The sequence below is a fragment of the Falco cherrug genome, chromosome 3 (assembly GCF_023634085.1).
Source record: "Falco cherrug isolate bFalChe1 chromosome 3, bFalChe1.pri, whole genome shotgun sequence".
NCBI lineage: Eukaryota > Metazoa > Chordata > Aves > Falconiformes > Falconidae > Falco > Falco cherrug.
The window spans coordinates 118,799,117-118,862,356 of record NC_073699.1 but is presented as its reverse complement, the minus strand read 5'-3'; the positions used below and the strand labels follow the sequence as shown (position 1 = coordinate 118,862,356).

Genomic DNA, 63,240 nt, shown 5'->3' with positions numbered 1-63,240 from the left:
GCCCCAGCCCCGCAGCAGCACGCCGGGCCGGCCCCGCGGGGGCCTCAGCAGCCACACCTGGGAGCCCGGGGCTGGGTTCCTCCCCCATCGCCTCAGAGAGGCAGATTTTCGCGTAACCGCGGCCTTCTTTCTTTCCCTTCCAGCCTGCCGAACACACACCGCGGTGGTTGTGGCGTACGACAGCTTCCAGGACTTCTAGCCCAGCTCCAAATGATTTACGTTGCTGAGTATTTAATCCTCACTACATCTCCCAGAAGAAAACCCACGCCTCGGCCTTAGTCACACACAAGAACATAGCACCCTGCGAGCATTCCCGTTCTCAGGACGCAGCAGCACACTGGGCGGGAGTGCTGATAGCACTGACACGTTCTGCACACGCTGCCACGAGCGCCAACTGGGTACGCCAGCTTTTTCCTCTGCACTGAGAAAGCTGGTAATGCACGTATGGTGTATGGCTGCAGTGCTGAGGTGCCTGGAGGGGATCCTGGGAAACAGCACTGCAAGAACGCAGGGGAGAGAGCTGCTGACGGGAGGGCTTGGAGGGTGAAGCACAAAGCCAGGCAACTGTAGGCAAGGCTGAAACATTAAACGCTGCTGCAGATAATGAGGGTGCACGTGTGACTATGCAGCCTTCCTCCCACAAGGCTTTAAAGCAGCCTTCTTGGGGACTAAGACGTAAAGACATCTGACAAGCATGCACTCAACTGACTAAAAAAACCTGAAAATGCACATTATCCTTCAACATTCCCATAACAACCAATGGATTGACATCAGGCTTCTGTTTATTTTTCCAATTTGCAGAGAAGCTATGAGACTCTTAAGTAACTAGGGTTGATGAGAAGAATAAACACTGATTCACTACATCAGCATAAATTCAGAGCATATGTCTGCCCTTTTCTCAGTTTTTGGCAGTGTTCTGAACAATATTTAGTACCCCTTTGTTACAGATTTGGTACACAAACTGTCACCAAACAAGCAGAGGGTGAAATAAGCAAAGCAATTGTGTGCACGTGGGGAAGCGATTCAGAGGTACCAGGCTCAGTGGTGGGTCAGGCAGCGGCACCCTTATCTCTGTTTCCTCTGCTCCCCAGGTGGTCATTTTTTGGTAAGAAAGATACACTGGGACTTGTCCAAGCAGGTTTGAACCTACTAGTCCTTATGAAGATGTCTCCTTTCCTGGTAGTGAGACGGGCACTCCCCCAGATAAGCAGCCAGGGAGGTACGGAAGAACCAAAACTTTGGCCCAGCAGAAGAGGTGTTTTGAGATTCCTTATCCAAATTTCAGAATCATTATTTAAAATGACCATCCAAGAGGGTGCCAGCTAAATTAGTCTTTAGAAGTGTAAATGTAGTTAACAGGTAAGCTACGCAGTAAGGATGATTTTAAAACCATGCAAATGAAAAGAAAGCTACTAGAGTATTTCCTTAGCTGAAATCCTGAGAGGGAAGGGGAAATTCAATCCCATAGATCAAGCAGATATGGCGGAGGGAGATGTCTCTGCAAAATGCACATACCTTAGAGGCATGCAAGCACTTCTGGTTCTGCAGCTTAGGCCACTGTAATGGGAACCAAGGGCCAGGGCTCAAATGCCAATCTAACATTTGAAACCGAGGAGTCCGACTTGTTTTCCAGGAGTTCAGACCCAGCTGCACAAGGCACAATTTTCTCTTATACCTCTCACAAAAACAGCCCCCTTGAAACTCTAAAAGAAGATTTCTGTTATATAGTAGGACTCCTTTTAAGAAAGGTGATACAATCTTAAGAGCAGCAGGAGGAGGTGTGCTGAATCCATACAGGTGCTCAGTTCAGTACAATACATTCTGCATGCTACAGTTTAAGTAAATTAGGTAGCGAGTACGTGCATGCCATTAGCAAGCACTTCCTTAAAATTGCTTAGCATTATTCAAAAACCCAGTTGCAGCTCAACTGCTAAATAATTCATCGTTTAAAGGTATGTCAACACACGTTTGCAAGGTAAAGCACAAGCAGATCCAAAGAATCCACAGGATGGCAACCCTAAGACAGGACCATAAGCTGTTGGCACTGGAGAGGACTAGGACGTATGCAAGCAATTCCAAAGCTGGGGAACGTTAAACATGATGCATTACAGAAACCCGTTGGATCAAGTTTAACCCCAACCCAAAAGGAATCTGAAATCTGTCCTTAAAGCACCTTGGAGCCAACAGCCTTTTACATCCCCCAAAGCACCCAAAGTGGCTGGAGAAGCAGCGTATTTTAATGTTATGCTTCTGGTATCTGGTAACTCAAGGAGCTCAAATTAAATCAGTTCTCAGATGGATGGCATTTGAATAAAAAGTGGAATTGGCTACCACATTCCAAGAAGTTTTAAGCACATATTTGTTCACTTAAGTGTTTCTCTCATCAAATTGAAATCTGGAAGGTGAAGCGTTTTGGATCCTCCACAGTTATCTGATGCAATTCAGCTACAGTCAGCATTTCACTGTTTGTCCCCAAGCCTTTCTCAAGTGAAGGGCCAGGAATGCGCATGTACCTTCCCCACGCAATCTGACTCAGGAGTGTCACCCCAGCATATTCACATTGCTTTTATTTAGGTCTTCTGCCAACAGTTACAGGGTAACAGACACTTGGGACTGCAAAGTCAAAGTTGCAAGCAAAAGTCAGGACCAAGGCAAAAAAGAAAAAAAAAATCCACAAAAGCAATCAAATCAAATATAAATACAATGTTCTGTAGCTCTTTAATCATACTGTTTTCTTTAATAAAGAGGTGGTTATGATCTTACAGTATTTCCTTTTGGCCTAATCCAAGGATTTTGTTACTCTTTCCCAGTCTTAATTCCACGCATACAAAAAAAAAATTGATATTCAACCTTTAAAATATAAGCCATATTTTCTTAATAAAATAAGTTTTGTGCTGCTGCTTGTTTAGTAAGTACTGTACATCAACTGTTCACGTCTATTTAACAAATGGACCATACAGAGTTCAAGCTAAAGCAAAAAAACCCCCAAAAAACCACAAGAAAAATAACAACCCAAACAGAGCGTCTTGTAAACACCCTATGTACAGTTCAACACTTGCTCGTATAAAGGAGGTACGAAAGGGGCTAGAAACTGAACACAAAAGCACTGGAGTCCTGTAAATTTTTTTTCACAACTATTGAAGTGCAAATCACTCAGGCAAGATATGAATTTCACTTGTTTATTGCTGTCCTGCTGTCTGGCTTCCCTTCCTGAAAGAATCGCATTCTTTTACTTCACACTAATTTTCCAAGAAGAAAACCTTCCGCGAGGCAACGTTGAACGCTTGGGCTTCTTGACGCTAAGCCATCTGGTCGTACGTACGCTTGCTAATACCAGAACACCCCAGCCGCCCCTGGAAGCTCTGGGGAGAGGGCTGCTCTGCCCTCTCACCCCCGTTATGTTCAAGATATGAGAAAAAGGGAAACAAACAGCATTCAACAACTGACAGGTAAATGAAAAGTTACTCCTCTTCCCACAAAACTGCATGCACCTGGTGATGTTTCCAGTTGCAGAAGGAACACGTGCGCATGGAGAAGGCAGAGACTTGGGAGCCATTTGGGATGTCCCTGTGGGGGTTTGTGGCTAACTACAAATCCTGATATGTATCTGGGTTAACACCTATCCGCTATGGGTAGCAAAATGCACAGCACCTCAACATGCAGTTATTCGTTTGCATCTTGGACAAGAAAAGGGTAGAAACGCTGAATGCTGGAGCCGCGTAGAAGGTACAGTGCATAGTCCGTTATACAAAACATGCGGGTAACTCAAACCCCTTCTAAATTTCTTCAAAATGGAAATAGGGTTTAAAGGGCACAGCAGCTACTGAGTTTGGCTTTTTCATTTATTCAAAACCATGAAAACCCAACGCAGAGGGTGAAATAAGGGCAGAACATGATCTGCAAGTCAACAGCTGAGAGTTTCAGAAGCTGTGAAGCTTTTGTGTAGTTAAAATTGCTGTTAAAAGTAGGTGCTACATCAGCAAGTCTTCATTCATAGTTTTCTATGAACAGCCACCTTACAAATGAGTGCAAATCTTAAAGGTCCATTTTACATTTCAAGTCTCAAGGTTAAAAAAAACTGTTACAGAGCAACAAGCTGTTTCTGTAAATGCCCACACTATCTCTTTTCAAATGGTTAAAAATGGCACGTGCTATGCCATAGCTACTAAAAGACATTTCAGAATTCTAGACCCAACTAAAACACTAAACTAAAAACTAGAAACTAAAATACCTTTGCCCCTCGCTGCAGAACAGCAGCCAGGTGCTTTCTGTTGTAATGCTGGTGAACAAACTGATTTGCAGAGAGAACCTTGACCTCAACCCCAATTTTATTTCTAACGAGGGGCTTTCTAACACAAGTTGAGCGGGTACAGCCCCTCTGAGATCATTTTGCTTTCGATGAACACAAGCCAGAGTTCTGAGGATGAGATGGAGAGGTGCTGAATTTGTGTCACTATGCAGGCACTTGTGTATAGGAATGTAGGCTTCTCATGTTGACACTTAGTGTTGATGCATCCCCTACGCTCTAAAAGCCTTCCTAAGAGTTCACTACCCTACTGACCATGAATAGTTCCTGGTCTCCTCCCCGTCACCTTGTAAATATACAGCAGTGGAGGTTGACACAAGGTGCAAAGGAGAATATGAACCAAATACTGTAGTCTTGAGGAAAAATAGGACTGTGCTAAATGTAGGATCTTCACAAAACATGACATCAGTGGGCTCAGCGCTTAGTTTGCATAGCATATTGATGTCTTCATCTTTCACAAACACATTGCCCAAAAAGAAAACGGGTAGTGCGAATTCCCAGGGTTAGGACAGATCAATGGGCCAACGTGACCGATGTGGTTTTCATGAAGGCAAGGCAAGTTTAAACATCAGAAAGTACAAAACAAAAAAGGTGTGCTTCTATCCACGCGTACTGACAAGGGGCAGTGCTTGTGGTGCATCTGCCTTGGAAATGTGTTCACGTTTGGCAGTAAAATGATAACAGAGCTCTTCCCTTTAAGAGCTTGGTAGGAGTGTGCGCGTCGTTTTTTCTCTTGAAGGAAATGCGGTGCACACTTTCATATAAAAAAAAAGCCCAGATAATCTGCCCACATGATACTGGTAATGAGCTGCTACTACTGCCCCACTGTGCATGACGGTCATTCTGTGCAACAAAATGAGTGTGAAAGCAGTCGTTACGTTACTGTTGGGAAAAAGGCTTTTTTTCCCGTTACAAACCCAAATCAGCAGGAGTTTCCCCCATGACAATAAAAGGATTTCATCATTCTGACTAAGGAACAAATCTGGTGTGCTTTCAGAATAAAAAAAACCCTGTGCATGAGATCAGTGATACCATGACACGAAGAGCAGCAAAACCTAGCAGCAGAGAGGGTGGCAGTTTGGAGGTGCTGGAGTTGGGGTACACGGTACTTCGGAAAGCAGCTGACCCGGGCAGATATGTGCCGAATGCACATTGGAGACGGGTGCTGAGGAGCACCCGGCGCTGCATGGACTGCAATTGGTAACACTCATCGGACAGGAAACGTTAGAAATTTCTGGCGTGAGCCCACAGCCTCAGGAAGTGTGGTGATGTAAACTCTGAGAATGTTAATGACTTGTGTATTTTGGCAACAGACTCAGTATCATATAAAAATAATGTTTAGTAAAAAAATCCCGGTGTCCATCATAAAAATTCGAGGAGGGGGGAAGGGGAGAGAAGAAAGAAATCTATAGCGATTTCTGTCCTCATGGGATGAAGATGCCCCCATTTGTCAGAAAGTTTTAAATAACAAGTAGTACACTGGAAACAAAAATGGGTCAGCAGCCATTAAACGTGTCCTATATGAAAGTGCACATCTTTCAATGGAGTTTAACCACCATGAGGTCATGATCTAACAAAACTGCAACTGAGGACCATAGAAATTAACTCCTTCCGATGGAAATATGGACCACCATCAAGACAAGATTACTATTTTCCTTACAAGATTAAAAACATTGAAATTTTGCAGCATCATAGTAAGGCACTCACCCATGGAAAAGTCTGTGACTGTTGCTTCAAATGGCAGCAGCTAACTAGCTTTTAACACAAGGAAGACAGTTTTCAGTTCTGAGCTAAGTGCTAGGGTGCCTTACATTATATGGGGGGAATTATTCGGGGGTGGGGAACTGTTAGTGTTAGAATTCTCCTATAAACTAGTTGTTTTTCCCCTTAACCCATTAAAGCATCTCATACTCTAAAATATTAGTTTTATAAATCTAGTCTTCTGTTTTAAGGCTCTAAAAATCCCCTCCCCCCAACCCCCACAAAAAATACCTACCAGCGCCTGGTGGGCAACGGAGGACCACATCGGCCATTTCACAGTCAGGAGTCTATAGTATTGCATCTTAAAATGAAAACCTGCTTCCGCCTCCTGGGAGTTTTATCCCTTCCTTGAATGCCTTCATGTGTTTGGTCAGGTCAAAATTTTGCAAAGCCAGAAAAATTAAAAAAATAATCATCAGTCTCTTCCAATCCTACAAAGGTGTTGGATCTTTCTGTCCCGTGGTGCTGGTCTCCTGCCTCGAATCGACGCTGCCTGCCCTGCAGTGATTTCTCATTGGAAAAAAAACAAGGTGTCCCAATGCTTCCTTTTTTGTATGGCTCCTACAAATCTGAAAGCTTTCTTGAGTGAGGTAACAAAAGTTAGGCTTTCAAGCAAAGTACATGGTACGTAAAGTGTCCTGATGAACCTGCACAGCCTTCGCCAAGGCCTGGGGGTCTCTGCCGTTGCTCTGTCCAGATATATGGCTGCCCTCGCCGCTGAAAATCAAGGAAATCACTGCATAATTATTTTGTATTTCTCCCCACAGGAACACTGAGAAACCCCCTCGGAGATCAGAGTCCACCAAGCTCCGGCAGCACAGGAAGGCATCTCACCACAGCATACGGGGATGCTGCACGTGCCTGGCACTGCAGAGATTCCAGCACCTTGAAGTGGCTGGTTACGCTCGGACACCCCCGGGGTGCTCCTCCAGGCCCAGGACAAGCTCAGGATGGGATGTAACCCTCCTTTACCCGCAGTTCTCCCTAGGCTGGGACCTAAGAGGATGCGGCTACGTGCCTGTCTCCCCCCAAGCACTGCTGGGACATGGGCACTTTCACACATCAAGGCAGGGTGCTCATGCTCCTGCCCATCCCTGGGGTCTTCCCTCCTGGGGCCATGGGCAAAGCCCCCTCACCTGTCGTGCTCCTTGTCCACAAGATGGTACCGCGCTCTGAATGCTACCAGTCGGGCATAGTACGCTGGGGCCGGGATGGAGACCGAGCGGGTGCAGCGCACGTAAGTATGGCACAGCTGGTATGTGAGGATCTGCAGCTCATCCGCGGTGAACCGGTTGTCATCCCAGAGCACGTAGTAATGGGATGGCCGGCTCGTACCCTGGGAAGGAGAGGGGGCAGCGTGAGAGGTGGTGCCTCGCATCTGCATCACCTGTGCCCTGATCAAAACGACCCAGAAGACAGCCTGGGCAGGAGAGATGCCCATCCTTCCCTAATCTGAGAACCCCACACGTGCACAGGCACTGAAAGGCAGGAAAGCCCTTAGCACCGAGGTGCAAACCAACATTAACGCTGCTGCCCTGTGCCCAGGAGCTGCTGGTGCTTCTGCGCTGCCACCCCGGCTCCCAACACTGCATCACGTATCGCACTGGCTCCCCACCGAACCGGGCCAGCTCCCTGCTGTCCTCGCAGGGGGAGAGGAAGCCAAAAAGCCTCCCTTGTGGAAGCAGCTGTAGATTACATGAGTGCAATTTTTTCAGTACTGTTTCTGACTAATCCTGGCTGCCTGAAGAAAGGCAGCTGCAAAGCAAGCCGCCTGCTCCAGGGATGGCTGGCCCCAGCTCTCCCACCCACAGCCAGACAACAGGTCTCTGCTGACTACCAGGCGCCCCAGCGAGCCCGGCCCACTCAGACACCAGCTGACAAGCTGCTGAATTGGCCAGTCTGAAGGAGGAAAATCTCATAGGAGAGATCCTTGGCTCCAGCAGAGAAATCGAGTACGTGCCACATAATGCAGCAGCAGTGCAGTCCTGGCACCTGCTTGCCAAACCACCGCAACGGCAGCTTGGATCGAACTGCCCACATCTCCGGTGCTGGAGGGGGGCTATGCCAGGGCCAGGTCAGATGCACAAGAGCACAATCTGCAACAACAGCCAAAGAAAACCAGCAGCATTACAACAGCCAGCTCTGCAGCACGGTACCTGAATGCCTGCATGACTGCACAGGTAGAAGTCGAACTCAAAGGGATGGGTGATATTTGTATCCACTGTTGTTCCTGCTGGGATGTTCCCGCTCTTCCCAATCTACAGGGAATAGAAAAAGAGATCCAAGCACTGTAGAGTTTGGTTAGTTCCAGCTGCCCAGAGCACCGCCCGTAACACACCTGGCCCTGCACCAGGGCCGCGGCGCAGGATGCCCATCTCAGCATCTCGGTTTGAGAGCAACATGCAAAGCCACTCCCCGAGTGCCCGTTAGCGGGGAACAGAAGCAGCTCATTCTGCTCTGCTCCTTGCCCCAACAGGCTCACTGGCATTTTCTGCAAGCACCAACACCAGGCATGACATGGAGATAGAGCAAACAGCACCAAGAGGAAAGCAGGCAGGGCAAGGGCTGGGCACTGGCACATCCTACTGCAGAAATAAGGATTAAGTGAGCAGAATTCCAGTGAACCCTGCAGAGTGTAAACTAGAGTCTCTGCCATGACAGACTGGGGCTTTTGCACCCTGACCAAAAACTGTCCTCAGTTCCCAAGATTAAATCTTCATGCTCTGGTAGAGCTAGAGTCCAGTTAGACTAGATCTAACCGCTGAATTTAGATCAAATCCACGAAAAGCTACAGCAATCAATGTTACTGCACAGCACACAGCTGTGAGCAAGCAAGGGCTTATTCATCCTGTCACGTCAGCGGCTACAGCTATCACCAAAACAACAGATGTTTTCAAGCTGACAGAGGCTATTTCAAAAGTCACCAGGATCATCAGCACCCGGTAACTCAAAATAACAGCAAACAGCTGTCTGGGTTTCTAGAAGCCTAATCTGCATGGACGCGGGAGTCAACGAAGAAGCACGTTTCATTCAAGAAAGAGCCTTCTGCTTGCTAGTGATGAGCTTTCCCCTCAGCAGAGTCAGCGCTGGCTCTTCCTAAGGACAAGGGATGAATCAGCCACCTCCAGCCCTGGCACCCCGCGGCGCTCACCCTCTCATTCTTGTCTGCACAGAAGAGACGGGTGTGATGTCTTTTCTGGACAACAATGTAGGTGATGCCAGGCTGGTAATCCTTTTCCAGTTTGATGCAGGCATCTCGGATCGCTAGGAGCTCATAGTGAAGGATCTGGAGAGAGAAGGGCACACAGCGTGAGGGGGGACACTGGCACTCTGGCCACCCCCGTGCACCCTTAGGGAACTCCATGGGAGCCAGCACAGCTCCGCTGGCTGATGGGTCCTCACCTGCGGGAGCTGCCCCTCAGGAACGCCGTCGCGGTAGAAGATGATCCTGGTGGGTTTGAAGCGGGTGGATTTGTAGAACTGGATGAGGAGCTCCCTCACCATGTAGGACAAGTCCTCAATGATTTCCTGGCGAGGACGCTGCACGCGCACCGTGGCACAGTACCGGCTGGGGTGGGCATCCATGCTGCCCACAACCTGCAGCGACAGAGCCAGGCCAGACCCATGTGTTACAACAGGAAGGACTGAGAGGATGTGGGACATTCCTGGCCTCTGCCTGCTTCCAACACCCACAGCTGGCAGCCAACAGAGCACCTGAGCTCACAGGTCAGATGGGACAGCAAATACCATACAGGCAACTAGCGCCCAAAAGGGACATCCCTGGTTGTGGTCACACCCTGGTTTCACACTGCCATGACCTTTGCAGCATCTATGGGAATTCCCAGTGAGACACTGAGTGATGTGGCTGTGCGGGCTGTGGTGGCTCCTCTGTCTCCGCTTTGCTCATCCTGCCCAACAGTAGAGGGGCAAGCAGAGAGCGGGGCTGCCCTTTCCACTTGCCTAAGTCCTTCTCCCTCCATCCCTCAACGAGAGTTTTTTGGCTTCCGCAAAGGACTGTGGGACCCCAAACCCTGCTCTGCTGGTTTTGCCATGGCAATGACAGCCCCCGGGGTACAAAACCCCACCTGCAGTTGCAATGCCACTGCTGTAACAGCTGCTACTGCGCTCTACATCACAGCCAACACCCAGGGAGCCCTGCAATCAGCCAGTCCTTACCCCTCCGACTGCGGCACGACTGCCCTGCCTGCCCCAGGCTGCCCAGAGACCCTCTGCCCAAAAGGTGACTGAACCAGGTCAAAGTTCACACAGAGCATCTGCCGGCATCACGTCCCTGCGCCTGCCCTCGCTCAGCCGCAGGCAGTGGAGCTGCCCCAGATGGCTGCGGTCTGTGCCACCAGTGTGGCCGCCTCCTGCGCACCCGGCAAAGCCGAGTCACTGTGTGACAGCCGTCGAGCAGGGAGCTCTCATCACAGCCGAGCACTCTGGAGGGGAGACCTCAAAGACATCAGGGCAAGGAGGCCGAGGGCAGCTGGGCTCAGCCGTGACGCGGGGCTAGGGGTACGGCATGAGTCACAGCTGCCAAAGTGGGTGCTGGCCCACGCTGCGAGACAAATGCCTGGCTGCTTCGCTGCACCACGGCTAGCAAGGACTTTGCTGTGCTGTCCACATACCCCCGAGCAGAGGGCAAGCACCGCAGACCCTACATCCTCAGCAGCATCAAGCCTGCTGCCCCAGCCCTCAGCATCGGTTTCACTTTTGTTTTGCAAATGGAGCTCTAGGGTCTGGGGTGCATCACCGGAGCTGATGTGTGCAACAGAAATGTTTCCTTTAGCTTCATTCACGGGCCCCCTTCTATTGTCTAATTAACAACACACCAAGGACAAGATCAAGGCCATCTACCCTCCTCCTCTGCCACAGCTTCAAAAAAGCTTTCAGAAAAATTAAGAAAAAACGCCCACAGTGGTCCTGCACAAAAAAACCAGAGATGTTTTCAGAGGGGAAGTGCTGCCGCCAGGAAACAGACTGTTCTGTCCCACCCACACCTACAGCAAACAGCCAAAAGCATTTCCCAACCCCTTCTAATTAAGAAAAAAAACCACTCCTCCAAAGATGCATTTGCATGCCAAGGAAAACCTGAGCTATGAGTCCTGGAAAGTGAAGAACTTAACAGGAAAATGCTGACGTGCTTAATTAAAACAGACGCTAAGAGAACCTGACACTCTCCTTTGCTGCAACGAGCACAGGACAACATCTTACAGCCTGATGAAGGGCGCGAGCTGCCACCCAGCCTCACTGGCACACAAGAGGCACTTCACTTGATGGATGCTCATTATTCACTTGAGGTGAAGGCAAATCCTCCCCAAAAGGCTCACAAGCAGCCCAGTCAGCCCAGCTCCCCCCCTTCTCCAAACCCCAGCTTTCTAGCCTGGGGAAGGCCCCAACCAGGGCTGTGCTGAAGGACTGGTATGCCCAGGGGTGGCTCCAGGGAGCACAGTGGCCGCATGGAGCTCCCCACATGCCCTGACAGCGCTCACGGGGCCCAGCACATCACGAGCCCCATCTGCTGGCAGCCACCAGCTCTCCCAGTGACTCCCCAAAACTGCAGCTCCTCTACGGAGAAGCAGGAGGGAATTGGGGAGCCACCTCCCCAAGAATGGCATCGAAATATCCAACAGGGCACGGGGCCACCCTGAAAAGTGTCACCGTGGGGACAGTAGTGACACAAGCCCTTTATGGACACACGAGCCCTGTTCCAGCTCCTACAGGGCTCTTGGCCACCAAGCCTGGCCCTGAACAGGGAACTTACAGCTGTTATGGAAGGTTTCTTCCCATCGCCTGCCGGGGGGTGAGTGACATCGGCCCCGAGGAAGATCACCGGCTGCTGAAAGACGGCAGAGCTGGTGGGAAAGAAAAGAGAAAGCAGCAGTCAGCATCTTGGGGCCACCTAAGGGTGATGCACAGCCCAACAGAGATGAGCAGATCACACAAAACGTGTCTCAACCTCCAGTCTCTGGCCTGGGCTCATCAACTGCTCATTATCAGGCCAGACAGGCTGCAACCCCCCATTTCTACGAGCTACGCAAGGCCCCTCTTCCCCAGGTAAAGCTAAACAGGCAGCACCACCAGGGACCGGGGAAACAGGCCCCAAAAACGTGAGAGGCAGTGGCTGTACGAACCGCTGGTGAGGCACAAGGATGTTGTTGATCCCGCCAAGCTTGACGTTGATCTTGAGGCAGAGGTTGGAAAGGGTCTGCGGGGAGGTTTTCACCACGTTCTTGACCTGGACGCACTGCGTGGCCATTCCCAGGAGGGTGTCCCCAACACGCTTCACCTCAGCTGCGGGCAGAGGAAGCAGATGAACACACAGACAATCAGCAACGTGCTGCTTCCAGCAGCGTCCTCGGGAACAGGGAGAGAAAGCACCACAGAGGAGCAGAGCCAGCCCTGCTGAGCCAGAGCAAAGCCCTTCTCCTCTCCCCACTTGCCCCTGCCCCAGACGCACCATACACCGGTGTTTTCCCTGGCAGGATGACAATGATGAGCTGAAGCCCCGAATAGGTGTTCTTGAGGTGTCGAAACATGGGCTCCACACTGTCTGCACCCTGGGCGTATTTACAGAAGCAGGGCTGGCCTTGGATCGGCATCCCCGCGTCCTTGGAGATCTTGCGCAGCTGATCTGTAAAGTTCCTGTGCCCGGGAGGAGCAGCAGTGAGCCCTGAGCCCTTCTGCACAGCAACTCTGCCACGCACCCCGGCCACCGAGCGAGAAAAGACCCACGGCTGGAGGGCTACACCACAGGACAGAGATGGGGACAACACATCACCATGCCTGCAGCTTTACAGCAACCAGCAAGCACACAGCACAGGAACCACAAGGCCAACACGTGTTAGAGCTGAACTGTCCCCAATTTGCGCCCTCTTACCCAAGTACTGACTCTTCCTGAAGTGACGGAGCTGTGAGCCGTTCTCCATTAGAAAGCTGGAGAAGGAGGGAGCAGACCAGCTGCCTGGGACAGTTGATTTCCAGGTGATTTCCAAAGCTAACGTAAGCCTTCACTTACCAAACCGGACAAAGTGCTCAGCCACACTCTGGATTTTTGGATTACCAAGGATAAATTTGACGCAGTGACAACCAGAGGGAGCAAGGGGCTCCCAGCTCTGCCCCAAAGGGGTCACAGGAGTGCGGTGTCACTCTCACCTGCACCCAGCTACTGTGGATGTAGAGACACTGAGCTGCTCCAAACCATCCCAAACATTAACCATGCCAAACACCCAGAAGAGGCACACAAAATGCTTGGCTAAATGCATCCACTCTCAGTCACGAGACACCCAAGTCCCCAGCAGAATCCAAAACCAAGGTGACCATTTCCCTTAATCAAATAAAACTGTCCCCATTCTATGTCACTTTGCTACTGAAGCAGAGAATCTCTAAGCTACCAAAGCTTTTCAGAAAGCCTAAGACTTCTCTGTAACAAAAACCTGTGGCGAGTCAGGCTGCTTCCTACATGAATTACATATTTCAGGGAGAGTATTGGGGAAAATTTTAATTAAATATCCCTCACAACCCCATCTCTCTGAGGAGATTCAGCTCCGAAGAGCTCAATATAGCTTTAGGGCTGGAGTATCAGACTGTGATACTGCAGCTACCTGGTGCAAAGAGCAGATGAAGGGGAGTCTGACTGTCAGCTCACATGTGCTGGAGTGTTGATGTGCTCACTCCAACCTGCCAGGCTTTGCGATGGCTCAGGGGCTGTTTGCAGCCAGGATAAACAGTCAGGCATTCTGGGTAAACTAACAGAAACAAGACTGAACACCCAGTCTGAACTCAGATCAAATTTGTACCACGAGGAATTCAGCTGCGTGCAGATCCAGTGTTAGCAATGAAAGACATGCAGCCCCAGGCTGGGAGCAGCAGGGTGGCCGCACCACGAGCCACAGCTCCCCTGGCTCACCCCACTCGCGCGGGCTGCCCCCTTCCTTACTTCAGCACCTCCTCTCGACACTGCTTCTGCGGGGCAAAGCAAGCAATCGCCCAGACTTTGATCTCAATGCCGTTGTAGAACTGCTTCCCTCGCATGTCCCACACGCCTTGGTTGGGAGTTGCAATGGCCCGGTTCTGCAAGGCAAACAGACGGTCAGAGCGCTGCCGCATCCTGCCCGGCCCCACGCTGGCAGCCCCTGGGGAGCACCCACACGGCTGTGGTTGTGCCCCCCATCACAAAGCTGCACAGCCTCGCCAGAGCCAACTCTCTGCACTGCCAGGGTCTGCTGCGGCACTCAGCGACGGACAATTCGCAATCTCAGCTCCTCAACAGTGATGGAAAATTCACCTGAGCTGCCTCACCCTGAGCATCCCTCTCCCCTTCAGCAAACTTTTTTGTCACTGAATGACTCTTGGCTACAAGTTTTGGAACAGTTATACTGCCAAAAAAACCAAAAAACCCAAACCCAAGGCACTCTGATGAAAAATTTCCACCTTTTAACCTACAAACATGAAGGCAGCACAAGTTCTGTGCAGAAACAGTGTTTTTGGGTGTGAAAGCATCTCTCTGCACAACGTAGCTCCACACCCGGGCAGTGCAGCCCTGCTTACCCTGCCTCCGTACTGCAGGATAGGTGCTGGCAGGACCCTCCCCGTCACCTCCGTCATGTCATCTTTCACCTTGATCCCAAACTCCTGAATGTATGGATCCAGGTTGTAGCTGGCATTTTTCATCTGCAGAAGGAAGGAAGGGCCATGGGAGGGAGTGAGACCAACTGTTGCATCTCACACAGCTTCAGCTGACCAGGAAACACAGGCACATGAAGTCTTGTCCTCTACAGAGCTGCAGTCCTCTCCATAAGGCAAGGGCAAGTGGTTTAACACAAAGGGCCGAACCCTGTCCTCCAAGGTGACCCACGGGGGACCTGATTTTTGAACGCACTGACCAAATCAACCGAAAGCAGCACCTGCTCCTGAGATTTAAGCCTTCAACAGGAAGGTTCAGACTGGCAGGAGACTGTTATCAAGTCTCAGAAGGAATATCAGATGTCCCTGGCTACAAAAGCCCCGAGACATCCATTTGGGTAACAAGAGCACCATTAACCAGCTCCTGCCCAGCCAACTGGTGGAGCTGGGTTTGCTGTTCCGCTGGCTCACCCCAGGCTGACCCGTAGACAGAGTTCCTACACCACAGCCCCACGATACACAGTCCTCACGAACACCCAAAGCCGGAGTCAATTCTCTAATTTGTTTTCCTATTTTTAGTTCCAGCTCCCTTTGGGTCAGGTTCCATCAGCACGAGGACCTGATGCTGCACATGAGTTTTCAGTCACTTTGAGCTGGGCTGCTCTATGCAAATGTCCGTTACACAAATGCAGACAACTCTGACCAGGGACTCAGTAAGAAGACGGGGAATAAAACCAAGCTGTTAACCTCAGCAGCATCTTTGGAGGTCACAGCTCTCCAGTGTAGAGCAGCTGAGGAGTGGGACCCCAGCAAGGTTCATCACAGACACACTGCCATAACCCACCATCAGAGCTGCAGCCCCGACACTGCCCCTCCCAGGGACTCGTGCCACATACCAGGCGACTAATTTCCTCCTGCCTGTCTGGCGCAGACCTGGCTGTTGCTTTTATCATGGTTGACGTTTGATTGTCTGTGAGCTTCTTGATGCACCGCTGGCCTGCCACAATGTTACACACCTGCACAGGAGGGGAGAGACAGCAGCCAAGAGTCAGGGAGAGGTGAGACATGAGGAATCACAGCTGAGCTGCCCCACAGGCATGGCACTCAAGCCCTGCAGCTAGCCCCAGACGAGAGATGCCTAGCCTGCAGCTGGAGGAAAATGGCATTTTTACAGCATGGTCTCCTCCCTCACTTACTAGAAGCGGCCCTTGCCAGGTCAACATTGAGGCAACTAGTGCCCATGACACATTAGCTGCAGAATATTGTGATGCATCTGCCAGCAAAGACCACTTGCCTTTGCTTTGCAAGGTGCCCAAAAGCTGGAGTGCCCAGCAGTGCAGAGCCGACACTCACCTCCAAGGGCAGGTACGTGTGCTTCTGCTCCTGGCCAACCTGGAGACAGGGTAGGTGAGGATATTTCAGCTGCAGGTTGTATTTCTGCTTAAAGTACTGAGCCACTGTGCATTCCACTGTCTGACCACTCTCCAGCTGCAGGGGAAACCTGGCAGAGGCAGGACACGAAGGATGCACCTACTCAAAACAGACACTTCCAGACCTCAAGCACTACTTACTCTGGCTGGGAAGAGAGGGAACTGGCAGGCTCCCACTCCCAGCTACCATAAAAGAAAATAAAAGCACAACAGTGGTATTTTCAGAAATCGACTCAGGAATACTCTGACCCCAGCGTGGGACTGAGGTCCCTAAATAAAGCTCTCCCTCGCTAATCCAGCTAATCAGGGCAAATGTTTATTGCAGGACATGCCACGCATGCCACCATCAGGTACATAAATACAGCACACTGCTACTCAGGAGGACTTCTGTGCTTGGTGCCCTCCCTGGGAGCTGAGCTGAGCTCCAGGGAAAGGTTAGGTGGCCTCTCCTTGTACAGGGTGGTGGCTCTGGGACAGGCAGAGCGGGCGTGGGGGACAGGAGGGGTCTATCTCCCTTCAAAACCACAGGGGGGAAAAGAAAATCAAACTTCCCGGTGGTGAGGCTCAGGGGTGCCACGCCATCCACAGCCAGAGCGCACGATACCCAGCCTCACCCAGCACCAGCTGTTTCTGGCACCATAAAGAACGCCATGAAAACAAAGCATTGACCTGATATTCTTTATGGAGCCAAAATTAGACAGGAGAGCCAGCCTGAGCACCCTGGTGAGGCGTCACATTCCTCCTGCACCTGCCAAGCCCCAGGACTGGGATACAAGGATGCTGGAGCACCAGAGAAGCAGGGTGCACAAGGTGACAGGCACACAAACAGAGATACACTCGGGGATGGGGCTGTACAACAAGGAAACAGCTGTGGCAACGGAGGTGTCTCCACTTCGGTGCGTGCTCTGAAGCCTGACAACACCGGCCTGAGCAGGCACTGCTGGTTTGGTACCGGGCAAGAACAGGAAGGAGAGCTTTTCTGCCAGCATTTGGGTTTGTACAGCATGAGCCAAAACTTCTTGTTGTGTTCATTTTTTTTTCTTTTCCTTTTTTTTTTTTTAACTGTCAGCAAAATTTCTAGAAACTTTGCAGAAACTTGGGGGGCAAACAGCCTGAAAAACATCCCCCCGCCTCCCCTCCAGCTCCACTCAGCGAGCACCCAGCAGAGAATACAAGCATAGCCCCTCCTGCCCCAGCACTGCCCCAACACACATGGGGAGGTCTGGGGGGTTTGCTTGCTCTCCCCCCTCTGCCTCAAAGTTTTGCTTCCAAGCCTCCTTGGGGGCAATTCCCACAGCAAACCCCACTGATGAACCCTGGAACATCCATGGGCTGTGGCATCTGACAGCTTGGTGCTGAGGCTACCTCTGCTGTCCCCTTCCCCTTCCTGGTGCTGCAGCCCCCAGGCTGTGGGGGGCTGTGGGGAGCAGGGCAGCACCCCAACACAGAGAGGGGCCCAGGCCCAGCCTGCTCCCAGGCACATGCGAATAATTTCAAGGCAGGGAATCGCTTTATCCCCTGACAAAGCTTCTGCTTTGGCAGTGTCTATTTTAAGAAAGAAGAAAACCAAGCTCAGAGGTAAAAACTAGGACAATTCCTGGCATGTTAGCTCCCGCCCGCTGCAGCGCACCGCCTGCCAGACAAAGCATCCCCTGCACTCCCACCCTCCCCTGCATCCCGCTTGCCTTCATGCATGGCACAGAGCTGCGTGAACTGCTGTGCCCAAAACCACTGCAGAGCCCCAAACACATCTCTTTTTGCCATCACAGGCTGGAGTTTCCCACCCAGCTCTCCCTAACGACACCAGCAGCTGTTAAAAAGGAGAACAGCTCAGATTTTTCCAAGGGCATCTTCCCACCCGCCTTACGTCTGGTGGCTGGCTGGCCGCCTGGTAACGTTACACACACGGTATTTCCTCTTCATCTGCCCGCAGTGGGTAACCTCGACTTTCAGACCTGATGCAAGACAGGGAGACACAGCAGAGTCACTGGTAAAGGTGGGAGCAATTCCCCTTTGCAAAACTTCCCCAGGACACCACCAACACCTTTCCTTAAGTAATTAACTGTTTGCAGAGCAGGTAATGCCTTGCGAAGTGCACGAAGGAGACAACGCTGCCCCAGGAGACATTTTAAGTGTGCAAGCTCTGTACCCCCACCTTGCTGCAGGGGCTGGGTGGGAGAGAAGCCACAGCCAGCGCCTGAGGCAGTGCCCGGCTGGGGATGGGTCCCCGGCACTCGCCGGGAGCTCTACCTTTGATCTCCTTGGTGAAACGCACTCTCTGCGAGTCTGTCAGGGGCTTCGGCTGCTCGTCGATGTTCCGGATGTCTAGCACCTCGCACATGAACTCAATTACAGGCTGGGCTTTGTAGAAGGCAGTAGCCGACACTGCGGGACAGATATGACAATGTGTCTCTGCTCTCTCCCAGCAGACAGACCTGGCCAAGAGCCAGCTGGATCCAGCCTCCCCAAACGCACCCAGCCCTACTGGTGCACTTCCCCAGCACGAAAAATACATCACCATCAATGTTGAGCATCATCTTCCACATGGCAGGCCTGACAGACTGGTGGAAACCGAACCAGACCTCCCTGCCGCCTCCCAGGGGGTGGTAGTAGCCTTCAGGAGGGGAGAAGAAGGAGCGACCCACAGGAGTGTACCTGCGAACCAGGGCAAACCACGTCAAACAGCACACACCAGCCCCACCAGCAGTGACCGAGAAGCACCCCCAGCCCCTCCGAGCCGTCACTTGCCCCCACCACTGCATCTCCCCATTTATTTTGCATCCACAGCAATGGCACTGAGCGGCATGGCAGGCGGGGCTGCCTCCTCCCGAAGACCACCAAGGCCAGTCCCAGTCACATCAGCCTGCCAAGGGCAGCCGGTTCCTTCCCTGGCACACTCCGTGCTCATGGCACAGCCCCTGCCACCCACCCATCGGGCCACCCACCCATCGGGCCACCCCTCGGTGCAGGTACCTCATGGAAGCCAGGTGCCTCATGGCAACATCCAGCGCCTGGACAGACTCCAGGGGAACAGGGATCTGCCCGCTGACCAAGGCCTCGTGCAGCATGCGCCAGCTCACAATGGCCATCCATTTGATAGAGACCTTAAATATCCTGTCCTTGCCTTCCCCTGGGATCGTCACCTCGAAGTCAACCTGGGTGCAGAAGGGAAGGGGAAGCAATCATGGCATCCCTGCTGACGCAAGGGGGAGGAGGTAATTTTCAGCTGGTCCTTCCCAGGCAGCAGGCAGGTCACGCTGCCTGCACTGGGCTTGCCACCCCCTCTTACCCGCTCATTTCCGATGGGTAAGGCCGTGACAGTGTAGATGTTCTTCTTCCCATCATAGACAGGCTTTCGTTCGCCAAAGATCTGCGGTTTGAAGTGCTGCACCATGTACTCCACAACTTCCCTATGCAGGTGAGCGCGGCAAGAAAGGGAGGCAGGGGGAGAGAAGGGTAAGGTGCGTTTTGCCAGTTTCTTTACAGCCTGACACCTCCTATGACCTGCCCGGTCCCCAGGCTCCCTACCTGGGGCACTTCTGAGTGAGCAGAGCAGAGCGCTCCGCGGGCAGGAGTGCCCCCAGACAAGCGGCCACATGCCTTGCCCCACAGCTCGGCACATCGGCTTTGGCAGAGTGTGTTTACAGGGCATGCAGGAACGCACACCCGCCAGAGCTGGCTGCGAACCCGCCGCGCGTGCCGGGAGGGTGAGAGGGAGCGACCCACTGCCTGCGGCCACCAAAAGCATGTGCAGCATCTGCTTGGCGACCTTCAGATGGCAGAGCTACCCAGGCTGCCAAGGCAGGAGGGGACAGGCAGTGAGCAGGACATCAAAAAGAAAAACAAAGAAAAGAAAAGTACGCCATGGCCCAAGGTCTGGGCTTGCTATTTTTAAATACAGGATTGCTGCCAAAATAGCACAGCTGCTTTGAAGAAGCAGGGGACTGTGCTGAGGTTCAGGACCTCCAAGGCTGTCAGGGCCAGGAACCAGCACTGCTGCACAAGCTGTGGGCTCCAGCCACCCACAGGCGCTGGACAGGGCTGTGACCCCTGCCACCGCGTCACCCTGATTGCTTCCACTGGTGAAGACAGAGCCAGGCACTTAGGGAGCCTCCACAAGGAAACTGGAAGCGGGGAACGAGTGCCAAAACCTCTAATACTTGCCTTACCTGTTGACTCTGCGTGGACATTTGTCAGGCTTGATATCCACTTCATAATGATACACATCAATCTTGGGAATGTCCACTTCAAAGTAGTTGGCCAAGAGCTTGATGGGCTTCCCAACGGTTCCTATCCCGGGCCGACGCGGCGCTTGAAATACCTGCTGCAAGGGTGGCAGGTATGCGCCTGCAGCTGCGGGGAGAGAAAATGGGTCAGGAGGGCCAGGAGAAACCCTGCGCCCAGACAGACAACGCAGCACTCTCCACCACTGCATCCCAAACTGGGTGGTCTCCCACTACTCACGCTCCTGGCAGTAGATGTTGGTGGCAGAATTCAGACCAGCACAGCTGAGAGCAGCTTCCCTGGCCACCATCCGGCAAGCACCGCCACCAGCCATGCTGTCAAAGGGCAGTGCCAAGCCCTCTGCTCTGCTGTGCCACCACCAGCTGTGCAGATGTCAAACCATCCACCAGCAGATAAAAACCTCTGCTTTGCCTCAGGGAAAGGAACTTACCCCGAGCCATGTGTGGCAGCAGTACGGATCTGGGAGAACAAGGGACTCCCACTACCCATCCCAGCCATGGGCGCACCTGTGTCCTGGCATACACAATATCCGTAACTCAATTCCCTGACCAGATGCAGGGACAGAAGGCTACATTCAGTTCTCCTGACACCAAAGGACAGGTTGTACCTCATGTCCACATTAAAAGCGTTTTGAAAGTGCCTGCTACACCGCCGCAAAGCTGCACTTCAAGTTCTGTTTCACACAAGCAATGTCGCAATAAGCAAACAACGAGAACAGCGGCAAGAAACTTTCCAGCCCTAGTTTTAAAAAGCAAGTAGAGCCCCGTATCCGTGCCAAGAGCTCGCCACGGGTCTGCAGCAGCAACCTTCACCTACAGCGTGTGGGAGACGTCAGCACACTGAATTAGTGAAGATACACTTAAGACCAAGGCCAGCCCTCCCAGGGCTGTGGTGTGTTTTTATTGCCCATTCCTTCCCCAGCTCCTGCAGGAGAAAACCCTCCGGCTGTGTCTCTCTGGGCACCCCCAGCATCCCATCCTGCAGAATGGTGTTTGCCGACCAGCAAGCACAGAGAGGGCCAAGCATCGCCTGCCCTGCTGCACGGCAGCGACGGCGACATCAAAGCCGACCCATGCTGTGCTCCAGCGCGCAGAGCGCTTTGTTGTAAGGGCAGCTCCAAAAATAGCCCAGGTCTGACAGCGCCGAGCAGGAGGCAGCACCGGACCTGCTGGGTCGCAGTGTGAGGAGAAACTGGATGCTGTTGCAAACCCTGAAGAAGAAAGCACCCATCCAACGCTGCCAGGGGGCTCTGCCATGAACAGGGCGGTCTCACCCAGTTCCATCTGTTGGTTGTGGCTGGTGGACACAGTACCCTTGCCTCCACGTATTTTTCCTACAAATACGTCACTCTCTAGTTTGTGGAACACCCAGGGTGGGTTTTAGCAGGGAAGGGGTTTGCAAGCACCCTCCACCCCTGTGCCAGGGCTGGGGGGTCCTGCCAGAGGGAGCTCAGCCAGGACACCCCAGAAGCACAGGCAGCCTTTGTCCCACCGACCAGCCCTGCCCCACTGATTTACAAGCCAGCGCCGGCACAATGGGGAGGATCTGCCTGGTGGGAGGAGGCGAGGGACCACGTCTGCTCTGAGGAGAGAAATATGGCCCCACCGAGACACCCGGGACTTCTGCCAGAGGCGAAGCGAGGGGCCAAGGAGCCAGCAGTGGCCCCCCCCACCCGCCTCCCTGCCAGCTCGCGTGGTGACAGCATCTGCCACCTCCAACGGGAGAGCAGCACCGGCTCCACCGGCACAGAGCTGCGGGTCTGTCCCTCTCCATGGGGATGCAATTCCCTGGATACTCCATCAGCAAGGACCTGCAGACACGTGCATTTTCCCCTCCATCCTGCAGCAAATTTTGACTCACTGCCGGAGGGAGGCCACAAGAAACAGGAAACACGTTATTGCATCTGCACTACACGATTATTTAACTGCTAGATTTCGCAGGATAACAGCTCGCTTTGGTTTTATACTGTTTATTAATGATTGTGTTTTAAACTCCAGGTCACAAGATAACTCAAGTCCCGGTATTTGAACTTACCTTTTACCCCTCCCCAATGTAATTCTCAACAGCTGTTCAGCAAAAAAAAAAAAAAAAAGTCGGAGAGGAAGGCTAACTCCAGGGAAGTTGCCGATAAAACCCAGAGAAAATTAAAAACAGTTTGATGAAACCTCCTATGAATTATGGGAGGTAGTGAAAAAAACCAATTCCAAACCCCACTTCAAGCAGCATGGGCCCCAAACCTGTGAAGAGGGAAGTACGAGTTTTTCCACAAAGCCCATTATACAGACTTACTAATGAAGTTCCCGAGGTGCAGGGTTGGGAACCAGCGCAGGGCCACAGGACTGAGCTGCGCTCCTAAAATGACAGCACCCTTGGACACAAAGTTATCTTAAAATATTGCAGCAAATATTTGCTGCTCTCCGATGTGAGATCTGCCTTTCCTGCCCCATTCCCACTTTGCCTGCCGGCACCTATCCCAGTTTTGTATCTCCTATTTGTTTCTCAAACCCCGCAAGATCTCGGCCAGCTGGGCCGGGTGCAGGGAGCGCAGCATGTGGATATTCAGAGCGTTCCATCTGGGTAGCCAACTGTCCAAGTCAGCCCCCAGACAGCGACCCGGCTCCAATTTAGGCTCCTGAACACATGGTGCTCTTAGCACCCTTTGCTCCCATCTACTTTCTTTTTAAATCTAAATTTCAATTCCAGGCTAAAAATATCAGAAGCAAAAAGAGAGAAGCGCAGCAAACTAAGCTTCAGATTTGCTTTTTACTTTTGCACCCCATCAATGCAACACTTTTCCTGCCGATGGACGGCCACCTAGCCACAGGACACCGGGGGGATGGAATGACCCTTGTGAGTGTCCAGGGGCTGAACTGCAGCATTGACTTTGCAAAGCCAACCTCTGCTCTTGCTCCTGGCCTGTGGCAGGAGCCCGGGAGCTCCACAACCTGCTGAGAGCCCCAAGCCTGGGGCTAAGCCAGCCCCAGCACCTCTGTGGACAAGGCAGCATAGGACTCAGAGCAGTCTGACGAGCAAGACTGGGATCTCTGAGGCCAACACGGGGCTCGGAGCCCTGCAGGCACTCACAGCTGCTCTGGGACAGGGTGACTGCGAGCACCCCCGTGACAAACGGCTGCGTTGTGCTCCAGGGGCAGCTTGTTTTAAGAAACTGATTTTCAGATGAGCTACTCGTGGTGTAATTCATGTCTCCACATGACAAACATATCTTGGCAATCGCCAGCTCCCTGGCTGCAAGTTGATGCATTTTTAAATCATGGTTCGCAATCAAAGAGGCATTTGCCAGCGCTGCTGGAGCCTCCGGTCCCTGCTCTGCCTTTCGAGCAAGAAACTGCGCAGCCCACTCACAAGACCTGCCGGAGGACAGCAGCTCCCCGCTGCCCTTCCTGCAACCACATCAAGGCCAGCACCTGCAGTTTCTCCTCTTCTGGACCTTCTCAACCCCGAGACAATCCTGGCAGCAGTGAGCGCGACAGAATCTCCACATGCCCATGGTGTCCCCACGGATGCCAGGGATGCAGGGCAGCAGCCACAGGTCATCAGCCGCCCGGCAGCGCTCAGTGCCAGAGAAGAGCTGAAGCCAGTTTGGGGCTGGCAGGAGGAGTGACCGAACAGTCCCACAGCCGTCATGCAACTGCACTGGCCAGGCCAGCCCGAAAATAACACTTTGCTGTACAAACCCTCTCACCAGAGGATCACCAGATACTTTATGAACAAAAAGCCTCGCAATTAGGATCATGAATCTCAGATGAAGGAGCCTGCCTCCAGCAACACTAAAGTTGGCTCAGGAGTTTCATGTGAGCCACGAGATATTGCAAACGCAAGGTAATATAAATGGGCAGCCTGGCTGGAGGGAGCAGCACCGTGATGGCAGGGAGATGCTCTGCAAAGACCAAGCAGGACACAAGACCAGCGTCAAGCATGGGGAAGTTCAGCCCTGGGCTGACTCCGAGGGTTTTACTTTGGCGACTGCAGACACACCATCCTTGAATGCGACGAGCCGGAGCAGCCACCCCAGCAGCCCAGCCCCAAGCTCGTGCTGCTCACCCGGAGCTCGCCCAGCAAAGTGAGGAGTGATAATTACTTTTCCTTTCTAAACTACCTCGAGATCCAAAGATTTTTAAAAAGCCATTATCTTCCAGTGCAAGTGCACAGCCTGGCACAGTGGTGCCTACCCAAGACACAGCTATTGCAGGGAGGGGGGACCAGGGGTGATGCTCAGCGCCCAATGGAAGCTGCAGCATCCAGCACCTCTGGCGTGCGAAACGGGCTCTTGCCTGGCCTTGGCTGCTTTGGCCCAGGTGGGAGAGACCCCGAAGCACTTTGGTGAACATGCAGGCTGGGCTCACCCCTTCCCATGCCATGTCCCTACCCCAGGGCGCTCACGGTCTCCCCCCCAGTTTGCCTAGGTGCAAATCTTGCCGAAAGCCACCCTCTGCCTGGCTTGGAGGACACCGTGCCAAGGAACTCGGGCAGTGCGACGTGGTATCTGCCAGCACCTGGTGCCTGCAGCCCCCAGCTGCAGCTCGGAGCAGCAGAGAAGGGGCCAGTGGCGAAACGTGCCAGTTCCCCTTCGGTAGAAGAAGCCTCGTTAAAAAGCGACCCAAACCACCCAGAGACAGGGGGGCTTCTGCATACCTCAACTCTCCATGGCGAAGCTGCACAAGCTCCCACTTTGTCATGTAAATGCAGGCGCCCGGGCCGGGGGCTGGAGGGCGAGTGTTGTTCCTGCAGCACAATGCGGCCAGTGAGCAGGATGAAATCCGCCTGCCATTATAAATTCAGCGGCCCGGGAGAAATCACAGACTTTCGCACACAAAAGCCGTGCCCTGGGGACGCGCTGGTGGCGGGAGCGTTGCCGCCATCACCACCATCCCTTCGCCAGGTGCGCGCGGAGCACCGGTGGGCAGAGATGTCAGCGAGGGCAGCGCTGCCAAGGGAGAAGTCCGTTTGGGGTAAGAAGCACTGGAATACGCTTTGTTTCTGTTATTTATTGTAACAGCTGGGGAACACGACCCACTGTCCAACAGCTGCCTGTGTCCCAGCAAAGCCGCCGGTGGGACGGCATGAAATTACCATGTCATTTAAATCCTCTCCAGCGCCACATTCAGCCGAGGGGCCGCGGGAACCAGGCCGAGACAAAAGGGAGTTTTATTGCGGCGGCGGCGGGTCTGCGATGGCCCCCTCCCCGCACACCCAGCCCCGCCAAAACACAGCCGGCAATCGGAGAGGAGAAAGCGGGGCTGTGGCATGCCAAATGCTGCTGGACACACGGCATGGTCCATCCTGATCCACCTGGGACCCAGAAACCCCCAGGGAAGTGAAAACCCCTCGTCAGCAGGCAAAGGAAGCAGCAGCACCAGCAGGAAAGGCAACTGCTGGCAGGGCGACCAGTCTCCAGGCTCAACATCTTCAAAACCGCCAGCTCTGAGCAGCGACCGACACCGTCCCACAGAGCCCAGACTTCAAAAAGCACCATCTCGTTTCTGCCAGCCCAGACATCCCCCCCCGCCGCCTGCTCCTTCCCAAGCTGCCATGAGCACAACCAGGTTCACGCAGCTGCAGGCGCTTTTTGGTTCAACACTAAACCGAGTTTAAGTGTATCGTGCCCACAGGGGGCAGAGGGCTCCAGCCGCAGCCATCGATACGCAGCACTAAGCCCGTCCTGTGCACCAGAGCCCGTCTTCTGAGGGAATGTCTGAGCTGCCCCAGCCCTGCTCCTGCCCCATGCTGTGGCGGCTGCATCCAAGAAATGAGCCAAAACAGGCTCTAATCTGGTTTACTACGGTATTTACTTCTGAAAGCAGTTCAGTTCTTTGTATCCTTGAGACCGAGTGCCAAGCGCTACAAAGGGCATCGTTGTGCCATGTCAAACCTCAGCTTTCCGCCTGGAAATCATGGGCAGTGAACTCTGTGTCAAGGTAAAAATTTGCCCTGCTGCCACCGAGGCCAGCGCCCCCACACCCCAGCACACACAGTCCCACTGTCCGCGTTGGGCCAGAGGTGAACCTGCAGATGATGCGACAGAGCAGAACAAACAGCAGCAAGAGCATCGCCGCCTCCACCACACCCACTCACAGGAGTCGCCAACCAGCTGCTTTGGCTCCAGGGAGAGCAGCACGGCAATGCCAGTGGCACAGAGGTGGCATGAGGCAACCTGCAAGGCTCTTGCTGAGCTGGCCCCAGCTGCCCAGTGGTTCCACATCCCCCTTTTCAGTGAGAAGCACCCGGCATTATGAGTGCCACCACTTTGCCAAACGCACCAGGTGGCTCATCCAGACTCCGTGTGACACCACATCACAAGCCTGGGGTCCCCGCAAGCGGTGCCTGGACTGGGTAAAGGCTGCTCCCGCTCCTGCCAGCCCCACAGGGTCTCACACTGTTCCCGCAGACTGTCCAAGCAGCAGCCAGGGATGCACAGAACTGGGAGCCACAGACAAAGGCAGCCCCCAGTGCCTGAGGGCACAGTACAAAGGCGACACCGGCTCCTCTCCATGTCCCACCACAGTCAGCCCCGTTTCACCACAGTCAGCCCCGTAGAGCTGCCAGCCAGGGGCTCCGAGTGAGGAGATTAAAACCCACGCGCAGCTCTGCCACACATCACCCTGCCCAAAGAGCAGCGCTTTTCTGCCTGATTTGGCTTCCTTTTAATGTCTGCCATCTTAATAACTTGTCTCTGTTTTGTTCTTCTCAGGGTTTAGAGAGAGGCTGCAGAAAGCGTTTAGAGATAAATCATACATGCCGTGTCTCCAGGCAAGGTGCTTCTCCCGGCTTTGTTTCTTGGTATAATCCTGTCCCAGAAACAGGCACATGCAATTTCATGTTTCCTGAAGATAAAGAGATCCAACAGACGGAACAGCTTTGGGGTTTTTGCAGGGTTTAGCACAGGAAGACAACGGTTAAGGTCAACAACGTTTAGGAAGTTTGCGAGGGATAAAGAAAACTAAAAGTTGGGGGGAAACCGAGTTTAATTTTTAAACCCACTGCACAGGCATGCCTCCCCAAGCAGTGCCTGCAGGTCAGAGGATGTCCCAGGTTCTCCCACTGCCTTTCCAGGCACCTTCATGTTGTGCACTTCCAGGTACACATGAAGTTTCTGCTTTATTACCCCAACGGGTCGCAGCCTGGCACTGTCAAGGCTCATATGTGAGGCTCAGCCCTATACCTGGGGACCGTCAGCAGGCAAAGCGGTGCCAAGGCAGGGCAGAATCCGCAGCGGTTTCTGCGACACAGGGTAAACATCTCCCCTGCACGCAGGGTGACGCGGGTGGGAGCATACATCCCCCAGCCAGATTTGAGGAGGAAAGGGGAAACTCCCAAAAGTACAGCCCCCCCCCGCCCCCCCCCCAGGGACCCCTGTGCCATCAGTGGGACCGAAACGCAAACCCAGCACACCTAAGCGTGGCCCCATCCCATCCAAGAGATCGTTTTATAAAGCACCTGAACAGAATCAGGTACGACTGGTGGCAGCAGGGTGTAGGAGCGCCGGCAGCATTATCTGCATCGCCCAAGGCGGCAGCACTGCTATCGCCCCGAGGCGCCGGCAAAGCCCAAGCTGCGCCAAATCACGGCTTCCAGAGGCCAATAAATCAGCCCCAAACACAAAACGCCAGCAGCCAGAAGGTAACACAGACATCAAGAGATCTCCATGCCACACTTAAAATTAAATACTGTAAGAAAGGACCAAAGTTTGATTGTAAACACGCACCAGCTCCACGTTAAAATCTCACCACGCTGCTACATTATGGTGGGCAGCAAACTTGCCAGCCTGAGAGCCGTAGAAAGGCAGCAGTTCCCAGTCCCCACCACCCCCTGCCCTCCTCCTGCCTTATTTTAGGCACCAAAATCCTTCTGCGGCTTAGAGCAGCACAGGTTAGCGATGCTCACGCCCGGGCATGGCAGCGAGCGGCTGCCGACGCGACAGCCGGGCCAGTTTTGGGGAAGGGCTCTCCAAACCCCCGCAGAGCTGCCTGACACCAAGGGGCCCGGACCGAAAGCTCCGTCAGCTGCTTCTGCCTGCAGCCAGGGGTGCGAAGGCAGGGCTGGGGGGGCACGGGGTGACCCTGGGGCTCAGCCCCCGCGGCCCCTCGCCGGCAGCCGGCTGTGCGCTGCCCCGGCTCCGCGCATGCCCCGGCGCAGGGAGAAGAGCCGCTTCGTGCTGTCACGGCGCACAGCATCACCGGCTCTGTGCCAGCTCCCAGCCCGCACCCCGAAACACCACACCGGGGGACAGGGCCCTGCGCGGGGTGGATGGGGACATGGAGGGGACAGGGCGCTGGGGGGATCCGGGACCTGGGGGGGATGTGGGGGGACTGACAGGGAGCTGAGGGGGATCAGGGACCTGTGGGGAAACGGATGGGGACATGGGGGGGGGGGGCAGAGAGCTGGGGGGACGGATGGGGAGCTGGGGGGGACGTACGGGGAGCTGCTGCAGCTGCTGCTCCGTGTGAAGCAGGCCCCTTGCGCAGGGCTCAGCACCGCTCCGGGGGCACCCCCTGCCCCCAGCCCCGTACCCCACTCCCACGGGTGCTGTGTCCCCCCCCACCATCGCCCCCTCTCCTGCTCCCTGCCCTCGCTCGGCTGCTGGCCCCCAGGCCCGCTGGGGCACAAGCCAGGCAGACAGGGGCGGCCCTGCAGCCCCCCCGCGCCCCCAGGCCCCCGCAGCAGCGCTCCCCGCAGCGCCCCATTGCACAGGCGTGTCCCCCCCCGCGCCCCCCTCACCCCGCAGCGGGGCTCCCCCCGCCGCAGCCCCCGCCACGCATCCCGCCGCTGCCCCCCGCACCCCCACGTTACAGCTCCCCCGGCCCGCATTGTGCAGCCCCCCGGCACTGCAACTCCCCTCAGCGCAGACCCCCCCCCGTTGCACACACACACCCGCACACACCCCCCTCCCGCTGCACACTCCTCACCCTCCGCTGCACGCTCCGCCGTTACACGCTCCTCACCCCCCCGGTGCGCAGCGCCCCGGCCCCTCCCCCGCCGCCGCTACCTGCTCCCGAGGGTCCCGCTTCCATCCCATCCACGCGGGCGCCGCTCCGAGCCGGGGGCCGCGCGCAGGGGCCGGGGCCGGGGCCGGGGCCGGGCGGGGCGGGGGCCGGTGCTGCACCGCCGCCCGCCGCAGCCGCCTCTGCCCGCGCCCCAGCGCGCACGCGCCGCCGCCGCCGCCCGGCCCCGCGCCCAACAAAGGCGGCGCCCGACGGCCCCGCCGCCATCTTGGGCCCGTGCGAGGCGGCGCGGCCGCGCCGGGGCCGCACCTGGAGGGCACCGGCGGGCAGCGGGAACAGGGCACCGGCAGCCGGGCACCGGCGCGAGGGGGGCGCCACCGGGTGGGGCCGGGGGTCGGGAGCGGCGCGGCGCCCGCTGCCCGCGCTCGGGCCTGCCCCTCACTCCACCGCCACAGAGGCCGTTTTGGGGTGTTTTCACCTGTTTTCGAGTCCTTCCCGCTGCCAGGCCGGGGGGGCAGCGATGGGCGGGCGGGGGCAGCTTCTGTGCGGCTCCTGAGGCGCTGTGGGCCGCGCCACCTGCACCCGGCGAAACTGGGCAGAAACCCTGGCTTTTCAGCTCATTTTGTGAAGTCCTTCCCTCCCAGGCGAGGGCCCACAGCAAAAACATGAACAAAAAGCCACGCTGGGGCCTGACAGTGCTCATAAAAAGGCCAAAGGCCTGGGCCATCCCCTCGGGCCGGCCATGTCCCCTCAGGTCCGTGCCCCGGGCAGCAGCGCATGAGGCAGCAGCACAAACCGGTGGGAACCGGACCCATCCCGCACCCACGTCAGGGGCAGGCACCGGCCTGGGCCCGGGGCTGTGCACAGGGCACCCGTGACAGCCACGGCCCTCCAACCACATTTACACCACTTTCAGAAGACTCGAGGATAAAGCCATTGTCCACCTTTAAGCTGCTTGGGCTCACCTGAGGCGCCAGTGTCTCCGTTCCCAAACCCACAGGATCTCCGCTGAAAAAAAAAAAAATTAAAACCTGGAAGCAGGGGGTTTGCTGAAAAGGCAGGTTATTTTAAGCAATCATGTGTCCCAAGTTCATTTATAGCTGTCATGTTTCAGCCTTTTTCTGTCCTTACCCTGGTATTTTTAGTGGAGTACGGTTGTCTGAGGACACAACAAACCCTCACCTGAAATAGAGAAGATGAATAAGCAAACAGCTCTTTCATTTATTAATTTGGGGCTCTCTAATATAGAATCACTTCTCCAGGCAGATACAGAGTCTGTGAACATCTTGTTTTCTCTAGACATCGCTATATAATTTCTGAGAACATTAAAAAAATACGCCCGTTATGAACATCTCCCCCTGCAGTTAGCACAGCCTCCGAAAACAGGTAATTTAAGCCCTCCTCTCAGGAACGCTAGAGATGTTATCCATGCATATTTCTATCCCTTTCTAAATCCTCACACATCAGAAATAAATAGGTTGTGGCAATGAGTTCCACAGGTTACACATTGTGTACAAGTTTTAATTAAAAGTTAAATAATTTAAGACATTTGTTTACAGGCAACAGTATCGGTTGCTCACTCTGTACATTGCATTTATTAGACATCAACAAGGAAAAACAGAACATTTGGCACAAGAATGCCATTTTTTTATTATTATTATTATTATTTTTGGACACATGAACACAAAATATCCCTGCAGGCTAAAAAAAAAAGAAAAGAATACATTGCAAGTTGTACACGACCAGCATCTTACCGCAACATGGGGCTGCTAACCCATCCATAACAGTTTAGAAAGAGTACCTCGTATTGCTATAGACATACATCCAGTCCAAATTTAATAAAATACAATTTTTAACATTACAAGTCTAACAATATAGAAACAAAAATTACATCATAAGTCAAAATGAACAAATGCAAACATTTTACATTAAAGTTTCAGCCTCTAGACATAGAAATATGAAAATGTCAATAGCAAGGTATAAGAAAATCTGTAAGTGATATTACAAGATCTTTCCTCCAGTGCACAAGGAAAAAACCTTGTAGTTGAAACAGTATTGATACAATGCCCTCCAAACCCTGCCTTCCTAAAATGAAAGCAGAGTTACTCCCTTGCTATTGAGCAAGAAAAAATCCTACAGCACATCCACAAAGGTAGTTTGGGGGGGGGTGGGGGGGTAGGTTTTGTCGAACGCTGGATCTGAACAAAGGTGCCCTTTCCCATCCGAAGAGCAAAGCTGTTGATAGAGATTAAACAACTCTGACGCGTGTGTCCGGGACGAGAGACATACTGCATGAAGCACGTTTGCCTGTACATCGCTGCCTCTTACGCCCTTTGGACGCAGCTACAGGCACTACACTAAACCGTGATACTTACAACAAGAATAAATAAGCCAGGCTGTTCAAATGTTTGAGACAGGCTAACTAGTGATTGCCAGAGCTTGTTCAGAATTCAGCTGTTCACAAAGCAAGCAGAACTGGTTAGAAAATGGGATTTCTGCCCCCCCCTTTTTTTTAAAAAAATTTTTTAAAATGTCAACCACCCCCTTCCCCAACTCTTTAAACTTTGCTACATTTAAAATCTTTCACACCACATAGCTAAACAGTGGCCAACAGGCTTTATTTATTTAAAAAAAAACAAACCAACAAAAAAGAAAAAAACAAACAAAAAAACCAAACCAAAACCAAAACACCCGAAGAACTACATCTACAGAATGCACATCTTCCCATTGATTGACACATGCATAACGATTCAGTCAGGCCCAAGGGGTTAATCCAGATCGTCAAGCCCAACCTCCAGACTTGGACTCAGACCTACGTAGGACAGCACTGCCGAAACTCTGATCTTACTGTTACCACCACGCAACAGTCCTGAACTTCAGCGCCCTTCTCCCAGAGCCACAGCACCGCGCCCTTAGCGGCGTTTTAACACAAGATCGGGTTCACGTCCTCACCCTGTGTCCCAGGGCCAGCCGAGGTCTAACAATCCACCTAGTCTGAGGTTAAATATTCAGTCCAGTCACAGGCAAACAAAGGAGAGGCTCTCACTTCACTCAATCTGAACTAGGAGTGCTTGGCACTGGACAACCAACTGGTGATAAAATTAAATATTTCTTATGCACCCTTGATTAAACCAGTCACATTCTTGCCTAGTGCACAAACTCAAAATAGCGATCTTTGATCCTATAAACCTAAAAAGGGTGCTCAGTTTCTTTTCAAGGTGCCGAAGTTCTCCATGTGTGTTGGGTCAGTCAGAGTTCATTCTAAAAAGGGTTTTTTTGTATTCTCCCTGAACGAGTACTGAGAAAAGCAGCCATCTAGCTGAAGCAGCGGTCAGTCTCCCACCCACATGTCCTGATTTTATTACACAAGTGAGGTATTCTTTAAAAAAAAATAAAATAAAAAAAAACAACTAAAAAGAATCTTTTTTTTCCCTCAATCTAAACCTGTCCACGGTACGTGCCAGGAGCAGAGTTCACTTCAGTCCCATTTTCAACAAAAATGAAAAAAATTTAAACTTAATTTAATGAGACGTACTACTTGAAAGAATATTATAAAACTGTTTGAAGACTGAGTTCAGTGTACTCTGGTACAACTGAAAAAAACCCCAGCATTTAGAAATGTAAACTTCCGTTTATTTACAAGCTTAAAGACCGAAGGAAACAGCATTTCATATTGCTGAAATTTTGAGGGGGCTGGTTCCTAAGCTTTGGAACAGCAGACAACTTAGCAGCAAACCCCACACGAGTATCAGAGACCACAGTGCAATCGTTGGACTTCTCAAACTTCTGTTATCAAAGTAGTGGTGTTGGCTCTCCTCAGTTTAGGAATAAGCTTTTAATCTGTGCTAACTCAAGTTAACACTAAGAGGAATCTAGTCTTAATGTACTACAGATTCCAAGACTATTCATTGAAACCAAGCCCCTGTTCTTTATTACACTGAAAAAAGCCAAGCAGATTAAAAACCCCTAATTTCTAGGCTGGGACAGAATCAGTATATGAGACTTAGATTTGTTAAACATGCTGTTGAATGCAGTTGTGTGTGCAACCTAGATTCCCGGGGGGGAGGAAAAAAAAAAAAGTTTAAAATGCTGGTACAAGTCCTTAGGTTGCCTGTCACACAATACATTTAGACTGTACAGATTGGCAAGCCTTTCCTACATGTAACACCCAGTTTCCAAGCTTATAAAAAATGTAGACAGGACACCAACAGTGAATATAAAACAGTTAAAAATAATTCTTAAAAAAAGCATGGAAGTGCGTCTTTTCTAATTAGTTTCAGAAACTGCCAAATTGTGTGTTCAGAAAACGACACGAGAATGTCGGTTAAACTCATGCACAATCCTCAGCTAGAAAATTACACTGTTAGGGGGGGCTTAAAAAACAAATATTTATTGCCAAAGTTAAACCCTCTATGAGAAAAAAGTTTTAAAATCACTTAGATTTATCAAACCACACAGCAGCATAAAGTGGGCACTTTTGTAAAAGTTTGCAAAATACCTAAAAGCTAATTTTTTTGTTTTGTTTTTATAATTTTTAGAGGGGGAAATGATGGTTCAGTACTTGTTACGATACCATGGCAGTATTATTTGTAACCATTATAATTAAAATCTACTGACAGGCATCACTATCTGGTTATATTACACATTCACAGAACAAGAACCACCTATTTGAACTCGCAGTATAGTGCAATTGCTTTGCAGCCGAAGTCTGCAGAGATTAAAAAGATAGTTAGTAAAACTGACAAAAAACTGCAATACCTGTGAAAGTTATGTTTGTTAAAAGGCATTTACAGTAGTGAAGTCTAAAATCTCCATTAAAAAATCTATGGCCCCACACAATAGAACGATTACATTTAACCGGAGTAAAACATTTTGCCATAATACGCGTACTCACTAAGCAGTGCATGAAGACAGGGAATCAAGTCGTCATGATAAGCTAATGGGATGGGAAGATAACTTAAAAATGATAGCTAGCAAAATATTCAATAGAAACCTTTCGTGCCAAGTCCTTTAAAAATTTCAGGATGATCGGCCTTTTGCGCTTTGAGGTAAAAATTCAGTCCAATGCATCAGAAAAGACAGTCTATGAATTTCTATTACATAAAACAATGAAACAAATGGCTCAATTGTGTTGGTGCATCAGACATTGCTGTGAAGTACAGATTCAGTGCGACTGTTCAGAGCTGCTGGTAGTGGGCAGCCTGAAATCAGCTGGGCCCTAGCTATAGCAGTAGGCATTCAAAACATTTCAGGACTGCATGGGTTGTTGGTTTTGCCTCATCTTCCCAGATGCTCTCAAGCAAAATACATCGTATGCTGAGTATCGTGGTGGATCTGCACTGCCTTTGCCAGAGCCTGAGGATCACGGCCATTGCTCTGTCCTGACACATGGCTGCCTTCAGCACTGTAAAAACGCAGACACATACAGAGAACCATGAACAGTTGGGGCAAGGCGTACGTAACTCGGGCCCGGGAGCTGGCTACCAAGACGACGAGGCACACAGTTCCTTACCTGTCATGATCCTTGTCCACAAGATGGTATCTCGCCCTAAACGCTACCAGCCTGGCATAGTACGCGGGAGCTGGAATAGAGACTGATCGCGTACACCGGACATACGTGTGACACAGCTGATACGTCAACAGCTGTAGTTCGTCTGCGGTAAAACAGTTGTCGTCCCACAAGACCTGGTAATGGGAGGGCCGGCTGGTTCCCTGCAGAGAACAGACGAACAGTCGGTTGGAGAGCACCACCAAAACCAGAGGCGGTACCCGAAGGCTGTACCTTCTACCAGTGCGCTGAGGAGCAAGTGCCAAACGGGCACTGAACTGATGTGACTGTCAAGTCTGCCAAGCTATAAACAGAAGCAACACTACTCATCGGGACAAGTGTAAGGATTTAGTCCTATGGCCTGAGCGCAGCAGAGTTGAAACATTACCTGAATTCCTGCATGGCTACAGAGGTAAAAGTCAAATTCAGAAGGATGCGTGATCGTGCTGTCCACAGTAGTGCCTGCTGGTACGTTGCCGCTCTTACCCACCTATTGAGGAAAGTTTATTATTAGCCTATGGTCTTTTTGGAAGTGACCCAAAAATGCCTCCTAAGGCAGGCTCTACTTAAAGCTGTTTGAGAACTTCCTGCTCAAAAAGGTGGAAAAATATTAAGGTCATTTACATAGGAGGAATGAAAATGTTCTCTGTGAGTTCATTTTTAGAAACTTCACCACATCCAACCGGTGTGTCATCAGAGAAAAATAAAATACTTGCCAGTACCATTAAAATTGCAGAGTGGGATAAAGCCTACACAAGTAATTCAGCATCTGAAAATGCAGGTTTTCCGAAATAAATTTATGTCATACCCTTGTTCGCACTCCCACCAGAGAGATCTGTATTTTTTAAGCAAACCTGAGATCAAGAACTTTCCTAAAGAAGGTTCCTTAGTTGACTTGTGGATTTGTGCCGTAGGCAAATCTTACGGATGCATCTGGGGACAGAACAGGCAACAAACTGAACAACCAGTTCAGTTTATAGTCAGGAATCCCAGACTATAAAAACCCAGGCTACTGCTCCAAGTACACAAATACAAGGATATAGAGTACGCCTACTCCAAAACGGGCTGGGAACAAGCTGTTCCATTTGACCGCTTGATCTAGAGCAATTACAAAAAAGGGGGAGGAACTGGTTATTTTGGTAGAGAAAGCATGTTACTGCACAGAACTGCTACTGCTTCTACAGATAAATTCAATTTTAGTGGGCAAGATGGATACCACCCCACTTAACCAAACAGTCTTACTTTCCTGTTGCCATCACCTCCTTCTTATGTAGTCAACATTACTTGCCCTTTCAGTTTTGTCAGCACAGAATAGCCTGGTGTGATGCCTTTTCTGCACAACAATGTAGGTTATTCCAGGTCTATAATCTTCTTCCAAACTAATACAGGCCTTCCGGATTGCTATCAGTTCTGGCCAAGCTACCTAGAAGTAGAAGATTGAACTATCAGGTGCTGAATTGAATAGATAAAATATTATTTTCATTTCTATGCTTTACAAATGCCACTTTGTAAGGAACATGATAGACATGATAACCATACACTGTGCCTGCTCAAGAAAACTCAATGAAACCGTTAATTATCCCCTTGACAAATGCAGTCCAAGTATACATATATGTATTTTCAAGGGCCAAACCCTTTTTATAAGCAACAACATGTCATTAGACAATACCTGCTTCATCTGTCCTTCTGATACTCCCCCTCTGTAGTAAATGATCCTTGTGGGCTTGAAACGAGTGGATTTGTAAAACTGGATCAATAGTTCTCGCACCATATTAGTCAGGTCCTGTATCACCTCCTGACTGTACAGCAGCTCCTGGGAGGTCTCCTGGCGCGAGGTCTGCACGCGCACCGTGGCACAGTAACGGCTAGGATGGCCATCCATGCTGCCTACCACAGCAGCGATGGAAGGCTTCTTTCCATCTCCAGCAGGAGGGTGAGTGACATCTGCTCCCAAAAAGATCACTGGCTGCTGGAACACCGATGGTCTGTATAATAAATTGAGGTTTATTAAATAATAAATAACAACAATAATAATACAAAGGAGGGGGGTGAGCAAGAGAAAAAATAATTACAGCTAAGGTATATCCAAACCATTCAACAGAACCAAGACCTTGTCAGAATCTTTAAGGATAAAGTTATCTGCCTCTCACAGTCCAGAGGGAACAGAAAATGAAAAGGACCAAAGGCAAAGTCACAAGCATTTATCCTAAGTCACTCCTCCTCACTCCTTTTCTTTCAATTTGGAAGGAAATACAGTATGCTTAAGGAGGTAGCAAGAGGAAAAGGTTAAGACTAAATGAACACAAAGGCAGGAAAAAGAGACATGGGAAAAAAAAGCCTTTGAGAGCTTGTTTCCACACACACTGCTGGATGGCTCTAACACTAGAGATGATCCTAGGCAGACTCTGAATGCAGGAGCCTCCTTCTGTTCACCTCAGACTGTGGGCATTTCTAAAGCACGTAGTATTTTGAAAGGTATCATTTTAGCAAACAAAACAAGGCTGTTTTGCTTGACAATCCAGACTACAAGGAGAGCTTTCATCTCACCTTTGATGAGGTACAAGTACATTGTTGATTCCTCCAAGCTTTGCATTTATCTTCAGACACAGGTTGGACAGCGTTTGTGGTGAGGTTTTTACCACATTCTTTACCTGAACACACTGAGTGGCCATTCCTAGAAGAGTGTCACCAACCCGCTTTACTTCAGCTGTGACAGAAGAAGAAGTTAGTGGTTCCAATACCTGAACAGTCAGTAAGTAGTTCCATCTGCTTTCTCCCCCCTCCCCCCAACATTACTGTAATTCAGATCCTTAGAAGTTCACTGACAAAGGTTCAGTTCGCTCTTTGGTAATACAGAAGTACTCCAATCAGGCCTGACAAACCATCACCAAAACCCGCTTTTAAACAGAACGTATAGCCTGCTCTGCCTCCTTCCTACTGCTGAAGCACATAATATGATGCCCCCACTTGCTGTACAACTAATTAACACTTTACAGCCTCTTCTCCATACCGTACACAGGCGTCTTTCCAGGCAGAATCACCACGATCAGCTGCAGACCAACGTAAGTCAGTTTTAAGTGTTTAAACATGGGCTCCACACTGTCTGCACCCTGGGCGTATTTGCAGAAGCAGGGTTGGCCTTGGATCGGCATCCCTGCGTCCTTGGAGATCTTGCGCAGCTGGTCAGTAAAACTCCTGTAGATGAAATACAAACTGATTTGTCCTGGATTTTCACTGTGTTTCACTTCACCATTCATTTTATCAATAAGATCTAAGCTATTCCAGCTATTTCACAGCACTTCCAATCTAACGCTAAAGTAATTATTTTTTAGCAAGTCTATCACTATAAGGAACTCACTAATACAACTCTAATTCTGTCAGAGGAAGTTTCATAAGCCTCTGTTTCTGTAATTTTAGAAGTCTTGCAGAAACAAACACACATCTGAGTAGAACATTCTGAGGCAGATTCTCAAATTAATATTGATGCTCCGGTAGATTTTTCACTCATTCACCAAACTTCTCTGAGCATTACTGCAACCATGACTCTTGCCAAACATTTGAGTAGTTCACCCAACCTGTATCTTTAGGATTCTGTAGCGTAATTTGAAGGACAAGGGAAGAAACATGGCGTATGTTGCCTGGGAGGCAGTGAAAGTTAAGAAAAAATTAGTTCAGGTTTTAGAATGAAAGACCCATCATCAGTTATTTGTAAAAACAACAGAACACAAGTGGAATGCAGCCTCCAGAGCAGGAAACACAGCCTCAGCTGTAAGGGAATTAATGCTTTTCCTAGCTGGCCAATTAGTTTATGAACTCTGTTGTAGTCTCCTCCCAAGCTGTGAATATTTAAGACACCGCAGAAGTCGTTTCCTCTTTTTACTATTAGATGCATGAAAAGCAACTCATACTGCATATCACCTTTCAGAAATATGAGGAAAATAAACCTTGAAAGAGGTATTCTGAATAAAGAAGAAAATACTTACTTTAGTAAGTCTTCCCTGCATTGTTTTTGAGGAGCAAAACAGGCAACAGCCCAAACTTTAATCTCAATGCCAGCATAGAACTGTTTCCCTCTCATGTCCCACACACCTTGGTTTGGTGTGGCCACAGTCTTGTTCTAGGTAAAAACCAAAGGCAAACTAAAAATAAAATGCTGCTTTGTTTTGAATATAGTCGAACAACGCTCATACAAAGGACACCTCAGGAGAAGATATACAAAACACTTAATGAATTTAAATAACCTCAGGACAAGGTATTTTACAAGGCATGGAAAACTCACCCTGCCTCCATACTGCAGCATTGGTGCTGGCAGAACTCGGCCTGTCAACTCTGTCATTTCATTATGGACAACAATACCAAACTCCTTCAGGTATGGATCAGGTCCACCAACCATACTGTTACTTTTCACCTGGTGACAAGAAAAGTATTTATGTAACTACACCTAATGCTTCAGGTGGCTCCGCCCTCTTTGCCATGAACAGGCTTTCTATTTAAAAGGATTGGTCTTAAAGAAGTCCAGTTTTTTAACTTCTGCGGTTCTTGGTCATTCTGTTTATCATTACGTGCACTACAGCGCTTCTGGAAGAACAGCAAGAAGTGACAAAAGTTGTTTAGCTGGACAAAACACTTACTAGTCTGCTGATTTCTTCCTGTCGGTCCGGTGCAGATCTTGCAGTTGCTTTTATCATAGTCGACGTCTGATTGTCCGTTAGCTTCTTTATACATCTCTGGCCTGCCACTATGTTACACACCTACATGGGAACAGTGAGAGATGGTGTAATACCGCCTAACAGAGGATATACCGCAATGCAAGGCAAAGTTAGATTCTTACCTCAAGCGGTAAGTATGTGTGTTTCTGTTCCTGTCCCACTTGGAGACAGGGAAGGTGAGGATATTTTAACTGCAGACTGTACTTCTGCTTAAAATACTGAGCTACTGTACACTCCATAGCTTGCCCATTTTCCAGCTGCAGAGGAAACCTATAAAGGACATTTGTTCTGGTTAGACTTTAAGATTGTTTTTATTAAAAGGAAAAAATTGCATGGAAAATCTATTGCAGACTAGAAATGCTGGAAACATTTATTTTCCTTAGCTACTGGATCTCTCCTTTATGAAAAGGATTTTATAGACTATATACTGAATTTTTCACAGCTATTTTAAAAATTACAGCCTTTCGTAACTATATTTAAAAGCCAGGATACAGCTTCAGCTTTCCTGTGTTAAAGGAAATAAAGCAGTGGTCTAAACCCACACTATCCCTCTACTCCACTAAGAGCAGACATTCCTGTAAAGCTTCACTGCCAGAATCAACTGTTCTTGCATAAACAATATACCTATTAGTACACCTAATAGGTTCAAGATTTTTTAAACTGTCTGAAAATGCTTGTATACATACGTCTGATGACTGGCTGGTCGCCGAGTAACGTTGCAGACCCGGTATTTTCTCTTCATCTGACCACAATGGGTAACCTCTACTTTTAGACCTGAAAACCCAACACAAAAGTCATCTAAATAAATTCAGGCACAGGAGTCGCCTTTGGGAAAGATGAAGGCAAAAAGGAATAGGCCAGCTTCCTGAGTGCCTTGCAAATTTTCATTACAACGTAATACGAGCACGTTTCCAGTATTCTGTTGCAGCAGCTTCAGAGCCAGCCTTTACCTCTGATTTCTTTGGTAAACTTGACACGCTGGGAGTCCGTCAGAGGCTTGGTTTGTTCATTGATGTTCTGAATGTCCAAGACCTCACACATGAACTCAATGATAGGCTGGGCACGATAGAAAGCAGTTGCTGACACTAAGATAAAAAAAAAAAGAAAAGAGGACGTTCAATTTAGAAGCAGAACGAACTCTATTACATTAGCAAGACACAATTTCCTACATACCATCGATGTTGAGCATCATGTTCCACATGGCAGGCCTGACAGACTGGTGGAATCCAAACCAGACCTCCCTGCCGCCTCCCAGGGGGTGGTAATAACCTTCAGGCGGGGAGAAAAAGGAGCGACCCACAGGAGTGTACCTGAAAAAAAATAAGAAAATTAATACTTCGATCATTCCTTTCCAATACGCCTTTTTACATTCACGGCTACGGTGTTTAAAACACATTTCTACAGCACGTTAGAACAGTTAGAGCTCCCTTATGGCAAGCATACAAAGCCTTCACCGACAGCGCAGTTGGAAAGGCTACAGCAAATTCCCATTAGAAACATGACCGGCACATACAAGTCCTCAGTTCGGATCAGATTTCCTTATTCTAGTGCAAATTCGTAAGGCGGGCGTTGAATTACACAACTGCATCCCTCACCCCTTCTACATTAGCGAAGTGTAATAGCAGTAGAATAGCAGCAAGTAATAACTAATACAAACATTAAGACAGATACAAGACAAAGCCAGTCACGAAGGCACCAAAGCACCCACCTCATGGAAGGAAGGTGCCGTGTAATTACATCGAGTGCCTGTACAGAATCTTCAGGAACTTCATTCAAGTGCCCTGCCAGAGCTTCCAGCAGCAACTGAAGGCTGACGACTGATACCCACTGAATGGATACTTTAAAAGTCTGGTCCTTCCCCTCTCCTGGAAGCGTCACCTCCATATCCACCTGACACAGTCAGAACAGAATTAAGCACAAGCTTTTGTTACGGACTGCAGACTATCGCAACACTAACCAATGTTATGTTTTTCTCCTAGGTATCCTTTGAAACTATATTTTTGACCATTAGTTTGTGCAGTTCTCTTTAAATATTAGAATTGGTTTCCTTAGGATTTTGAAAGCTTGTAATTTATTCATCTGAGAAACTGCACTGAGGTATCTCTAAATGTAAATCTGAAGCAGTAATTCCTATGGTGATATCAAAGCTCTGGAAAACTGTGAGTCACCTTTTTTTTTTTTTTTAAGCCAGACAATTAATAGCAAGATGTCTTGCTAACCAAATGGGAAGGCAAGAAAAACTTTTGGTCAAAAAGAACTCATTGGGAAACACAGATGTCAAGAGTTCTAGCACAGCGCTTGAGATTATTCTCGCACACCCTCAGCCCAAAGGGTAAATGTCAACTCATTCTACGTACTCCTCATGGCACTGTACCAGCAATAACCAGATCTGTGGGGAGAAGAGTAGATGGGAGTTAAGTTGTGCATCAGGACTGGTTACTATAGATGGCAAACTGTTAGAGCCAGGGTGCTGGTGAGCACGGCCCAGGACGTGAAGGGCCAGCAGCTGATCTAGTAGTTGTTACAGAACAGGAGGATGTATCTCAACAGTGCAGCCAAACCAAACCAGTGTTATTTGTCATCTACAACTACTTTATCATTTAGCAACAGAACAAGGGTTAGAACAGAGAAAAGGGAAGTTTCTATCTGGGTGGAAAAAAGAAAAAAAATACCTGCTTGCAGACAAAAGAACACAACACATTTATTCACACTATCACTGACAAATTCTCCAACTAAAGAGCTGGGAACTAGAAACCTGAAGACAACAAACTTCAGTAAAACACCGTAAGTCCCTAGAGATCCCTGACTGGCACTGCCTGTCATTTCTAAGACTGTACTAACATGTGTGACAGCATTTTGCACTTATGTCAATAAAAGAACACTTTCCAAATGACACTGCAACAGTTTTCCCACCGAAACTTTAAACTGCTTACAGTAACACTTACTCTATCCCGGCCAATAGGTAATGGGTGTGCAGTATACATGTTCCGTTTCCCATCGTATCCAGGCTGCCGATCCCCAAATATCTGCATCTTGAAGTGTCTCACCATAGTATCCACCACCTCCCTACAGAGGGATTTATCGAGTTAGGTTGAAGAACAGAAAATCCAGCAATGGTCTTAAACAGTTTCTAATTCCTTTTTCACATTTTCTTAAATGAGGAAGGTATGGAAACAATGCACTGCAGCATGCACAAGTCAATACCAGGAGTTGTAAGAGTCACCTCCAGATGAAGGCACCCAAGTTTCACCATACAGGTGTCTATACACAAGGCAAGTATATGTACTGTCAGCAGAGATACGGCCAGAACAGGCAGTGGAATTTGAAGAGCTGTTCAAACACAGGAGTCAATACAAACCTCTGCCTTGAGGTGAGGGGGGTGCTCTGTGGATTGATTCTACTGACAAAGCACCCACCTGTGAACCCTAAAACGTTGGCATCGATCTGCAAGTCAAATTCCCTCCCCTCAGCTGCCAACACACGTTTGTATAACAGACTGTGGAACAATTATCAGGGACATTCACTTGTAGACTGTAAAATTAAAACAGCTGTAGTTCAACCCTTCATACATTTCCTAGAGCTTTCCAGATAACAGGCCAATTGCAAAACATCTTAATAAAAATAGGGAGAATACTGTATTATAGTTCACTGAAAAGCAACTGCTAACCACAGTACAAACATAAACTGGCCTTGAGCAGCTGAAGAATTTATAGGATGTACAGCGTCCTTAAATTGAAGCATATACACTTTTTCATTTTCTTTATTAAGCAACTCATACCTGTTCACTCTTCGGGGGCGTTTTTCTGGTTTGATATCTACATCATAGTGATAAACGTCAATCTTGGGGATCTGAACCTGGAAATGATTGGCTAGGAGGCGGATGGGTTTCCCAACAGTTCCCAGGCCTGGGCGACGAGGTGGCTGGAAAAGGCTTGCTGGGGGCCCTAGGGAAATCAAGTAAATATGGATTGAAAAGTAATTGATCACTCAGTGCAGTATCCTTTCAGGTGTACTTTAACTGACTTTCTGACAGGGTAGAAAGAAATCTTAAGTAGCTTTCTGAGGTCGCAAGTGGAGGTGTTCCAAGTGGCTCAGCCTTCCAGCTGTTTGGAACTTCCAGGTAAAAAAAAAAAAAAAAAAGCGCGCTCCCTAAAGCACCTATAGGCTAGTGCCATAATTAATTCGTAAAATTTTTGTTACATTTATTCATGACTGTGGTTATGAACTTCACAGAATCCTGAGATGGAATACAACCATTTACATATTATGTATTTTTATGTAATGTAAAGATAAATATATTCCTACCACCACTTCTAAACTAGCCAATAGCCACACAAGCCACCTTTTTTCATTATTTTCACTACCGGCTTAAAGTTCGGATGTTAAGGATTGTCGCTCTTGGCATACTTAGGACATACACCCCCAATATTTATCTGACAATTGTATTATCTGGAAATGGGTAAGAGATATTTTTATTCTCAACTAAATTAAAAACATATTTCTATACTGGATCTAAGCTAAAACGGTTTCGTCATTTCCTTTACATCATGAACATATCACTTTTGTTAATAGCAAAATTCCTCTCCCCTAGAGCAATTTCATCCAATTTAAAACACGAAGTAAGGAGTGAGGAAAGGTTTAGGCTTTCTCCTAAAAGAAGAGTGAGGGAGAAAGCATAAAGACAGGTCTAGACTCCTAACAGATCTGGAGAAGGTAATTTATTTGGACAAAAGTAAGAGCTTCAGGAACAGTTCCAAGAGGAAATTATGAAAGGCTTGAAAAAGTACTCACATGCAAGCTAGTCACTAGTTAAGTCTTAACTTCCTCAAAGTGTTAAGATCTGCGATACCATGTTAACCAGATTAAACAACCTTTTCTTTTTATTAAATCTATCACAGCCTCAGTTGACACTGCACATAAAGCAAATTGAATTGGGATATTTTCATGGTTTTGTCTTTATCTACCAGTGCTTGGTATGATCCAAGTTTGTTCCCTCTGCTGCGGGGGTGGGGGTGGGGTGGGGGTGGGGGGGGAGAAGTATTACAAGAACGCAGTAATAAACTGATCATAAAACTTTGAGCAAATTTAGTACTGCAAGAGTGTGTCAACCTGACAGTATCTACTTAAGTCAAAGGCTCACAGTTTACACCAGGATCTAAGAGGGGCAGATAAGCTGTGGGAGGATGAAACTCATATTTGGGTGCACTTCAGGGTGAAGCAACAAACTTTAACACAAACATAAACTAAACCCAGGACCAAATCCAAGGCGCCTCCTACACTGGGCTCGTAAGCTATCCAATGGCTAGTGCACTACCAGTTAAATTACTGATCTAACCCTAGAATATTTTTAAGCAGAAGTAATACTTAGAGCACGTAAGCAGCTGCAGCCCACTTGATACGTCAGCTCCCCAATGCTGCAGTAGCAGGGTGGCTGCTGGGGCCACCGACGTCCCACACAGCACATCGCTGGCCTGACTAACTGCGATCTGTCCAGGAGGAACCCACAACACAGTAGTTAAACCGGCTGCGAGGTACAGTTAGTACTTTAAAAAAACTACAGCTGTCTTGACAAGTGTGAATCATCAAGGGCAATCAAAGTTTGCTGTGCTTATTTGGATACTAGAGAGATGATCCATTAATCCCATGCTAATTAGTCTGAAGTAAGTGCAGGCAGTGACCTCCTGCAAGAGATTAAATGACAACTATATTTACCCATTTTCCTCCCTTGGTATCGACAAGTTCTGTAAACAGGCACGGCAATGCTGACCTCAGTCAATTTTGATCAAAGGAGATAAAGCACACACCTTTTCCTTTCTAAAGTTATTTCTCAAAGGATTCCAGAGAATAAGTTAAAAACTGTTTTCCCATTTGAAGCCAGGCTGCCAGTCATGCTTATTTTACCATGATTTTTGCCTGACCAGCCTGACTAGGGTTATATATGCTATTAGGTCTTCTAGTTTCTTCAGTGTCGATTACGTACTGAGCAGCCTCCACCAAGCTGCTTCAGGCAGGCAGCAGTTCTACAACACTAAAAGAGGATCTGCCTCCACAGCTGTAAGTCGTGGGGACACCACGCTACATCATACATACATGCATCAGACTTTCCAGTTCAGCCCTCCACTGCCTTAAAATCTGGATTCTTCTGGAATCGCACCTCTCTGTCCATGCACATTTTCCTATCATGCCAAAATTAACGCTATTTTAATTATACCAGTAGTTCGAATGGGAACTTGATGGATAAGATGCGCAGACCGTTTAGGTCAAGAGACACCTCTTGCAGCCACTTGACAGATAATCACGGACACAAGTAGGAAACTGCTACGTGCAGAATACCACCGATAAAGAGAAAAAAGTTTGTTTAAAAAAAATTAAAAAACCACCCTATTTTCAAGAAGGTATCAGGCAAAACAATGGCTCAACATCTAAAATAAAACTTAGGACGGCAGAGCTGACAGGGCTGAGGGGCAGGGAGCACGTGGCTGCGGACCCCCAGAGCCCCCTGAGCGCCGCCGGCTCGGGGGGGTGTCACCCGGTAGCCCCCCCGCGGGAGCTCCCACCGGCGGCGGCAGCCCGGGCACACGCAAACCCCCTCGGAAAGTTGCGCGACCCGCGACAGCTCCTGCGGGCAGGGCAGCGCCCGCCGTGCCGCCCGCCAGCGGCCTGCGGTGGGGTCAGCGCGGCGCCGGGCCCGGCCCGCCACAGGCCGCGGCGACTGCCGGCCGCCGGCCGCGAACGCCCGAGGATGGCGGGGGCAGCCCCCGCCGCCGGCCGGGCCCGCGGCCTCCTCCCCCCGCGCCGGCACGGCCCCGCCGCCTGACAGGGCCGGCGCTGCCCACCACCCGCCAGGCCGCGGCCGGGCCCCCGCACCGCCCCCTCCGCGCCTCTCACCGGGTCCCAGCGCCTCCATGGCGGCGGCGGCGGCGGCGGCGGCCTCGCTGCGGTCCCCGCCGGCCCCGACGACCGCCCCGGGCCCCGCCGCCGGCCCCGCCGCCGCCGCCGCGTAGCGCTTGATCTCGGGAATATTGGCTCCGGGGTGGGGGCCCGGCGGGGGAACGGGGGCGGCGGCGGCGGGGCGCGGGGAGGAGGGCGGCGGGGCGCGGCGGGGAGCGGCCCCCGCGCTCCGCTTCCCCGAGCGGCGGCGCAAACAATCCCCCCGCTGCGCCGCCGCCGCCGCCGCCGCCGCCGCCGAGCCCGAGCCCGCGCGCGCCCCCCGCCGCCGCCAGCACGCGCCGCCTCCCCCTGCGCGCGCCCCCCGCCGCCCGGGCGAGGAGGAGGAAGAGGAGGAGGAAGGAAGAGGCTGCGGCCCCTCCACGCTGCCCGGCGCCGCCGGCTCGCGCACGCGCGCCGCCCCCTGGCCGGCGGGGGCGCGCACGCCGCCCGCACCCTTTCGACGCCGGCGCGGCCCCGCGGCGGCAACAGGTGACGGTGACGGCGGCGACTTCCCGCGCCCGGCCCCGCCCCGCGCCTGAGGGGACCCGCCGGAGGGGCCGCCCGGTAATTGCTAATGTCCCGAGCACCCGGGCACGCTCCGTGACAGCGGCCCCGCGGGTGCTCCCCAGCCCGGGCCCGGCCTGCTCCGCTCCCACCGGCCCCCGACAGCGGCAGCGCGCCCCCGCCGCCATGAACTACCCTCTCGGTAGCTCCCCGCGGCAGCCGCGCAACGCAAACAACGATTTAAACCGCCTGAAAAACCTGGGTTTGTAGGAGTCAGGGGAGCCACCAGGCCCCTCAGGCACAAGGTGGGGCCCAGGGGGCTGGTGACCGATGGCCGCCCAGCAGCTGGTAGCCACCGGGGAGGTCACCCGGGAGCTGCCTGCGAGGCCCCGGTGGCAGGACCCCGGTTGGCACCCACCGGTTGGGTGTTTGGCTCCTGGGCCACCCCTCGCCCCTCGTCAGAGAGGAGCCCCAGGGTCAGCCAGCACTGGCAAGGGGCTGGGCTCACGGGCAACAACTTGGCCTAAAGTGTTGACTTTTTAAAAAATGAAAAAGTGCCCTTAAATAAGGGGGTCACTGATTTTTTGCTGTTTTAAGTGGCTTACGCCATCTTAGCGACCTGCTCCCTCACGCAGCCCGCAGGTTCTGTTTAGCCAACAATTCTCAGCTGACTCACAAGAAGGTCAGAAGTCAAAACATTTTATGAATAATAAATGTCGAGTCCATTTTATTTGCCTTTTTCAACCTGCAGGGTTGATATTTTCCAAGTCGAAGCATCAAAACCCTATTTTAAAATGAAATGAAATCCGAGATTCTCATGTAATTGCCTGACAGTGGTGGATGACTACTTAGAGGGAAACACCGGTTTTACAAGACTGGTAACAAAATCCCATGATGTCTGGCCACATTTCCATGCAATTATTCAGCATATCTAGGTATAAAAACTCATATATGTAGGGCTACACAGACAGTACTTTAAAAAAACCACAGATGCAATCTCAGCCTCAAGAAACCTGCGATACAAAGGCTTGGTCCTCTAAGATGCTGAGTATGCCAACTCAGGCCTATACTTCATGCATTATAAATTCGAAAAAGTCAGCAATTAGCTTGATAAATATTACATACACATTGAGGCATCCTGACTGCCAAAGCGGTCAGAACCTTATTTCTGTGTGTAAACCCACCCTTATATTGAGGACAGCTATGTGTTTCCCAGTGGTAAGACCTAATTTGCTTATGACGGGCTCAGTTCTGAAGGCTTACTTCTAAACTTCTCACCTGCTAGAAGTTGTAGGAGTATGGTATTGAGTGAAAAATGGATTCATAAACTAGCTTTAAAAAGAATGAATGTTTTAATATAGTACTTTATCCAGTGCTAAAAATAAGTTTTGATTTAGTTTAGAATCTCCTTAATTGCAATTTATACTAAGAGTCACCTATTCCATGAGGCATATGCCTTTGCATGCTAGGTATGAGTAACACAACTTCGAGTCAGAAATACCCTAATATGGCAGGTAGCTAATTGTTTTGCCACCTTTTTCTTGCCAGCTGACTCTCAGAACTATTCCTAACACAGCAATTAGATTATAGTTATAGATAATAAACTGCTAGGTTTGTTTGGGGTTTTTGGTTTGTTTTTTTTTTTACTGACAGACTACCTAGAAAGACCACCAAATTCCAGGAATTTCTAGTGTAATGACACCACGTTTTTTACACTGTCGGTTACCAGTGAGAGAACAGCATCAGGAAGCAAAGGTCTGCACGGTTACTGCTTCTTCAGCAAAGAACAGTGGTCTGCAGGAAAAGGACAGATGGCCTTAAATATTAGCTGAATGTCTTGTTTACATTTGCACAACAGTCTAAAAACTCTACGGTTTTATTTGTTCACAAAAGCGAGCACCTTTTTTAAAAGCAGGTAATGTCATTTGTTTGTTACTAAGGTCGAGGATTGCTTTTTCTCTTCTTTTCTCTGACTCCGTTTGGTAGGTTAGAGACAGTATCCTAATTATATGGCCTAATAGTGGTTTTATGGAGCCAAAATCTGCCCCCCTCATTACTAAATAGTAATTATTAGATTACTATAGCTCCTGTAGCAGCTACAGGAAACCAGAATTGTATTGTGATGCTTGCAGTGGATTTCACTGCCATTTGCTTTTCTCACTTCCTCCACTCCAGACTTGTTGGCTATATGGGAACTATTGTAGTAGGTTAGTCCATCTGCTCCTCATCCCCCACAGAACCGTGACTGGTACCAAACACTCCAGAATATGTTGCTTTTTTTTTTTTTTCCTGGGCTTGCCTTCAGTAACAGCGAATTACTGCTGTTTGACTTGGAAGAAATAGCATTACTGTAGCAGTTCAAGTTCTACAAAGCAAACATAACAATGAAAAAGTGCCAAACATCCGTAACTAGTTCAGACCAAGGTCCCCAATGCTCACCCCAGCTCACTGCTTTCCCTCAAGCTGCCAGTGGGTCGCAAACACCCCTGGAAGTTCCAAGTTCTGGGGAGTGAATGAAGAGGTGACACACCCCACAGCCACTTAACCCAAAGAGTTCTGTGCTTTCCTGTGACTTTTTATGGTTCTGGAGAAGCTTCTTGAGCATCCGGGTTGAGGTCTGACCTGCCGTCTGTTCCCCCTTGGCAGCACTGGGGCCCTGCATACTGCAGGCTTGGTGGTGTTACGTGGCCACAGCACTCTGTATGGAGCAGACCTACTTAGAGAAATGAGTCGAGGTGTGAGATGCATCTCTACTCACTCTCCTGTACTCACGCTCCCGATGGCTAGGGGAAGGCTTTTGCCTGCAAGATGCCCAGGAGCAGGTCTGTGACCTCCACACCTAAACCAGCACCCACTGCTGGCTCACACCAGGCTACCCCCGTAGCTGTGGCCCAGCCCGAGCTACGAGGGGCCCGCAGACCCCCCCAGAGCCGCACCGGGAGGGCTGTGCACGCCTGCTTACACCCCCCGGGCCCAGGCCTAGGGCGCCAGGCCACCCCCGGCCGGCCCCACGGGGCCGTACCGCCGCCACCTTACCCTAACTGGGAGTAGGAAACAGTTTTGCCGCCGGGCGGCCTTATAAGGCGTGCTGCGGCCTCGAGGCGCGAGCAATGATTGGACCAGGTGGAGAGGGCGGGACCACAATTGTACATTTCCCAATAAAGAGGCGAGGGGCGGGGCTCCTGGGGAAGCACTGGACATCTATTGGCTATCTGCTGGGCTGGGCGGGGCCAGAACAGCGCGCGAAGAATTGAAGCCGTGCCCTAGGCGGTTGGGCAGCCAAGTGTTCGGGTGGCGGCGGTGGTCTGGGGCTATGGCGGCGGCCCCCGCTGAGGTGAGTCCTGCCGCTTCGCCTTGCTCCGCGCAACCGGCTGGCTGTCGCCAGTGGGGGGGCAGCTTGTGGCTTGCCTGTGGCCTCGGGGCTGCTTTGGTTGTGGCGCGGCGGAGGGCTGGGAGGGGCCGCGAGGGAAGTGGCGGCGGCGCCTCTTTGGGCGGTACGGTGCCGCCACAGAGCTGGCTCCTCCCGCCACAGACTACGGTTCCCAGCATGCCGGGCGGCTCTCCCTTCCGCCTTGATGCTCGCGGTGTGTGCTGGGAAGACTGTGCTCGGCCTATCCCCATAGGCGCGGTGCATGCTGGGGGTGCGGGGACTGGCCGTGGGCGCGGTGCACGCCGGGAAGGCGGTGCGGGGCCCGGGCGGGCGCGGTGCATGCTGGGCGGGATGCGCTTACCGGGGTCGTACCTCCGGGCCCAGCGGGGAGGGGATCCGCGTCCCGTCCCGTCCCCGCCCGAGCCGATCGCCCACGGGCCGCGCCTGCAGCCCCGGGCAGGGCTGCGAGCGCCCCGGCCGCGTTGCTGGCCCGCCGCCCTTGCGGCGCGACAGTGGCGCCAGGCCTGTGACGGCCCCGCGGGCCTCAGCTGGGAGGGGGATCCTCGGACGCGGGGGGGGCCCTCCATCGCACACCGGCCTTGGGCACCCTCACGGGGGAGCCTTCCTAAAGAAGCGCCTGAAGTGCCTTCTGGTCTCTATTTAATTAATTTAGGTGAAATGCAGCTGTAGGAGAATAAAGTTTTCATTCTAATGGTTTTGAATAATATAATGGAGATCTGCCAGTGTGTGGATTTGTTTTTTCTGTGTGCAAGCACACCTTTTAGTAAAAGTTGATGTAATCTCCCTTCATCTAAATGCCAATAAACTGTCAAAATGTAAGGATATGTGTATGTTACTATTGATACTGAAAAATCAGAGACAAAACATCCTTAATACCTGGTTTCAAGCATTAAAAGGCAGAAATTCTTTATTTTCGGCACCGGATGCACAGGGGATAAGTGCCACCCAACATGCATCCTGACTTTGTTCACTCTTTTATCTTTATACGGCTGATATATACATATTAATGACACTTCTGAGAAACTATTAACATATTCATTACAGTTCATCAACTACTTATACCTACATTCTTACTATGCATGTGTGGCCTGATGGGTCGGGGGTCCTCTGGTGGTTGTTTGGGACATCTTCATCCTCTTCTTCATAATCTTCCTCTTCTTTTTCTCATCCTTTCATAACCTTCTCTTCTTCTGGCCGTGTTTCAGTACTCTTGGCTCATGTCTTGGTTTTGGGCCAGTTCTTATCTACTTGGTAGCTAAACTATACAATGCAGCGTTCTACTAGTAGCTAAACTACATTATACAGCACTTTACAGCTGGGCCACGTCTTGGGATACACAGTGGCAACATTTACAGTTAAGCACACTGTTAAAATTCCTCCGGTATCACTGTGTGTAAGGGGTTAGCCCCATTTTTGGAACAAAGTTAGACACCAAGAGTCATTACTACATAAACAACACTTACAATAAGGAAAATTTCATTTTGCTTTGTAGTTTTCATTAGAAGATTTGAATTCAGACTTGCAGAAAACCCTTGATAGTGACTCTGACAGCGGACAGGGCAGCTGTGAAACAGCCTCTCCAGGTCACTTCAGCAAGGAGATAGCGTCTCTTGATGACAGAGGTCTGTAATATTTCTGTGAATTGTGCCTGGTGGTGGTTGCCTTCAACGGTGCATTTTTCGGTTTATAAATATCTTCTTAGGAAGTTATCATTGCTTGGCTTGTAGGAATCCAAACTGCCTTATTTTTGTTGCTCAGAATGTGGGCAGACGTCTTTAAATCTCTGAAAAGCAATTTTTGAGTTGTGGAAAGAGAAACAGTAAATGGGATGTGAGTGTCTTAATTGATTATTTCCTTCCTTTTTATGATTTGCTTAATCTATGCACGTGTTTAGTTACTGTGGGTTTTACTGCTATTTCAAGGCAACTCACAATCTTATCAGTGAAGGTTTTTCAGTTTTGCCTTTTTTTTTTTTAAGGTTAAAAATCTGTAACATCGTTTTGGGTCAGTTACATACTGCACCACAGGGAGAAGTGGATTTTGAAAACTTGAGTTCAAACTAATTCGCTATAGCTGTTGACACCTGTGAGATTTAAGATATATAACTTCATGTTTAACTGATTTTTTGTTAATTGACTTGTGGAGGTTTCCTCTCCATAGGATGCATCATTTCTTCTCTTTCTTCTGTCAGATTCAGAGGAAGAGGTTTTAGTGCGTAAAAAAGCAAAAAACAGGAAGGTGCTTCAGGACAGTGAGAGTGAAGATGGAGAGGAAGGTGGCTTTTCTGTGTGGAACGATACTCTGGGTGAAGAAAAGGAAAATGGAGAGGAAAAAGAGAGTATTACTGCCAAGAGGAACAAGAAATCTCATCAGATTCACCAAGGCCTGCAAGACAGTGATGACAGTGACACTGGTGACAAATTGCAGACTGAAAACCTTGAAATAAGCAGAAAGTCTGGCTTGCTTGAGGAGGAATTGGAAGAGGAAAGACCCCTAAAATCTGGGGAAAAGTTCAGAAAACGTAAACATGATTTTGAAGAAGAGACAGCAAAAAAAGCTGTAGGAGAATCAAGAAGAAAGGAAAAGAGAAGAACAGAGTCCATTAAACAACTGAAGAAAGAAAAGAAGCCTAGAACAGAGGTATATATTTTGGCAGAAAATCTCATCTGTTTTCTCAACTAAGCCAATTTTGTTGCTGCGTTTGGTTGTTACGTTTCAGTGCTTCAGCATTGCTAGTGTTCACATTCCTATAGCAGGCATGGTATCCACAGGAATCCACGAAACACCATATAAGTCTCTCAGTTTCATCTGCAAAGAAAGCAAAAACCCTAACACTTGCTGATTTAATGTCAGTGCTTGTTAGCCAGGCAGAAATTCTGTGCGTTCTTTGGGTTTGTTGGGGGTTTGTTACCTGCAGAAACTGCTTTGATGGGTATTTCAGCTTTTCTCTACGTTGCTGTGCTAGTTTCTGGAAGAAGCCTTGGTCTACTTTCACATTGGAATTCTGGTCTAAATAAAAGGCTGCTTGGGAGATTTCGTATTGTTGCTATTTATAAAGTGTGTATTTTAAGTGTTAATTTATTCTCTCTGAGCCATTTTGGTCTTCAGTAATTATTGAAATTCCCTGCTAATTGTAGACGTAGGGAGCAGTGCTCCATGAATTACCTTGTCAGCTTTGCAGTGCTATAAAGTGAATGTGACTGGCTTACAGGACACACAGGGTGCTAGATTAAAGATGGCATGTACTTTTTCTAACTTCTTTCACCAAGACCTTTTGACAGTAAACTTAAATTAATGTCAACGAACTGAAGGGGACCTGCTGAAATGAATTACATAAATACTTTATTCACAGGTAGTTGGTGGTGAGAGGTATCCTTTTAATGACAGTGGGTGTCTTCTTGATGACAAAGAACTTTTTGATAATGGCTTAGAAGAGGAAAAGGATTACCCTCCAGAGGATGAAGAGTCGATAGAATCAATACGAGCAGCAGTGAAAAACAAACTAAAAAAATACAAGGTAACATTTGATAGTGATACAAGATTATTGGTCGTCAGTGGGAAGTGTTGTACCTGAACACGTATTAAAACTTCTTAACAATGGTGAACTTCTGCTGTGAGAGGAGAGACTAGTCCTCTGCTTTTGTTCTTAAAGATGGAGGGACACTGTCCTGGCAAGTTATAAAGCTGTAGTAGGAGCTTTGGAAATCTACCATAAGTATTATGTGGGATTTTTGTTGGTTTATGGGAATACTTTTTGGGTTTGCTGACCAGTGGCGATTCTGTACTATTATTTTTTACTTTAACTTGTTTGCCCTTGGTAGTGCCCGTGTTTCTAGCCAAATAAATGAATCTCTTTATGCACTGTAGAACAAAGAACGATTTTCTGAGGGTGAAGGCTACAAGCATGTATCTGATGATGACAGCGAGGAACCTGTATTAAAAGAACCAAAAAGGAAGGTGAAATATTCATCTTTTTAAAGCTCTTAATTGTTTGTTGTAGTGTCTTAAATGCTTTTTGTATGCATGCTGTCCAATGTTTTTTGCTGATTTCTTGTTTTTAATCTTTCCATTTTTTAACTGGCTGCTTTATTCTGAGTTTTTTCTGTTTGAAATAGAAAAATAAGCTGTTTAGAAAGTACAGACGTAGTCCTATATTTTGTTTCCTGACTTAAGAAGACTTTCTTTTCTTTCCTTAAGGAGCGGAAAGCAGCAAGGTTAAGTAAAGAAGCCATTAAACAACTACACAGTGAGACCCAACGACTTATAAGAGGTAAAACTTAAATTCTTTGTATGTAGAGGGGTATAAACTATTAAGAAATTCAGGAAAGAAATGTAAAGAATTTACCTGAAAGGTTAGAACCGTCTTTCACCTAGCATGACTTATTCAAGGACCTGTTAAAAGATACCTTTGTAACTAATGGGGAAAAAAAAATTGTGCAAACACTTGCACCTGTAAACTTGTTGTGTAAAGTTAGTGCAACGTTTGAAGAGTTTGATAGGCATGTAATAAAATTGAAACCAGTCCTGCCATTCTGATATATTAACATCACAGTTCATTTCCTAATTAATCCATAGACATACTGTAAATTTGGCCTCCAAGACTGTTGCTGTTGGAGCTCTTTCCCAGACAGCAGTGTTTGCTGTATTCAAGTTTGAATTGTGCTGTTTGTGCCCAGTCAGATGTCTTTGCTGTAAAATACTTGTGTCAAGCTCTGAATTTCAGTGATGTCAAATAAATGCCTCTGGTGACGTTTCAAATTTTTTCACCTCCTTTCTCTGGTAGAATCATCTGTGTCTCTCCCGTATCACGTGCCTGAGACCAAAAGCGTTCACGACTTCTTCAAGCGTAGACCTCGACCAGTATGTCAAGGAAATGCCATGGCATTACTGAAGTAAGTACTTCAACTTTGTCATATTTTTTCATATATTTTGATGGAAATCCCAGCTTTGCTTTTGAGGATAACCAGACTTTTGCATGCTATAGGGGTTGTATGACCCATGCACCTGCTCTGTGTACAGTTACAGCTTTTTTCTGGTGTGATTGTGGCTGTTGCTTTGACTGGAAAGTTTTATTAAGAAACTTCATTAGGCTCCTTTAATTCTGTGAACACCTGGAAACCAGGAATATGTCACTGTTAACATAAGGCAGTGCTGCATGTCTGACACAGTTGTGCTATTGAAACAATCAGGGTCTAGTAGTAACTCCAGGTGAAGTAACATGCTCATGCAAAGTTACTTTAATGTGGTTTACATTGGATCCCAACATTTTACTTGGTATATTAATTATTTCGAGTAATGTGTAGTAAAATACTTCAGCTACCGTGGTCACAAAATCTCTCAGAATTTTATACTGTGATAATATAACCAACTGGTACAAACTGCTTACTATTCTACACTTCCTTATTTCCTCCAAATGAAGTTTTTCAGACTCCTGTCCTTTGTCTCTTCCTACAAATTAATGACAATAATTAGAAAGTGATTTCTTTCTCTTTGAGTTTGTTCTCAGCCTCTTCTCCCCTTTCACAATAGCCATGCGTGATACATTTCTTTCGTTAGGTCCGCTAAATACCAGCTATCCCTAAATGAAGAATCTGCAGGCACTAAGAACTTGAGCACGGATTGCAAAGATGGGGGAATAGCAGGCAATCAATCAACAGCTAATGAACCAGGAACAAGCCTTAGCAGAGATGTTGATGCTACTGTGAGCCAGCCTCTTGCTGATGTAGGGAAGAACTTAACAGAAGACTGTGCTGAAGAGCCCAGACAGGACAGTGATGATTCTCATACCGTTAGGACTGTAACGACTGATAATAATACAGAAGAACAACAGTGCTCTAACTTCCTAAGTGCTGATTGTAGTGAACGAAAAGAGAAAGAAATTCCTCCAGCAGTTGAAGGAGATGCCCTTGAGCAAAGAGACAAAACAGCACCAGACTTAGGAAGTGAAAAAAGTAATCAACAAGTGGGGCCTGGGTTGGTGGCACAACCTGAAAAGGCGAGGAGGTCCAAGTTGGATAAACTTCGTGAACTGGGAATAGACCTGTCCATCAAGCCAAGAATCTGCTCTGGCAATGAATCCTTCATAAACCTTGAGGAACCTGATTCCAATAAAGGTATTGCTTTTATTGTTGTAATCCTGTCATATCTGTGCAAGTAAGCAGAGTTGATCTGACTTTAACTGGAAAATCTCCGAGAAGTGTTTAGGTGACAGAACAGTCAGGTGTGTTCACTCACTGGTACAGATTCTTTGCTTAATGTTGGTATCCCTATTCTTTCAGCCAATGTTTAAAAAGGAAGCTCCGAGTCCTTGATATCTGAAAGCTTGAAGGAGTGCTCAGTAATAACTATTTAATGATGAATGATTTATTTCCATTTTGCTGTAGTGGATTATGTTGGTACTTAAAGCACATGGGAGCACTTTTTCAAATTGATTCAAAAATGAGACATGCAGTAATTATCTGGAAACAAAACTGGCCTGCATTCCAGAGTGTTTACTACAGATTTTGTTAAAAGGCAAGGCTGGATAGCAAGGAAAAATTTACTTTTGTAGCAAGAACGTTTTGAATGTCTTTTTAGGTACTGGAATGTGAACATCTATTCGTCAGTATTAAATAATTGACCATGTTTCAGGGAAAGATTGCAAATGACTAGGCAATTTTATAATTCCATTAAATCTATGATGGATTAGAAGGTGTTAAGAGAGTGTCTGGATTGGATGCTACCTCTGTGCCTGGAGGAAACTGACCCCTGCCAAGAAACAGTGGTTTTTGACAGCCATCAGTCTGGCTTTAGATATATGTGTTAACAGAAACTTAGACTTGCCTGGTGGCTGGAAGGCTAGACTGGAAGTGGATTGAAGTCTTGTGGATAAATCATAGTCAATAGTGAGGTAATTTAATAATAGCTAATATCCATTAAGTACAAGTTACAGCAAAAATATTCTGTAGTATTTTATTGTTTTATTAGTCACATAGAATGGTTTTGCAAATGTTTTAATATTGGACATTTAGAGTTTTTAACTGACTTCCTTTGGAAAAAAAATTCTGAAGACCTACTCTTGGTACAGCTTCAACACTCAATGCTTTTAAATGCTATCAAATGAATTTCATTTGCATTTTGAAATTTAATTAATATGTGTTTTAAGAATTAGAAGCCTTGAAAGCACGTTTCTTGAAGCACACTCTTCAAACGTCAAAATCCAAAGTTGAACAGACCATAAGCATAAACATTATTTGTAAGGAGACTACATCTGAAGGGAAAGAGGAATTGAAAGCAGATGTGGTACCAGCAGTGCTAGCTGCAGAGAGCCTGGATGAAACTGTCCACACAAAGCCAGGTTGGTTTGGGAGAAGAAGTGATGATGATTGAATTGGAAAATGCTGTGTCTATTTTTTTTTTTTTTTTTCCTCTCTCATTCCCCCTTTCCCAGTACTGCCCTATGAAGTACAGATGAAGGGATCTTCGTCTGTGAAATCAGTAGACCTCTGAAATAGCACTGGCCAGTGCAGAACAGCCTCAGTCAAATCTTTGTGACTGGTTCTCTGGATTTCTCCCCATCTGTACCAGAACATTTTAGAAACATCCGCAATGTTGTTTCCCATCAGCCCTCTGAATGTAACTTCCTAGACTCTTTGTGAACTACTACCATTTGTTAGATCTCGCTCATGCTTACTTATTTCTATACGGCAGCTTCTAATAGAACTGTATGTATTTGCAAGCAAAAATACATGTGGAAAGTGACTATCCTGTGGTATCTATTGAAGAAAATAGATTATTTGGTGAGTTCTATGGGCATGCATTATTTTTAGCTGCTCTTCATTAATTCATGGGCTATATAGCACATCTGCCCATGGCAATTGGATGCTCTTGTTCCCGAAAGACACAGTGGAGAGACAGACCTGATTCTCATTCAGAGCATTGCACTGGTAGCATTTATGGATAATGAGGAATCTTGATAATTCATGAGGTCATGTTGTCTCTCTAAATTGAGCTCATTGAAACTAACTGCTCTAGCTCTTACAGATCAATTCATAAAAGCATTTTAAACCCAAGTAATTTTTAAATTCCCTTTTTATGTGTGTAGTTACATTAGATTGGATGCTTGAAGGCGGTGAAGTTGAAGTTTCACTGCATCTAATACATCTAATGTGTTCGTTTCTGTCCAGGTGAAAAGCTGCAAGTGCTGAAGGCTAAACTCCAGGAGGCCATGAAACTGCGCAGGACTGAGGAACGCCAGAAGCGGCAAGCATTGTTTAAACTGGATAACGAGGACATGTTAGAGGAAGAAGAGGAGGAGGAGGAAGAGATGACAGATGAGTCTGAGGAAGAGGAAGAAGGCAATCATGAGGTCTGTATGCAGCATTTTTACATAACCTAGTCAGCTTCTCAATTCTGCTACCTCTCCCCAATGAAATGAGATGTTAGTACACTATTAATATGAGGGAAACTGCCAAAAATTCTTCCTAGAAGCTAAAAAGTTGCTATGGTGAGCATGTTCAGCGTTTGGATTGTCTAAAACTGCCATAAAAATATTAGTATTTTCCTTATTTGTCTAAGCAGTGTTAAAACCAAATATAAGTGTATAAAAGATTCTGGTGCTACTTTCTCTTTTTATAAAACCTTAGCTCGTTGCTAGCAGGGGAAAAACTGAGGTCACCTGCGCAATCTGGGGTAGGGTTTGCCATGGCCTTTCCTTTTTTAAAAAGGATCAGAATATCTTGGCTGTTTCAAGTGCCTCTCAAGCGTCTGAGAGTGGAATAGGTGCATTTAAGAACTGTCAATGTCACTCAGCTTCATCCTCTATATGCTAAAACATTTTCTTGAAAAGTATGTGAGTCACTTGACAGACCAAAACAATAATCACCGTATCTGTGCTATGTTTGGGGCTGTTTTTTAGAATGTGGAATTTCTGCTTCATGAAGCAGAGGAAGATAATGAAGATATAGAAGAGAAACATGTTGAAGATGGTGATAAAGAAACTGACAAAGAATCGATCGATGGAGAAAAGCTAGAGAAATCTGTGCACTGTGATTCTGTCCCCAAACCACCTTCAACAGAGTCCACATTGATGCTTTTTAAGGACAGCTCCTCAAAAATGGGGTAAATAGGCCAAAACAAGCCAAGCTTTAAAAATGGTGCCTGAGCAATTTTAAATTTGATGAGTACACATAGATGTTTTTATTTAAAGTAGTTCTATAAAGTATATTTTCTGTCTTGTTTCAGTAGTTATATGTGCATTCATAAATGCTTTCTTTAAAAAAAGCTTAATGACTGTTTAGTGGAATAATCTGTGTCTTAATCAAAGTGTATTAAATGTATTTTTGTGTGCTACCTTTTTTTTTTGCAATTAGGTTAGGTTTGACAGACAACAGCAATTCATCTTGTATATATTGGTAAATAAATTTTATTTAATGAATTGCAGATATTCTCTTCCTGATGAGAAACTTGAAATGGAAGAATCTGCAGACAAAGGACCTACCAAGTTAGGTAAAGTAGAATTATTATAGCTAGCATTTTTGTCACGTGGCCTATGTAGAAGTTTCGATTTGAGACTGGTATTCAATATTTTTCTTATTTCATCACCTGTATACAGTGTGATTATGAAAGTTTATAAGACTGATGAAAAAAATGAGAGAGCTTGAAAAAGCTAGAGAAAAATAAAGTTCAAAATGATACTGCAAAAAAATACAGAAATGGTCAGAAATCAATAAGATGAAATTCAGTAAAATAGTGTAATGTGCATCCTCTATGAAGAAAGAAATCCAACGTGAGCACAAAAAAATGAATTTTTAGCAACGTGTCAGTGTTGCAAAACAGGATCTTGAGGTTTTACTGGATCACTTAACTTCTTTTAAGTGCTGTACTTAATTTTATTTTTTTCAGAGGATGATGACTCGTTTTCTCTACCAACACTAGCAAAAGAGAACAGCCATAACAGCAGCTTTGAGTTTATTGGCTCCATGATTCCATCGTATCAGCCCTGTAACAAACAGACATCACGTGGTGGGAACTTCTTACCTGCAGCAGGAGGTTTCAGGTCACCTTCTCCGGGCTTTTTCAAAACAAGCTTTATCAGCTCTGCTTCTAAGGTAAGGTTCTCAGTCTTATTCCCAGTGAGTAGTGAATAAATGTATTTTATCCTGACTGTCAGATCTGTTTAAAAAAAAAATAATACCAGAAGGCGGCATCTAGGCAAATGCTTTTATGCAAATAAGATTTCAGAAAAGCAAACTGTCCAGGGAGTTTAAAATGTCTCCACATTGGAATGGTTAAAAACGACATTCTAAAAACTTCCATTCTAAAACATCAAATAAAGGATGCCATAATCTGGTTTTTATATCTAAAATATGTACATTGCAAATATTTTTAAGCATACTTACGTGGGTCATACAACAGCTGATGTGAATGACCTCCTATGATTTATCAGAACAGTGTGGACATACTTGACTCCTGCACGATGCTAATCCTTTAAAATAGCTTAACTGGTTTATCCCATTCTTGCTTTTGAATTCTAGGCTTGCAAAACAAGTAACTTGAATATTTTTGTATGCCTTTGACTAGAGCTCAGGAAAGATGTCTGAGCCTTCTCTTCCCATAGAAGATTCCCAGGACCTGTATAATGCCTCTCCTGAGCCTAAGAGTTTATTTCCAGGCACTGGAGAGTTTCAGTTTTCTCTGGAAGATGACACTCAGAGCCAGCTGCTTGATGCAGATGGGTAAGTACTAGATGTAAAGGATGGCATTTTGTGCCTTTTAACAGAAATAGGACCTACAGACCAGCAAGATTTTTCTAATTGCAGTCTGTCTTTTAGGTTCTTGAATGTTGGACCACATAGGAGTAAATACCAGTCCTCAAAGCATCAGCTGACTCTGGCTAGTATGGATGAGAATGCGATGGATGCCAATATGGATGAATTACTGGACTTGTGTTCGGGACAGTTTAGCAGTCAAGCTGAACACGTGCCAAATACCAGCAGCAACAAAAAGCAGAACATGGAAGAATTGCTCAATCTTTGTTCAGGAAAATTTATGTCTCAGAGTATGTCCTGAATTCAGTTTTCGGCTTTGTGGGTTACTGGATTTATAAGCTTTATGCTGAGGTACCCGTTTTTCTGGGTCGTTCTGGGCACTGATGCAGAATGTGGAACTTCCAAGACTTCTGAGCGCTCTAACAATTTCTTGCCTTTGTTGGGAGTGTGCTAACTAGGATGCTTTCTGACATTTTAAGAGTAGAAATGTATCTGTCTAATAAGTTGCCGTCTTATTACTTTTTGTAGCAGGTTCTCCAACATGGGCATCTTCAGTATCTTCCAAGGCAGAAAAAGACAGTGACATAGAAGATCCAATGGCAGAAGCTCTAGCGCTTTGTTCAGGCTCCTTTCCCACAGACAGGTTAGCATTGTTCTTCCTAAAACTTACAAAAGCATACAGTGGTAGTTGTCTCATTTCACTCTTAATGTGTTTTCTTGTTCAAAATCAAAATGCTGTAAGCAAAAATGTGGCCTGTTTTTTTGGGGGGAGGTGAAGGGGAGGAATATTGCAAATTGCTTAGCAGTCATTCTCTAAGTTGGCAGCATATACTGTTGCCCACAGCTACTGTAAAGATAAATCCTTCTTTGTCACTGATAGTGAAAGAAGTGTTGAGGAGCTTTCATCAAACTGAGGGAAGGTTGTTAGAATGTAGGACTTTGGGGTTCTCTTCTGGGCCGTTGCCAAACTACGGGAACCATAGCTCGATGTAAGTTGGGTACTTGTGTTTTTTCCACTGATTAAACTGGAAAGTTGTATGGGTGCCTGACAAAAGGATAATGAGGCTTCTCAAATGGGAATGTTAGGAAGATCCAAGAGGAATTTTAGAGGAAAATAAACTCAGACATTAGTACTTGTCCCACAGTTTCTGCAAGTGAAGACCTGAAGTCTTAAAAATCGGTGCTAATGGGGATTTTGGGCACGTAAAGCTAAATGCTGTTGGGAGACTGTAATTGTCTGAGACCAGCTGATGTGGTGGTTGAAATTTTGCCTTGAATTACTGTGAAGCCGTCATTGGAGGTGAAATGAAAACGTGTATTTCTTTCATTTACTTTTCCCCTAGGGAAGAAGAAGGTGAGGAGGAGCAAGAACTTGATGATTTTCAGCTTTTGACAGATGATGATGCCTTTGATAGTGAAGAGGTATGAACTGATGGAGCAAGGAGACTGCTACAGCATTCTGACTAAGAATTCCATTTGTCTACATAGGGCTTTTTTTCTTTTTAATACAACTATAAGGCAAAGTGTTGCAACTTCCATAACAAACTACTGAAACGTTTTTAAAAGCAATGTTTGGATCATTCATCTCCTTAGTGTTATGATAACTTAATATTATGATATCTTATAATGCATCTTGGCATAGCAAAAGCTCTGGAAAATCTCTGGTGTTCTGGTCTGTGTTTATTGATTGAAGAACCGAAGAAGCTGTTACAAAGCAATCCACTTTCAGAAATTCCTTAATTTCTGAAAACTTTCTCTTTGACAGGATAAAAAAAGTGAAGATAGTGATGCTGAAGAAGCAGAAATAAGTGATGAAGAAGAAGAATTGCTGAGACATAGACAGGGCTTGAGGAAAAAGCTGTAAGTACATCTTTTTTGTATCTTAATTGCCAGTCAGAATATAAATAGCACTAGAATTTTAGTCTGCAATTATTCACCATACAGTATTAGTAGCTAATGTTTATTTGGTGTTGACGCTGGCTGGGTTTTTTTGCTTTGGTGATGGCATGTTGTGTGAGTCTAACTATGTTGCTGATGGGTTATAGAGGATTTCCAGTATAATTTTCATTATAGATGAATT

The 63,240-nt window shown here is 48.4% G+C and overlaps 3 protein-coding genes across 5 annotated transcripts in view; 1 reads left to right on the top strand and 2 right to left on the bottom strand.

Moving 5' to 3' along the window:
- Positions 1 to 2,549: 2,549 nt before the first annotated feature.
- Positions 2,550 to 29,528, bottom strand: LOC102056833 (argonaute RISC component 1). Of its 2 annotated transcripts, XM_055704611.1 has the most exons (19): positions 29,375 to 29,528; positions 20,295 to 20,478; positions 19,415 to 19,535; positions 19,099 to 19,280; positions 18,644 to 18,780; positions 18,376 to 18,510; positions 17,993 to 18,080; positions 16,049 to 16,196; positions 15,592 to 15,711; positions 14,621 to 14,743; positions 14,010 to 14,143; positions 12,531 to 12,715; positions 12,205 to 12,364; positions 11,835 to 11,925; positions 9,470 to 9,664; positions 9,219 to 9,353; positions 8,224 to 8,325; positions 7,204 to 7,403; positions 2,550 to 6,784 (listed from the first exon to the last, which is right to left on the bottom strand). In XM_055704611.1, exons 1-19 carry the CDS (start codon positions 29,397 to 29,399, stop codon positions 6,676 to 6,678), a joined length of 2,574 nt encoding a protein of 857 aa, XP_055560586.1. In that variant the 5' UTR covers positions 29,400 to 29,528; the 3' UTR covers positions 2,550 to 6,675. The 2 variants fall into 2 exon arrangements, with proteins under 2 accessions (XP_055560586.1, XP_055560587.1); XM_055704612.1 differs by lacking the exon at positions 29,375 to 29,528 and having other exon boundaries at positions 20,290 to 20,453.
- Positions 29,529 to 30,830: 1,302 nt separating this feature from the next.
- Positions 30,831 to 46,854, bottom strand: AGO4 (argonaute RISC component 4). The gene is made up of 18 exons (XM_055704610.1): positions 46,476 to 46,854; positions 43,366 to 43,531; positions 42,533 to 42,653; positions 41,296 to 41,477; positions 40,761 to 40,897; positions 40,538 to 40,672; positions 40,274 to 40,361; positions 39,710 to 39,857; positions 39,510 to 39,629; positions 39,158 to 39,286; positions 38,862 to 38,995; positions 37,889 to 38,073; positions 37,426 to 37,585; positions 36,548 to 36,863; positions 36,167 to 36,301; positions 35,267 to 35,368; positions 34,843 to 35,042; positions 30,831 to 34,734 (listed from the first exon to the last, which is right to left on the bottom strand). Exons 1-18 carry the CDS (start codon positions 46,492 to 46,494, stop codon positions 34,626 to 34,628), a joined length of 2,586 nt encoding a protein of 861 aa, XP_055560585.1. The 5' UTR covers positions 46,495 to 46,854; the 3' UTR covers positions 30,831 to 34,625.
- Positions 46,855 to 50,255: 3,401 nt separating this feature from the next.
- CLSPN (claspin) overlaps positions 50,256 to 63,240 on the top strand; it is a 17,396-nt gene continuing 4,411 nt past the window's right edge. Inside the window, exons 1-18 of one of the 2 annotated variants that reach the window (XM_055705638.1) lie at positions 50,256 to 50,355; positions 51,905 to 52,034; positions 52,604 to 53,052; positions 53,765 to 53,929; positions 54,280 to 54,369; positions 54,610 to 54,682; positions 55,196 to 55,304; positions 55,969 to 56,525; positions 57,557 to 57,748; positions 58,578 to 58,759; positions 59,309 to 59,511; positions 59,834 to 59,898; positions 60,295 to 60,500; positions 60,973 to 61,127; positions 61,224 to 61,450; positions 61,692 to 61,803; positions 62,504 to 62,582; positions 62,926 to 63,020. In XM_055705638.1, coding sequence (XP_055561613.1) covers positions 50,335 to 50,355; positions 51,905 to 52,034; positions 52,604 to 53,052; positions 53,765 to 53,929; positions 54,280 to 54,369; positions 54,610 to 54,682; positions 55,196 to 55,304; positions 55,969 to 56,525; positions 57,557 to 57,748; positions 58,578 to 58,759; positions 59,309 to 59,511; positions 59,834 to 59,898; positions 60,295 to 60,500; positions 60,973 to 61,127; positions 61,224 to 61,450; positions 61,692 to 61,803; positions 62,504 to 62,582; positions 62,926 to 63,020 — 3,110 coding nt within the window. In that variant the 5' untranslated portion in view covers positions 50,256 to 50,334. Of the gene's footprint in view, positions 50,356 to 51,904; positions 52,035 to 52,603; positions 53,053 to 53,764; positions 53,930 to 54,279; positions 54,370 to 54,609; positions 54,683 to 55,195; positions 55,305 to 55,968; positions 56,526 to 57,556; positions 57,749 to 58,577; positions 58,760 to 59,308; positions 59,512 to 59,833; positions 59,899 to 60,294; positions 60,501 to 60,972; positions 61,128 to 61,223; positions 61,451 to 61,688; positions 61,804 to 62,503; positions 62,583 to 62,925; positions 63,021 to 63,240 lie in introns of both variants that reach the window. The other variant, XM_055705637.1, reaches the window with a different exon arrangement.

Coding starts and splice junctions, on each gene's coding strand:
- LOC102056833 (XM_055704611.1), bottom strand. CDS start 29,399: ATGGAAGCGGGACCCTCGGGAGCAG. Junction 9,665..11,834: donor AGAAACCTTCCATAACAGCT/GTAAGTTCCCTG, acceptor CTGTCGCTGCAG/GTTGTGGGCAGCATGGATGC. Junction 7,404..8,223: donor GCAGTCATGCAGGCATTCAG/GTACCGTGCTGC, acceptor TCTCCTTCCCAG/GGTACGAGCCGGCCATCCCA.
- AGO4 (XM_055704610.1), bottom strand. Junction 41,478..42,532: donor TACCTATTGGCCGGGATAGA/GTAAGTGTTACT, acceptor TGACTGTGTCAG/GTGGATATGGAGGTGACGCT. Junction 40,898..41,295: donor CGGCACCTTCCTTCCATGAG/GTGGGTGCTTTG, acceptor ATTTTTTTTCAG/GTACACTCCTGTGGGTCGCT.